Raw genomic sequence first — 72,089 nt, 5'->3', positions numbered from 1 at the left:
CAAACGGTGGTGTAAAAAACCGTCAAAAAAGGTGCAAAACATTTGCAATGGATGATGCATCAAACACGGTTCAGATTTTAGTTGCGTGTGCGATGCAGGGCATACGGTTCAGTTCAATTAACTGTTTGCGATAAGGAGGAACAAAAGAAACGGGTAGCCAGATAAAGGTGTGTGCGATATACAGCATACGGTTCACTCGAATGAACTATTTGTGATTAGGAAACACAAAATAAATGGTCAGCCAGATCAAGGTGTGTGCGATATACGGCATGCGGTTCACTCGGATGAACTATTTGTGTTGAGACAAGAGAACAGAAATGGTTCAATGTAACAAGATGTGTGTGATACGCGGCAAACAGGTCTGCAATCAGAAATGTGTGCGAAGATCGATAATAATACAGACGGTTGCTGCTAATAAGACGTGTGTGTTGTGCGATGGGATTGCATACAGAACAACAACATATATATACACACACTTATAAGGACATGGTTGCATAACCAAATTAAACATCCACTTACATAGGTGGCTACTGCAACCATGGCATTTGCACACACCAAAGTAAACTATTACATGCATAATTACATAGGTGGCTACTACACACATGACATTTCCACACACCAATAAAGAAACTATATATTACATGCATGATTAACTAGCATAAACAATCATCTGATCATCATCTACTTCTTGTGACGCTTGCTCTGCTTGTGGCTCGATCCGGGATCGTCGATTTGGGTAACGAGACACTTCCTCATGTCAACGATCCGCCTGTGCATCTCGTAGCATGTGTACATGCTCTTGGCCGCGAACCTGAGGTGAGGTTCATCCAGTTGCCGCATCCAGGCCCTGTGCCAGGATACGGAACTTGTTCTATGGGCATCCTGCTTCATCTTTTCGTAGTAGCGGTCGATGATGGCCGAGGCGAGTTCGAGCAGGGAGTCCTTCGTGCTGCCCCAGACCCTGTAGTGGTCACGGATTTCGACAAGGTTCTTGCAGGCCAAGCCCGTAACACTGAGCACTTTTACATCGTCGGTGGTTTCCACCATGGCGAACTTGTAGTCAGCGCTGTTGACAAACCTGTTGAAACGGTCGCAAGGCTCTGTGGCCATGCAGTAGTGATAGATGAGGACATGATGGCGCACGCACAACTGGGCGACGACAACCTTCTGATCTATGCCGGGACGACCGGCGATGTACTGGAGGTCGATGCCGACTGAGGGAGTCTTGGACTAAGGGGTTCTCGGGCGTCCGGCCTATTGGACATGGGCCGGACTAATGGGCTGTGAAGATACAAGACCGAAGACTATCTCCCGTGTCTGGATGGGACTCTCCTTGGCGTGGAAGGTAAGCTTGGCGGCCAAATATGAAGATTCCTTTCTCTGTAACCGACTTTGTACAACCCTAGTCCCCTCCGGCGTCTATATAAACCGGAGGGCTTAGTCCGGAAAGATATACAGTCATGCAGGCTAGACTTCTAGGGTTTTAGCCTGGTAGATCAACTCTTGTAATACTCATATTCATCAAGATCAATCAAGCAGGAAGTAGGGTATTACCTCCATAGGGAGGGCCCGAACCTGGGTAAACATTGTGTCCCCTGTCTCTTGTTACCATCGACCTTAGACGCACAGTTCGCGACCCCCTACCCGAGATCCGCCGGTTTTGACACCGACACCGACCACCTTGTACTTGTCTCGAGCAAGCAACTTCTCAACTCTGTTGATGTAGTCGTCCACCACGGCCGGGTCGATGGTGTACAGCACCGAGAGATCCGTCTCCCTCGCGTGGATCTCAACTCGATGCTCGTCGAACTCCATTGGAGCGCCGCTGGACATCCCCTCTCTATGTGTCGTCATGGGTGTGCTTGTTGTGTTGTGGGGCGCGATCGAAAGGTTGAAGAGACTAAGGTTATAATGGCCACGGGAATTAAAGGGGAAGCCGGACGGCCAGGAATATCGGCAGGCCTTGATGGTAGTTCTAATTTGCAGCGCGTAACTCCATCGTGCCGCACGCAACTGCATCGCGTGGCAACGCGTGCGGTGCAACGGCATGCATATGGGGGCCCCGACGAGATCATGCGCACGCCCAACCGCTGGCAGAGCACGCGCGGAGGGACGCGAGCAGAGCGCTCCGCAGTCGCCTCAACGGCGAGCAACCATATACATATGCATATAGCAGTTGAACACGCAAGGAAAAGTTGTCCACAAGCCCAGCGCGCCGACAGACGCGAGCAGAGCGCGCTGCAGCGCCTAACGGCGAGCAGAGCTTGCTGAGGGACGCGAGCAGAGGCCGGCACAGTGATACGTGGCAAATAAGACGAACTGTGCGAGCGATGTCGAAGAGATCAAGCACGAATCAGATTAGAGTTGCGTGTGCGATACGTGGCATACAGTTGATCCATTCGAGCTGTTTGTGATGGAATAAGCAGTGTGTTTTGCGGGAAAACGCTTGCTGGTATATAACCTTAAATTTAACCAAAAAAGTGTTAATGCATGTTACAAAAATTGTATAGCTGGAAACTATGTTCAAAGACAAATCTAACGATATAATCTTTGGCGAGATGCATTCATATTTTATTAGTTAAATCCTACTTATAAACCAGGACGGTGGTATAGTAGGTAATTAAATCGCAAATGATTTTTTTGTATTAACCGTATGTGTATGTGTCCTTTCATCCTCCTCTCGCACGTCTTGTCACCCTGCTGCCGCAGACGGCTTACAACGCAAGCTTGCGCAGCGCGCGGGGGCGTTCTTTTGGCCAAACGGTGGCTCAAAGTGGCACCAATGAATAGTCAGTCAGCCTGTTCCCGTGCAATCTCGCAAGTTCCCGTGCAAGCTTCTCGGCCGACTCGGTGAAATCCCCCAAAATCCCAATGCTTACCGGCCTGCTATATAAACCCTCACGGCCGGCGAGTCCTGCGTCACATTTTCCCCTCCCTCCCTGTAGCTTATCTCGTCTGCTTCTCCCACAATCGCCAATGGCACCGGTCCATCATCGTCGCTCAGCCACTCCGCCGTCATCAGAGGACAGCTCCAGCTGGGAGGTTACACCGCGGCGGCGGCGCATTCCCCGACGTAGTGTAGTGCACATGTCGTCCCTGTTGCGTGTGCGCGGAACACCTACCACACGCTCCGCCGCCGCTACCCGTCGGCAGCTGTTGCCGGCCGCCGTTGTAGCCACACCATCGTCGAAGCCGGGGCCATCTCCCACTCTGCCGCTGCGGCCCGAAGGCAGGAGGTGGCCGTCGTGACCGCCACCCCACTGTCGGCCACCGTGGCCATCACCCGCTCCGCCACCGTGGCCCGAAGGCGGGAGGTGGTGGTCGTGGCCGCCACCCCATCATCGGCCGCTGTTGCCGCGAGCCCACCATCGACCGCCGAGATCATCACCCGCTCCGCCACCGCCGCCCGAAGGAGGGAGGCGGGGGTGGAGGCCCGCACGTGCATCAGCGACCTTGCGCGCTACATCGAGTTCCTGCGGGAGGAGGAGGAGCGCCTCGTCGAGCATGCAAAGAGCCTTACCGCAGCCGTGGCTGCAACACATGCCGACGCAAAGGCGAGGAATCAGGAGATCTACGAGCAGTCCGGCCGCTTCGAGAGGGATCGTCTGGAGCGGCAGTGGGCGTTCGAGCTGGCGAGCGTCACTGAATGTGCAGCAGCGGCAGGTGTCGTATTGCATAGGCTCCTCCTCCTCCCCTGCCTCTTACTGAGTGCGCTCTGCAAAGGAGAGGCTTTCGTAAGTAGCACAAAGCCCCTCCGTAGTAGTAGTATTTAGGGGCTATTTTTTTAGTTCATCTGACTATAGATGTGTGGTGGAACTGTACAACATACTTAAAATTAGCTAGTATATATGGATGAACTAGCTATTTCAGTACGTGGTTGGCAACAATTGGGGAAAATTTTGGTCGGTTCAGCTGTCGAGTTGAACTATTTGTATAAATTAAGAATGATTGCTTAATCTATGAATGAAATCTATGCTTAATTACTGAATTTTAGTTGCAAAAATTAGATAGTGCTAGTGATTTTTTGCTGCATATTTTGATAAATCGCAGTGTTACAAGGATTGACAAATGGCAAGTTTACTAGATCAAAAAATGTCAATCTTTCCAGTTTGACAAATGGCAACATACCCAATATGACAGATGCAAATCTTACCAAATTGTTTGTACGTGGTTGCACACGGGTCATCCAAAACAACCGTTTGCGTTGAAGGGGTGCACAAATCCTGCGCTGCAAATTTTCCCTCGACTTAAGGGGGAAGACCATAGCTCTCGCTTTGCATACGGGTGTTCTATCTAAAACGTTTGCGATCAAGAGCTGCAGAAATCCTGCTCGGCACATTTTCTCTTGGCTTCCTGGGGAAGCTGTCGGTTTGCATACGGGTGTTCTAACTAAAACATTTGCCATCAAGAGCTGAACAAATCCCGCTAGGCACATTTTCCCTTGGCATCCTAGGGAAGTTGTCGGTTTGCATACGGGTGTTCTAACTAAAACGTTTGTGATGAGTGTTTTATATTTAAAAACCATATTAAACTACGGCTTGGGCGCCATTAATGGAGAGGATGCGAGCAAGGCGGGCGGCCATGGAAGTCAAAGGGCTCGCTTTCCGGTGAGCCTGCGCGGCGTACAGCTCGCATGCTTCCCGATGAGCCTCCGCATTGGAGTACAGCTCGCACGCCTCCCGTTTAGTCAAGCACTCAAGCACCTGTCCGCACGACACCTCCTATCCATTAAAAGAGTGAGGCGTGGCATCACGTGAATGGTTAATAGAAGGCACACAATTTATAAACACTGGAGCATGTGCATGCAGTTCAAATTTGAATTATGCACATAAAATGCCTAGAAAACCCAGTTAACGTATAAAAATGTCCAAAGGAACCCCAAAAAATTCCAAAATTAAACACAACACTCCTGTTGTTCTATGTTGACACTAGAAATTTTTTGAAAGCAATAAGAGGCAACTGATATCGTTTCGTCCCCAAAGGTGGCACGTTCCCTACCGAAACCATCACGCTTGTTGTGAGAAGCTCTGGTTTGTGAGACGCTTACACCCAAACCTGCCCCAAATGGGACAAAAAATTTACCACGGCATGTTGACGCCGCTCTATCATAGCATGCCAAGTTTCATGAATTTCAGACGAGTTTTGGATGTACTAGAATTTAAAAACCAAGTATCTCAATGTTTGCGGCCGAGTGACGGTGGCAGGGTGTTTGAAATTCATTCCCATTTCTTGCATGGGACCCAAGCATGCAACCATGGACACAAATTTGATTTTTCAACCAGTTTATATGCACTGGAGCATGTGCATGTTGTTCAAATTTGAATTATGCACCTGAAATGCTTACAAAACCAAGTTAATGTATAAAAATGTCCAAACGAACCCCGGAAAATTCCAAAATTAAACACAACACTCTTGTTATTCTATGTTGACACTATAAATTTTTTAAAGCAATAAGAGGCAATGGATATCGTTTCGTCCCCAAAGGTGGCACGTTCCCTACCGAAACCATCACGCTTGTTGGGAGAAGCTCTGGTTTGTGAGACGCTTATACCAAAAACTGCCCCAAATGGGACAAAAATCTTACCACGGCATGTTGATGCCGCTCCTTGATAGCATGCCAAGTTTCATGAATTTCAGATGAGTTTTGGATTTACTAGAATTTAAAAACCAGATATCGCAATGTTTGCGGCCGATTGACGGTGGCAGGGTGTTTGAAATTCATTCACATTTCTTGCATGGGACCTAAGCATGCAATCAAGGACACAGATTTGATTTTTCAACCAGTTTATATGCACTGGAGCATGTGCATGTAGTTCAAATTTGAATTATGCTCCTGAAATGCCTACAAAACCAAGTTAATGTATAAAAATGTCCACACGAACCCCGAAAAATTCAAAAATTAAACACAACACTCCTGTTGTTCTTTGTTAACACTAGAAAAAATTTGAAAGCAATAAGCGGCAATGGAAATCGTTTTGTCCCCAAAGGTGGCCCGTTCCCTACCGAAACCATCACGCTTGTTGTGAGAAGCTCTGGTTTGGGAGAAGTCTATACCCAATCCTACCCCAAATGGGACAAAAAATTTACCACGGCATGTTGATGCCACTCCATGATACCATGCCAAGTTTCATGAATTTCAGACGAGTTTTGGATTTACTAGAATTTAAAAACCAGGTATTTCAATGTTTGCGGCCGAGTGAGGGTGGGAGGGTGTTTAACATTCATTCCCATTTCTTGCATGGGACCTAAGCATGCACCGAAGGACACAGATTTGATTTTTCAACCAATTTATATGCACTAGAGCATGTGCATGTAGTTCAAATTTAATTATGCACATAAAATGCCTAGAAAACCCAGTTAAAGTATAAAAATGTCCAAACGAACCCCGAAAAATTCCAAAATTAAACACAACATTCCTGTTGTTCTATGTTGACACTAGAAAAAATTTAGAAGCAATAAGAGGCAACGGATATCATTTCGTCCCCAAAGGTGGCACGTTCCCTACCGAAACCATCACGCTTGTTGTGAGAAGCTCTGGTTTGGGAGAAACTTATACCCAAACCGCCCCAAATGGGACAAAAAATTTACCACGGCATGTTGATGCCGCTCCATGATAACATGCCAAGTTTCATGAATTTCAGACGAGTTTTGGATTTACTAGAATTTAAAAACCAAGTATCTCAATGTTTGCGGCCGAGTGACGGTGGGAGGGTGTTTGACAATCATTCCCATTTCTTGCATGGGACCTAAGCATGCAACCAAGGACACATATTTGTTTTTTCAACCCGTTTATATGCACTGGAGCATGTGCATGTAGTTCAAATTTGAATTATGCACATAAAATGAATAGAAAACCCAGTTAATGTATAAAAACGTCCAAACGAACCCCGAAAAATTCCAAAAAAAATTACGACACACCTATAGTTGCATGTTCACTGCAGATAAAAGTCTAGCAATTAAACACCATCCTTTTCAGCTGTGACCCCATTACGTAATTTAAATCAAGACGGAGAATCAAGTAGATCGCACACAGTTTATTATCACCAACCGTGTGAGATGCAGCACAAAATATCTTGGAGCACTCTAGAGTGTCAAGCACACTAGACCGGTCCTCAAATATCATTTCACTGTTCAATCGTCGCCGGTGAAAGATGGAGACGTGGACCCGCGTCGTCAGGGCAACTTCGGCGGCCCACTCCGGCGATAGCGCGGCCGCAGCCGCCAGGCGCGTGCTAACAAGCTTCGTGAGGGCGACCGCGATCTGCGTCTGGGCGGCCAAGGCAGCCCAAACGGCCGTTGTTGCTTCTCAGGCGGCGGCAGCAGCATCTGCCTCGGGGATAGCAACTGGCGAGAGCGGCACAGCAACTGTCTGTTTCGCAGCGGTGGCCTTAGCCCTGATGGAGGCCGCCCACGAGTAGTAGGCACCTCCGGTGTAGTAGGAGTCGTCGTCGACGATGGCGTCTGGCTCCTGGGCTCCAGCATCTGGTTGCGACAACTAGGGAGAAAGGAAAGGGGGGAAAGAGGGAGAAAAGTAACCGTGAGTACTCATCCAAAGTACTCGCAAGCAAGGATCTACACTACATATGCATGGGTATCTGTGTAAATGGGCAATATCGATGGAATGAACTGCAGAATGCCAGAATAAGAGGGGGATAGCTAATCCTATCGAAGACTACGCTTCTGGCAACCTCCATCTTGCAGCATGTAGAAGAGAGTAGATGGTAAGTTCACCAAGTATCATCGCATAGCATAATCCTACCCGGCGATCCTCTCCTCGTCACCCTGTTAGAGAGCAATCACCGGGTTGTATCTGGAACTTGAAAGGGTGTGTTTTATTAAGTATCCGGTTCTAGTTGTCATAAGGTCAAGGTACAACTCCGGGTCGTCCTTTTACCGAGGGACACGGTTATTCGAATAGATAAACTTCCCTGCAGGGGTGCACCACATTACCCAACACGCTCGATCCCCTTTGGCCGGACACACTTTCCTGGGTCATGCCCGGCCTCTGAAGATCAACACGTTGCAGCCCCACCTAGGCACAACAGAGAGGTCAGCACGCCGGTCTAAATCCTATGCGCGCAGGGGTCTGGGCCCATCGCCCATTGCACACCTGCACGTTGCGAACGCAGCCGGTGAGCAAACTTAGCAACCTCCATTACAAAGGAAGTTATGTTACGCGGTCCAACCCGGCGCACGCCGCTCAGTCGCTGACGTCAAGAAGGCTTCGGTTGATACCACGACGTCGAGTGCCCATAACTGTTCCCGCGCAGTTGGTTAATGCGTATAGGCCAGTGGCCAGACTCAGATCAAATACCAAGATCTCGTTAAGCGTGTTAATTGAAGTATCCGCGAACGCCGACCAGGGCCAGGCCCACCTCTCTCCTAGGTGGTCTCAACCTGCCCTGTGGCTCCGCCACAAAGTAACAGTCGGGGGCTGTCGGGAACCCAGACCCACCTCTACCGGGATGGAGCCACCTGCCCCTTCAGCCCCCATCTACGAACAGTATCATAAGTAATGTAATAGTATAAAGTACATAGCATATGCCCGTGATCACCTCCCGAAGTGATCACGGCCCAGTAGTATAGCATGGCAGACGGACAAGAGTGTAGGGCCACTGATGGAACACTAGCATCCTATACTAAGCATTAGGATAGCAGGTAATGGTAACAACCGTAGCAACAATGACAAGCTATGCAGCAGAATAAGATTAACCAAAAGCAGTAACATGCTACACTACTCTAATGCAAGCAATAGAGAGAAGGAATAGGCGATATCTGGTGATCAGGGGGGGGGCTTGCCTGGAAGCTCAGCCAAGAAGGAGGGGTCGTCAACACCGTAGTCGATCGGGGCAGCAACGGCTTCGGTCTCGTAGTCTACCGGAGAGAAGAGGGGGAAGAAACAGTAAATACGGAGCAAACAAAGCATCACAAAACATAACGAGGTAATACACCGTGTTAGGTATGCCCTAACGTGGTATTAGGTGATACCGACGAAGGGGGAAAACATCCGGGAAAGTATTCTCGGTGTTTCGCGTTTTCGGACAAACGGACAAGAGGGGGAAAGTTGCGTGTTCGCTATGCTAGGGATGCGTGGCGGATGAATGGGCTATGTATCCGGATTCGTTTCGTCGTTCTGAGCAACTTTCATGTACAAAGTTTTTCCATCTGAGCTACGGTTTATTTTATATTAATTTTTAAAGTTTTAAATCATTTTCTAAATTATTATTATTAAATTAATTCGAAATTAGTATTATTGCATCAGCATGACGTCAACAGTCAACAGAGGTGTTGACTGGTCAAACTGACGCGTGGGTCCCGGCTGTCATTGACTGATTAATTAACTAACAGTTAATTAGTTTATTAGTGATTAGATTAATCTATTTATGATTAATTAAATTAATAAATTTATTTATTTATTTATTTATTTAAATTTATTTTTATTTTTATTCTTTTTTAATCTTTTTCCTTATATCAAATCGTTCTGGGGGCCAGGACCCACATGTCATAGGCCCTAAGGGCCATAGCGGGTTTGGGCGCTAGCGAAACGGGGCGGACGCAGGCGCACCTGAACGGGCGCTCGCCCGCAGGGGGTGCAGCGGAACGAGGCCGTAGGGGCGCGCGCGGCCGGCGGCACCGGCGGTTGGGCGGCTGCAGCGGGGGGAAGCGGCAGGGTGGAGCCGGCGATGAGAGGGGGCCAGCAGCGGGCGCGTCTGGAGCCTAGGCGCGTGGGGGGAGCTCGGGCGAATGGGAGGGCATGGCCAGACGGAGTGGGCACGGCGGCGATGGCAGCTGAGGCTGCGGGCGCGCAAGGGGCCAGGAGCAGCGAGCAGTTGCAGGTGGATGAGGCCAGGCGCGGCACGGGCACGGGCGCAGGCGGGCAGCGGGAGCGCGGGGCGAGCGGGGAGCACGGGGATGGGCGCGCGGTCGCAGAGGCGGAGGCGATGCGGGCGATGCCGAGGAGTGGTGGCCGTGAGGCGTGCGTGCGCGCGTGCGCGTGAGCGCAGTCGACGGGCGCGCGGGGATGGCGTGGGTGAGGCACAAGCGAGCGTGGCCGGAGCGCGAGCTATGTCGCTCGGCCATGGCGATCGGCAGAGGGAAGTGGGGGAGGAAGTCGAGGCTCACGGGGGGGTTTGCAGGGCATGGGGCAGTTGGGGTCGAGGAGGAGGACGGAGACGACGCGTGGGAGGCGGGAAGGCAGTCCGGCGATGGCATGGCGGCTCCAGGGCGAGCTGCGACGGCGGCGGGGACGGGCGACGTGCGGCGTCGGGCACCGAGGGCGACGGGGTCAGGCAGCGGCGGCGACGAGCGGTGAGTGACGAGGCGAGGGGATGGAGGAGCACGGCGATGACAGTGGCTCCGGCGAGGGAAGGCCTCCGTGCGTCGGCGTCGGTGGGGTCGTCGCCCCGATCCGGATCGGGATCGGGGGTGGAAGAGTGGACCGAGGGGGAGTGAGAGAGAGGGGATCGACTAGGTTAGGGTTTGGGGTGGGTTAAGTAGGCCGATGTGTGTGGTGGGCCGGCCTGGGTTGTGGCCTGCTGGGTCGGGGCCCATCAGGGGGTTTTCCTTTCATTCATTCATTCTTTTGGTTTAGTTTTCCTTTTATTTATTTTTATTTTTTTGTTCCCTTTTGACTTTTCAGTTTATTTTAATTTTGTAAAAATATAATTTCAACTCCTAATTTAGCATTGCCACTAAACCTACTATCACAAAAGGTTTTACCCAGAACAAAATAGTTTATAATTTTATATAATACAAAAGGCATTTAATTAATTGTTTTACCTAGAGTTTTATTTATCTTGAATAGTTAAACATTTTTCTGATAGTGTCGTTTCTTCAGCATAATTACCTACGCATTATTTGGCACAACTTGAACATTTTAGTTTTAATGTTTGAGAACTTTTATCGTTTGACCTTAATTCAAATTTGAATCATTTTGAACTAACGTGATATTAGCAACAGTAATGGAGGTGACGTGGCATCATTAGCTGAGGGTTACTGTAGCTTAAATATCCGGGCGTCACAATTCTCCTCCACTACAAGAAATCTCATCCCGAGATTTAAGAGGGAAGTAAAGGGGGAAGGTTCGGGTTACGAAATTCGAGGGAGTGTTCTTGGTCTTGGTTGTTCTTCTTGAAGAGGTTGATCCATTACATTGATGTCTTCACTTCGCTGTTTCAGGTCATCATGATGAAGTTGTCGTCCTTTCTTCGGGAACTCCATCGTACTTACAAATAGGTAAGGGGCAGCTTTACAACAATTGAATGTTATAAGGGAAAATCATCTGGGGGTGGGGTATCCCAAGAATGATCATAAGAGTATCTCTCGAGTTGAACAAATGAAACACATCGAGAGCAAAGTAAGAAGGTACCATAAGAAGTTTGAAGCGGATAGACAATCATCGTTGCCTGAAACAACGCGTGAAAGGGGTTCAAGGCAACGGGAATAGGTATTGTGTTTAATACCAGAATTGATGATCACACGGAAGGTGGCTCATGAATTACATATGAAGCCAAGCATGAGGAATAACTTTAGAAACAGGGTTGTACAGGAGAGTCAGGTTTCGATCCTGGGGAACTATGGGTTATGGGCCCACCATGTGTGTTAAAAGTAGGAAGGGCGTTGACATCTTGCACGGTCATGATAGCAAGGCATGTTAGAGAATAACCGGTCTGTTATGTTGGCAGCATCGTTGGTACCAAGGGCGAGGGACGAAGAGAACCATTTTCCTGCTCGTTGAAATGAGGCGGACCAATAGGCAAAGTTCTCATCCATCGGTGGTTACCGGAATGTCGTCAACAAAAGCAACAGGGTCTTACTGACAGGGTGGTACAACGAGGTGCTGACCTGAGTAGGGGATTATTACTGCTTAGTTAAGTAGATTTCAAGAAAGGTTAACCAAAACAATGGAAAGGAAATTATGAGTATCAGATTAAACAGAACAATGGAAAGGGAAAATGTGTTTAAACACATAATTCAGGGGTATATCCTTTCCAAGGTGAAACAGAGCAGAATATCCATGACAGGATATAATGTAGAAAACCCTTTAGGAAAGAGGAGAGAAATTTCATGCATTACCCATACAACGGTGTTTGGATAATTGACTAGGAAAACTTAGCATTGTGCTTTAAATGTTTTATTGAGAATCGGAGTACCACAGACATGCTTCGAGATAGCATCGACATGGTCTTAAGGCAAAGGTCAGACTTTGGATACACAAGGATCTATCGGGAATAACTTATAGAATAAGTCTTACCATCTCCTCATGGAAGGATGGCTAACCTTGCTAAAAAGGAAACTATAACAATAGGTCCTCCGGCCAGATGTGCTAGGCATGACATCACCTTACTGGGACATTAAAAAAACACCAACGTTAAAACTCGTAGAAATATGTTCCCACCATCATATCTAACCGAGATTCCGATATGATTGATGCCAGGATACCTCAGACTCGTGATGCCCGAGAAGGAAAGGGGGCAACACAATTTAACGAGATGGAGTTGCAAGATTCTCGGGAAATGGACTATGGAAGCAAGTTCCGAATCATGAGTTCATCATTAAACCAAGGAGAGAATGAGGGGGTGGCTGATGAACTCAGCGACAATCCATGGAGAGTCCCAAAAGATGTATTTCCAGAATTATGTGAACAAGGAGATAATATCTGTCAGATCAAAAGATATAATGGTGTATGCTCAAGGAAAACATACACATTTAAGCATTGGATGAAAGGTGCACCCGAAATATGGGCTGGGATGCACGACCAATATCAGAATGGTGATTCAGCAACCAGCACACTAAGTTGGAATTATTGTCCATTAACTCTGAAGCAATAAGGTTGCTAAGAATACTGAAGTCTCACGGCAGAGTTCACATATTGGTATTCCGGTTAGAAGCAACACGTGGTCCAAACAGAAGGGTGATGGCGAGAGGCATCACAATACCCATAATTCTTAAGAGGTGGAGTAATCCTTGCGACATCCTTGACATAAGGGACAGTAATACTTCAAGGTAGAACATAACACAAACTGAATAGCAAGTTGCATCCTTAACAAGAACAAGTTTGTGATGAAAGGAAGGTAAAGATGTTGTCGATGGTAACTCAAATTACCAAGAGACGAGGATGTCACTTACCATCATGAATTCAATTGATGCCCGGGAAGGATTCAAAATGTTGATGATGATCATGGCAAATTTGTCGAGAGGTTTCAAGAAGATGTAATCGATCGGCGGTGACATCAAGTCAAAGGACTAATGAAGCGAAAGGTTATTGGAACCAAGGGTACAACACGAACTCAAAATCAAGCTTGATGTTAAGGCGAAATGATATGACGAGGAAGATCGACGTAAGTTTAGCTCATTGTCTAAAGTTGTGCTCCGGGAAGGACCAGGTAGTACAGTTAAAATTGGCACAATAATGATGTAGCCGATCCGGCTCGGAATGACGTGATGGAGTATTAAACTTCTCAACATCAAAGTACTGGAAGTACTGAATCACAGTGTTGATTTGATTCACAAATCGGTGTTCTCGGTTGACGACAACCCAGAACCCGTGGAGTGACCATGACGGGGAAAGTTACTACTTCATCAGAAATTCATAAGATGTAGTGTAATGGGTTGATATCCTCGAGATACCAGGGGGTAATACTCGAAGGTAGATCAAAATAGAGGTTGGGCAGACGTAATGATCTGCAGAAGGCAAGTACTTTTAACTTGTCCGAGAATGGGATCAAAGAAGAACAATCACGGTCGGAACCACGATTGCAAAGGACAAAATCATATATACAAAATCAAATTATGTCAAGTGAATAATTATTGTTACGAGAAGCTATCATGATAAGCTCAACATCGTCTCCATGGGCATGAACACAAAGTTCAAGGTCGACTCCCACTTCTCCAATGCATAACCTTTCACTCACTTCTCATTTTCGAAGAAGTTGTAATATTGAAATTTTATCTATCATAACACCAGTAGAGTATGACCCATAGTAGTTTCCGGGTTCACACGGATTCGAAAAGGCATAGGTTCAACCCATCTGGGCCTCTTAGGAACATATACCACAAACTTCAGGAGTAAACAACACAAGCTCGAAAGTAGAGCATGGTTCACAAAGCAGAGGATACAATTTACCAAAGGCATTATATACCCATGGAAAGGCTCACAAGGTTATTCAATATGAAGGACACTGTTGGATAATAATCCAACAAGAGGTCTGGTGGTCTACAACAGAGCTGATGTGAGTATCGGTACTCTACCAGAGGAAGAAGGAACGAAAGGGCATCGGATTATAGAAACAACTAACTAATTCAAAGATCAAATGCAAATAAATTATCATTTCCAAATCAAGGGTTCGGAAGCCAACGGTCTGATTTAGAATGGATAAGTCGAATAGACTTAGGGGTAAAATCGACGGCAATTTGATGGGTCGATAACCAGCTCATGTTCAAAATGACATCTGAGTCGAAAAGATAATTTAAAAGGATCAACCGATGATTGCGTGCCTTCGCACTCGTTTTGAATCAATAGGATCAAAATGATGTTGAATCAATAGGATCAAAATGGCGGTGTCAAAGGAGACTAATGAATATTGCCAGCCATATGGAAAGCATCCATAATGCAAGCAGACAAGTATTTGCAGAGCAATAAGCTGCTAAGGATTTTCGAAGGATCGAATAGTATTTCGAAGACTTTCGTGAAACACCTGAACAACTGGGGATGAGCAGATACTTGGTAAGTGCGAGGAATTATCCGTAGGGGTATTCATGTGGCAAAGAACTGCAAGGCAGTAGGCACAAAGTATTCTCGGAACAACAACGAGTATATTGAGGTATCTCGTAATAACAAGAGCAACTAGGTACTAATGTAAGAATGGCAAGTGCATGTAGTTATCTATAGAGTTGACGGTGGAACGGAATTGCAAATGCAATGAGCACAAGTTCTCGGGATAATATCAGAGAGTATCTTCGGAATCCATCGGCGCACCAAGCAATCCTCTGGAGTGAGGGGCTCTCCGGGAGAAAGTAATTACGAGAACCTAGAGTCAGATTTAGTAAAATCATTTAACCCGGATAGAAGAGAGATCAGAGTCCCAGAGTATAGACGAGGAATAAAAGATCCTAATACCACCCAGTGGAGACATGGGCCCGTAAGCCACACAGCCATGTTAGTAAAAGTTAAGCAATGACTAGACTCAACTGCGGCCAAGGAGTTGGAAAGGGGATTCCTACAGGCAGTCGACTCTGATATCAACTTGCGACGCCCCCGATTCAATCGTACACTAATCATACACGCAAACGTGTATGATCAAGATCAGGGACTCACGGGAAGATATCACAACACAACTCTAAAAATAAAATAAGTCATACAAGCATCATAATACAAGCCAGGGGCCTGGAGGGCTCGAATACAGGTGGTTGATCATAGACAAGTCAGCGGAAGCAATAATACTGAGTACAGACATAAGTTAAACAAGTTGCCATAAGATGGCTAGCACAAACTGGGATACAGATCGAAAGAGGCGCAGGCCTCCTGCCTGGGATCCTCCTAAACTACTCCTGGTCGTCGTCAGCAGCCTGCACGTAGTAGTAGGCACCTCCGGTGTAGTAGGAGTCATCGTCGACAGTGGCGTCTGGCTCCTGGGCTCCAGCATCTGGTTGCGACAACCAGGAAGAAAGGAAAGGGGGGAAAGAGGGAAAAAAGCAACCGTGAGTACTCATCCAAAGTACTCGCAAGCAAGGATCTACACTACATATGCATGGGTATCTGTGTAAATGGGCAATATCGATGGACTGAACTGCAGAATGCCAGAATAAGAGGGGGATAGCTAATCCTATAGAAGACTACGCTTCTGGCAACCTCCATCTTGCAGCATGTAGAAGAGAGTAGATGGTAAGTTCACCAAGTATCATCGCATAGCATAATCCTACCCGGCGATCCTCTCCTCGTCACCCTGTTAGAGAGCAATCACCGGGTTGTATCTAGAACTTGAAAGGGTGTGTTTTATTAAGTATCCGGTTCTATTTGTCATAAGGTCAAGGTACAACTCCGGGTCGTCCTTTTACCGAGGAACACGGCTATTCGAATAGATAAAATTCCCTGCAGGGGTGCACCACATTACCCAACACGCTCGATCCCCTTTGGCCGGACACACTTTCCTGGGTCATGCCCGGCCTCTGAAGATCAACACGTCACAGCCCCACCTAGGCACAACAGAGAGGTCAGCACGCCGGTCTAAATCCTATGCGCGCAGGGGTCTGGGCCCATCGCCCATTGCACACCTGCACGTTGCGAACGCGGCCGGTGAGCAGACCTAGCAACCTCCATTACAAAGGATGTTACATTACGCGGTCCAACCCAGCGCGCGCCGCTCAGTCGCTAACGTCAAGAAGGCTTCAGCTGATACCACGACGTCGAGTGCCCATAACTGTTCCCGCGTAGTTGGTTAGTGCATATAGGCCAGTGGCCAGACTCAGATCAAATGCCAAGATCACGTTAAGCGTGTTAATTGAAGTATCCGCGAACGCCGACAAGGGCCAGGCCCACCTCTCTCCTAGGTGGTCTCAACCTGCCCTGTCGCTCCGCCACAAAGTAACAGTCGGGGGCCGTCGGGAACCCAGGCCCACCTCTACCGGGATGGAGCCACCTGCCCCTTCAGCCCCCGTCTCCGAACAGTATCATAAGTAATGTAATAGTATAAAGTACATAGCATATGCCCGTAATCACCTCCTGAAGTGATCACGGCCCAGTAGTATAGCATGGCAGACGGACAAGAGTGTAGGTCCACTGATGGAACACTAGCATCCTATACTAAGCATTAGGATAGCAGGTAAAGGTAACAACTGTAGCAACAATGACAGGCTATGCAGCAGAATAGGATTAATCGAAAGCAGTAACATGCTACACTACTCTAATGCAAGCAATAGATAGAAGGAATAGGCGATATCTGGTGATCAAGGGGGGCTTGCCTGGAAGCTCAGCCAAGAAGGAGGGGTTGTCAACACCGTAGTCGATCGGGGTAGTAGCGGCATCGGTCTCGTAGTCTACCGGAGAGAAGAGGGGGAAGAAACAGTAAATACGGAGCAAACAAAGCATCACAAAACATAACGAGGTAATACGCGGTGTTAGGTATGCCCTAACATGGTATTAGGTGATACCGACGAAGGGGGGAAACACCCGGGGAAGTATTCTCGGTGTTTCGCGTTTTCGGACAAACGGGCAAGAGGGGGAAAGTTGCGTGCTCGCTATGCTAGGGATGCGTGGCGGATGAACGGGCTACGTATCCGGATTCGTCTCGTCGTTCTGAGCAATTTTCTTGTACAAAGTTTTTCCATCTGAGCTACAGTTTATTTTATATTAATTTTTAAAGTTTTAAATCATTATCTAAATTATTATTATTAAATTAATTCAAAATTAGTATTATTGCATCAGCATGATGTCAGCAGTCAACAGAGGTGTTGACTGGTCAAACTGACGCGTGGGTCCCCGCTGTCATTGACTGATTAATTAACTAACAGTTAATTAGGTTAATTAGTGATTAGATTAATCTAATTATGATTAATTAAATTAACAGATTTAGTTAATTAATTAATTAAATTTATTTTTATTTTTATTCTTTTTTAATCTTTTTTTCCTTATATAAAATCGTTCTGGGGGCTAGGCCCCACATGTCATAGGTCCTAAGGGCCATAGCGGGTTCGGGCGCTAGCGAAACGGGGCGGGCGCAGGCGCACCTAAACGGGCGCTCGCCCGCAAGGGGTGCAGCGGAACGAAGCCGCAGGGGCGCGAGCGGCCGGCGGCACCGGCGGTTGGGCGGCTGCAGCGGGGGGAAGCGGCAGGGTGGAGCCGGCGGTGAGAGGGGGGCAGCAGCGGGCGCGTGTGGAGCCTAGGCGCGTGGGGGGAGCTCGGACGAACGGGGGGCGTGGCTAGATGGAGTGGGCACGGCGGCGATGGCAGCTGAGGCCGCGGGCGCGCAAGCGGCCAGGAGCAGCGAGCGGTTGCAGGTGGACGAGGCCAGGCGCGACGCGGCCACGGGCGCAGGCGGGCAGCGGGAGCGCGGGGTGAGCGGAGACCACGGCGATGGGCGCGCGATCGCAGAGGCGGAGGCGATGCGGGCGATGCCGAGGAGTGGTGGCCGTGAGGCGTGCGTGCGCGCGCGCGCGTGAGCGCAGTCGACGGGCGCGCGGGGATGGCGTGGGTGAGGCACAAGCGAGCGTGGCCGGAGCGCGAGCTGTGTCGCTCGGCCACGGCGATCGGCAGAGGGAAGTGGGGAGGAAGTCGAGGCTCACGGGGGGGTTTTCAGGGCACGGGGCAGTGGGGATCGAGGAGGAGGACGGAGACGACTCGTGGGAGGCGGGGAGGCAGTCCGGGGATGGTGTGGCGGCTCCAGGGCGAGGTGCGACGGCGGCGGGGCCGGGCGACATGCGGTGTCGGGCACCGAGGGCGACGGGGTCAGGCAGCGGCGGTGACGAGCGGAGGGGACGAGGCGAGGGGATGGAGGAGCACGGCGACGACAGTGGCTCCGACGAGGGAAGGCCTCCGTGCGTCGGCATCGGCGGGGTTGTCGCCCCGATCCGGATCGGGATCGGGGGTGGAAGAGTGGACCGAGGGGGAGTGAGAGAGAGGGGATCGGCTAGGTTAGGTTTTGGGGTGGGTTAAGTAGGCCGATGTGTGTGGTGGGCCGGCTTGGGTTGTGGCCTGGTGGGCCGGGGGCCATCAGGGGGTATTCCTTTCATTCATTTATTCTTTTGGTTTAGTTTTCCTTTTATTTATTTTTATTTTTTTGTTTCCTTTTGACTTTTCAATTTATTTTACTTTTGTAAATATATAATTTCAACTCCTAATTTAGCATTGCCACTAAACCTACTATCAGAAAAGGTTTTACCCAGAACAAAATAGTTTATAATTTCATATAATACAAAAGGCATTTAATTAATTGTTTTACCTAGAGTTTTATTTATCTTGAACAGTTAAACATTTTTTTGATAGTGTGGTTTCTTCACCATAATTACCTACGCATTATTTGGCACAACTTGAACATTTTAGTTTTAATGTTTGAGAACTTTTATCGTTTGACCTTAATTCAAATTTGAATTTGAATCGTTTTGAACTAACGCGAGATTAGCAACAGTAACGGAGGTGACGTGGCATCATTAGCTGAGGGTTACTGTAGCTTAAATATCCGGGCGTCACAATGCTATTATATTATCCATCTAGGATGTTTTATATGCATTTATATGCTATTTTATATGATTTTTGGGACCAACCTATTAACCTAGAGCCCAGTGCCAGTTTCTGTTTTTTCCTTGTTTTTGAGTATCGCGGAAAAGGGATACCAAACGGAGTCCAATTGACGTGCCAATTTTTGATGATTTTTTATGGACCAAAAGAAGCCCCCAGAGTAAAAGAGTTGGGCCAGAAGAGTCCCAGGCTGTCCACGAGGGCGGGGGCGCGCCCTACCCCCTAGGCGTGGGCCCCTATCTCGTGGACGACTTGGAGACCCCCCCTGACGTGAGATCTACGCCAAAAATTCCTATAAATACAGAAACCTCCAGAAAATAACCTAGATCGGGAGTTCCGCCGCCGCAAGTCTCTGTAGCCACCAAAAACCAATCGGGACCCTGTTTCGGCACCCTGCCGGAGGGGGGATCCCTCACCGGTGGACATCTTCATCATCCCAGCGCTCTCCATGACGAGGAGGGAGTAGTTCACCCTCGGGGCTGAGGGTATGTACAAGTAGCTATGTGTTTGATCTCTTTCTCTCTCTCGTGTTCTTGATTTGGCACGATCTTGATGTATCGCGAGCTTTGCTATTATAGTTGGATCTTAAAATGTTTCTCCCCCTCTACTCTCTTGTAATGGATTGAGCTTTCCCTTTGAAGTTATCTTATCGGATTGAGTCTTTAAGGATTTGAGAACACTTGATGTATGTCTTGCATGTGCTTATCTATGGTGACAATGGGATATCACGTGAGCTACTTGATGTATGTTTTGGTGATCAACTTGCGGGTTCCGTGACCTCGTTAACTTATGCATAGGGGTTGGCACACGTTTTCGTCTTGACTCTTTGGTAGAAACTTTGGGGCACTCTTTGAAGTACTTTGTGTTGGTTTGAATAGATGAATCTGAGATTGTGTGATGCATATCGTATAATCATACCCACGGATACTTGAGGTGACATTGGAGTATCTAGGTGACATTAGGGTTTTGGTTGATTTGTGTCTTAAGGTGTTATTCTAGTACGAACTCTAGGATAGATCGAACGGAAAGAATAGCTTCATGTTATTTTACTACGGACTCTTGAATAGATCGATCAGAAAGGATAACTTTGAGGTGGTTTCGTACCCTACCATAATCTCTTCGTTTGTTCTCCGCTATTAGTGACTTTGGAGTGACTCTTTGTTGCATGTTGAGGGATAGTTATATGATCCAGTTATGTTATTATTGTTGAGGGAACTTGCACTAGTGAAAGTATGAACCCTAGGCCTTGTTTCAACGCATTGCAATACCGTTTACACTCACTTTTATTACTTGTTACCTTGCTGTTTTTATATTTTCATATTACAAAAACCTATATCTACTATCCATATTGCACTTGTATCACCATCTCTTCGCCGAACTAGTTCACCTATACAATTTACCATTGTATTGGGTGTGTTGGGGACACAAGAGACTCTTTGTTATTTGGTTGCAGGGTTGTTTGAGAGAGACCATCTTCAACCTACGCCTCCCACGGATTGATAAACCTTAGGTCATCCACTTGAGGGAAATTTGCTACTGTCCTACAAACCTCTGCACTTGGAGGCCCAACAACGTCTACAAGAAGAATGTTGCATAGTAGACATCAAGCAGTTTCTGGCACCGTTGCCGGGGAGGTGAGCACTTGAAGGTATATCTTTAGATCTTGCAATCGAATCTTTTTGTTTCTTGTTTTATCACTAGTTTAGTTTATAAAAGAAAACTACAAAAAATGGAATTGAGGGTGCCTCATATGCTTCATCTTTTTAATAACTTTCATGAAAATAAGAATTCCGATAATTGTGCCCAAGTGCTAGAAGAAGAATGCATTAAAATGTTTGGCACTAAATCTTTGAATGATGAGCATGATTGGAATGTTGTTAGTACGAACTCTTTGAATATCCATAGTACTAATGATGATTGCACTAGTCATGATGAAAATGTCTCTTATAAGCATGTCAATTTTTGTGGAGTGCATAGAGTTTGCAAGTACACACCAAATAGGGAAGATAGATTTTGCAAGAGGCATAAGTATTTAGAAACCAAATGGTTGCAAGGAAGGCTAGATGTTTGTGCTGAAAATTTAAAATGTCTTAATCATCCTTGTGAACTTTGCAATGAACGTGGTCATTTAAATATCCAATGCAAATTGCTTCATGATTGTATCGTGTCCAAAAATTGTGATGACTTGATTTCCCTTGCACATCATAATTAACTTAGTTTGCTTTTGGGTTATGAAGAAATGAAACGTATAACTAAGGATATGCCAGAATTTGTCCTTGATAAAGTTCTTGATTTTGATCTAGAAGAAATTTTTATGTATTGTGCGGTGAATTGCATTGAAAATCCTTATATTGCCAATTACATAAAGAAAAGAAAAGAAATATAAGATGAAGAGAATACTAATGAAAGGGAAGAGACTTCCCAATATCCTCCTATTATTTCTTATGATGAATGAGGTAACGAGGAGGAGCTTTCTATTCAACATATCTCATTACTAAGGAGCTAAAAAAAGAGGGTTAAACCCACACATGATGTGAAGAAGAAAAAGAAAAGATGGGAAGCAAAGGTAGAAAGGTATCCCTCCCAAATGATGTTGCTCCTATTACTCATTGTGATGATGATAATTGCTATACTATTGGTGCTATCCATACCATTAATGATGAGAGTGATTATGCTTATGATATGAAAAGGCCCAAGCTTGGGGATGCTATGTTTGATGAGAATGACATGTTTGAGAATATATTTGCTACAATTAATGTTTGTCCCAAGCTTGGGGATGCTATGTTTAATGAAGATGATATTTTTAGCCTACCAAGTTTTGATGAGCAAATTTATTATGATGATAGCATGCCTCCTATTTATGATGATTATTGTGATGACACTTATGCTATAGAAAGTAGTGATGATTATAGTTATAAAACTTGTCATGATTATGATTACCCTTTTCTGAACATTACTCTTTTAATGTGGAAACAATTTATAGTATTCGAGTTTCTTATGATACTCCCACTATTCCGAATGAGAAGAATTTTGCTTATGTGGAGAGTAATAAAATTTCTATGCTTGTAGATCATGAAAAGAATGCTATGGTTATATTGTTGAATTCATTCATGATGCTACTGAAAATTATTATGAGGGAGGAACATATGCTTGTAGGAATTGCAATAATATCAAGTTTCCTCTGTATGTGCTTAAAGTTTTGAAGTTATGCTTGTTTTGCCTTCCTATGCTAGTTGATTATTGTTCCCATAAGTTGTTTTCTCACAAAATCCTTATGCATAGGAAGTGGGTTAGACTTAAATATGCTAGTCATATTCTTCATGATGCTCTATTTATGTTTTAATTCTTATCTTTTATGTGAGCATCATTGAAATCATCATGCCTAGCTAGGGGCGTAAAACGTTAGCACTTGTTGGGAGGCAACCCAATTTTATTTTTGTTCTTTGCCTTTTGTTCCTATTTAGTAATAAATAATTCATCTAGACTCTGTTTAGATGTGGTTTTATTGTTTTAGTTAGTGTTTGTGCCAAGTAGAACCTTTGGGACGACTTGGGTGAAGTCTTTGTGATCTTGCTGTAAAAAACAGAAACTTTAGCGCTCACGAGATTAGCTGCCATTTTTTACTGGAGAATGATTTTAGGTTGATTATTTTTTAAGATGATTAATAGACAATTTACTCAGGTCCACCAATTTATTTCAGAATTTTTGGAGTTCCATGAGTATACGTTTGATACAGATTACTACAAACTGTTCTGTTTTTGACAGATTCTGTTTTCATTGTATTGTTCGCTTATTTTGATGAATCGATGAGTAGTATCGGAGGGTATGAACCATAGAGAAGTTGGAATACAGTAGATATTACACCAATATGAATTTAGAATAAGTTCACAACAGTACCTAAGTGGTGGTTTTATTTTCTTATACTAACGGAGCTTACGAGTTTTCTGTTGAGTTTTGTGTTATGAAGTTTTCAAGTTTTCGGTAAAGATTCGATGGACTATGGAATAATGAGTGGCAAGAGCCTAATCTTGGGGATGCCCAAGGCACCCCAAGGTAATATTCAAGGACAACCAAGATCCTAAGCTTGGGGATGCCCCGGATGGCATCCCCTCTTTCGTCTTCGTTCATCGGTAACTTTACTTGGAGCTATATTTTTATTCACCACATGATATATGTTTTGCTTGGAGCGTCATTTTATTTTCTTTTGTTTTGCTTGATGTTTGAATAAAATACCAAGATATGAAATCCTTAAATGTTAGAGAATCTTCACATAGTTACATAATTATTCAACTACTCATTGATCTTCACTTATATCTTTTGGAGTAGTTTGTCATTTGCTCTAGTGCTTCACTTATATCTTCTTAGAACACGGTGGTGGTTTTATTTTATAGAAATTGTTGATCTCTAATGCTTCACTTATATTATTTTGAGAGTCTTAAACAGCATGGTAATTTGCTTTGGTTATGAATTTAGTCCTAATATGATGGGCATCCAAGAGGGATATAATAAAAACTTTCATAATAAGTGCATTGAATACTAAGAGAAGTTTGATTCTTTATGATTGTTTTGAGACATGAGGATGGTGATATTAGAGTCGCGCTAGTTGAGTAATAGTGAATTTGAGAAATACTTGTGTTGAAGTTTGCAAGTCCCGTAGCATGCACGTATGGTAACCGTTGTGTGACAAATTTGAAACATGAGGTGTTCTTTGATTGTCATCCTTATGAGTGGCGGTCGGGGACGAGCGATGGTCTTTTCCTACCAATCTATCCCCCTAGGAGCATGCGCGTAGTGCTTGCTTTTGATGACTTGTAGATTTTTGCAATAAGTATGTGAGTTCTTTATGACTAATGTTGAGTCCATGGATTATACGCACTCTCACCCTTCCATCATTGATAGCCTCTTCGGTACCGTGCATTGCCCTTTCTCACCTCGAGAGTTGGTGCAAACTTCGCCGGTGCATCCAAACCATATGATACGCTCTATCACACATAAGCCTCCTTATATCTTCCTCGAAACAGCCACCATACCTACCTATTATGTCATTTCCATAGCCATTCCGAGATATATTGCCATGCAACTTTCCACCGTTTCATTTATTATGACATGCTTCATCATTGTCATATTGCCTTGCATGATCATGTAGTTGACATCGTATTTGTGGCAAGGCCACCATGCATAATTTTTCACATGTTACTCTTGTTTCATTGCCCATCCCGGTACATCACCGGAGGCACTCATATAGAGTCATATTTTGTTCTAGTATCGAGTTGTAATCATTGAGTTGTAAATAAATAAAAGTGTGATGATCATTATTAATAGAGCGTTGTCCCATGAAAAAAAAGAAAAAAAAAGAAAGGCCAAATAAAAAAAAGGAAAGGCCAAATAAAAAAAGGAAGGAAAAAGAAAGAAAGGCCAAATAAAAAAAGGAAGGCCCAAAAAAAGGAAAAGAAGGGACTATGCTACTATCCTTTTTCCACACTTGTGCTTCAAACTAGCACCATGATCTTTATGATAGAGAGCTTCTTATATTGTCACTTTCATATACTAGTGGGAATTTTTCATTGTAGAACTTGGCTTGTATATTCCAACAATGGGCTTCCTCAAATGCCCTAGGTCTTCTTGAGCAAGCAAGTTGGATGCACACCCACTTAGTTTCTTTTGTTGAGCTTTCATACATTTATAGCTCTAGTGCATCCGTTGCATGGCAATCCCTACTCCTTGCATTGACATCAATTGATGGGCATCTCCCTAGCCCGTTGATTAGCCGCGTCAATGTGAGACTTTCTCTTTTTTTTGTCTTCCCCACACAACCTCCATCATTATATTCTATTCCACCCATAGTGCTATGTCCATGGCTCGCGCTCATGTATTGCGTGAAAGTTGAAAAAGTTTGAGAATACTAAAGTATGAAGCAATTGCTTGGCTTGTCATCGGGGTTGTGCATGATGGGAGCATTTTGTGTGACGAAAATGAAGGATGGCCAAACTATATGATTTTGTAGGGATGAGCTTTCTTTGGCAATGTTATTTTGATAAGACATAATTGCTTGGTTAGTATGCTTGAAGTATTATTATTTTTATGTCAATATTAAACTTTTGTCTTGAATCTTATGGATCTGAATATTCTTGCCACAATAAAGAAGATTACATTGATAAATATGTTAGCTAGCATTCCACATCAAAAATTCTGTTTTTATCATTTACCTACTCGAGGACGAGCAGGAATTAAGCTTGGGGATGCTTGATACGTCTCCAACGTATCTATAATTTTTTATTGTTCCATGCTATTATATTATCCATCTAGGATGTTTAATATGCATTTATATGCTATTTTATATGATTTTTGGGACTAACCTATTAACCTAGAGCCCAGTGCCAGTTTCTGTTTTTTCCTTGTTTTTGAGTATCGCAGAAAAGGGATACCAAACGGAGTCCAGTTGACGTGCCAATTTTTGATGATTTTTTATGGACCAAAAGAAGCCCCCGGAGTAAAAGAGTTTGGCCAGAAGAGTCCCGGGCTGTCCACAAGGGTGGGGGCGCGCCCTACCCCCCTGGGCGTGGGCCCCTATCTCGTGGACGACTCGGAGACCCCCCTGACGTGAGACCTACGCCAAAAATTCCTATAAATACAGAAACCTCCAGAAAATAACCTAGATCTGGAGTTCTGCCGCTGCAAGCCTCTGTAGCCACCAAAAACCAATCGGGACCCTGTTCCGGCACCCTGCCGGAGGGGGATCCCTCACCGGTGGCCATCTTCATCATCCCGGCACTCTCCATGACGAGGAGGGAGTAGTTCACCCTCGGGGCTGAGGGTATGTACCAGTAGCTATGTGTTTGATCTCTCTCTCTCTCTCGTGTTCTTGATTTGGCACAATCTTGATGTATCGCGAGCTTTGCTATTATAGTTGGATCTTATGATGTTTCTCCCCCTCTATTCTCTTGTAATGGATTGAGTTTTCCCTTTGAAGTTATCTTATCGGATTGAGTCTTTAAGGATTTGAGAACACTTGATGTATGTCTTGCATGTGCTTATCTGTGGTGACAATGGGATATCACGTGATCTACTTGATGTATGTTTTGGTGATCAACTTGCGGGTTCTGTAACCTCGTGAACTTATGCATAGGGGTTGGCACACGTTTTCATCTTGAATATCCGGTAGAAACTTTGGGGCACTCTTTGAAGTACTTTGTGTTGGTTTGAATAGATGAATCTGAGATTGTGTGATGCATGTCATATAATCATACCCACGGATACTTGAGGTGACATTGGAGTATCTAGGTGACTAGGGTTTTGGTTGATTTGTGTCTTAAGGTGTTATTCTAGTATGAACTCTAGGATAGATCGAACGGAAAGAATAGCTTCATGTTATTTTACTACGGACTCTTGAATAGATCGATCAGAAAGGATAACTTTGAGGTGGTTTCGTACCCTACCATAATATCTTCGTTTGTTCTCCGCTATTAGTGAATTTGGAGTGACTCTTTGTTGCATGTTGAGGGATACTTATATGATCCAGTTATGTTATTATTGTTGAGGGAACTTGCACTAGTGAAAGTATGAACCCTAGGCCTTGTTTCAACGCATTGCAATACCGTTTACACTCACTTTTATTACTTGTTACCTTGCTGTTTTTATATTTTCATATTACAAAAACCTATATCTACTATCCATATTGCACTTGTATCACCATCTCTTCGCCGAACTAGTTCACCTATACAATTTACCATTGTATTGGGTGTGTTGGGGACACAAGAGACTCTTTGTTATTTGGTTGCAGGATTATTTGAGAGAGACCATCTTCAACCTACGCCTCCCACGGATTGATAAACCTTAGGTCATCCACTTGAGGGAAATTTGCTACTGCTCTACAAACCTCTGCACTTGGAGGCCCAACAACGTCTACAAGAAGAAGGTTGCGTAGTAGACATCAAGGCCGTCCTCGCCCAGCTCATGGCGGTCACCGCACAAATCAAACGAAGCTTCTCCGACAACGGTCGACAACCCACGGCCGAAGAGTTGGCAATCACCGAGAGAGTTCGAGCAGCCGTCCATTCCTGCGCGGCATACCTTGCCACGATGGATCCCACCAAAGCCCAGATCGCGGCCGCCCATGCCCAGCTCGTGGTGGCCTATTCGAAAGATATGGCGGACGCGGATGGCGAGATGCTTCCGGAGTATGGTGCAATTGATGCTGTGGAGCCCCTTCCCCAGGAGACCGTCGGGCGCGAGCTGGACATGGAGGCGGCAGCGGAGATCGACGAGCACCAGCCATAGTAGTACTCTTTGTTTTGTTTAATTAAGAGCGCCGGTCTTTAATTTGTTAGATTAATGTTTAGGTCAGCTAGCTCTTTTTTGATTGCTGAACTTGCTCGATTAAGAAGTGTGGGTGTGCTGTAGTCTCCTTTGTGTACCCAAATTATGCAATGACGTGGATGACCACTGTAACCAGGGAAATTCAAACCAAAATTTTTGACATTCAAACTCATCACACACGGGTTAAGATATCTGAATCGTTTGTGATGTTCACATACCGTAACAGTTCTGAATAAGGGACCGTGTCTGACGAAACTTTGTGTGCCAGTTTTTTCGCTGAAGCGATTCCAAATTTTCGGCTTTCGCGGAAATATCTACCTCCCCGCCCCTCCCCCTTACCAAAAGCCACATTTCCCCTTTTTCGCCTTCCTTTCCAAGTTGAAACCTTCACTCCTTGCTTGCAGCGCCGCCTCCTCGCCAGTGACCCTCCTTCACGCTGCTCGGCCTCGCCTATCCAGGCAGGTAATCCACACCCGACCCCCATCCTCCTCCTCCTTCCACATCCCACATGCCACGACCGCTGGCGCGAGTGCGACACCTTCCACCCAAATCACCGACCCCTCCACCAAATAAGCGCCGCCCTAAGCCATGGTGCATGCAGTATAGCCAGGATCTCAAGGAGCATTTAGCAGTGAAGAAGCAAATCACAGCCGCACGCGTGGATGAGGTCGCGATGGCTGCCATTTGTGCCGACCCCCAGATCTTGGAGGAGCACCTCGCCCTCGAGGCCACTGTCTATGCCTCGCGCACCGATGCCGCGACGCGGTTGGCTGCTTTAAACGACAGTTCGTGGCGTTTTCTCGAGGCCACCGTCGGTGCCTTCGATGAAGACTACGAGGTGTTTTCTCAGCATGCACGTGCTTACCTCATCTCGAAAGCCAGCAGGTTGGTGCCCGGAGCGGCTCAGGCAACTCACCACTACGACGAGGGCACCCACGAAGCGGAGGCCTCGCCCTCTTCCATGTCCAAGGAGCCAATCGTCATCGATATCTCCGACAATGAGGAGTATCTTTTCTTATTAGCTCACTATAAGGACCCATGTTCAGTTTGCTAGCTACTGCCTTTCCTTAACAAATTCCAGTGAACTGTGCTATCTACTTTTACCATGCAATCTTCTGCTCTAGAGTATATGTTCTATATGTCGTGCAATGTGGTGTTCAGTTAACTGTTTGGTTCAATTCTGCAAATGTGATGTTCAATTCTTCAGGGTGCAATTTTCCAAGTTGTCAAGCATGCTTGGTTTGGTTAACTGTCCAATCTTCTATTAGGAGTATGTTATATTGTGCAATGTGGTGCTCAGTTAACGTTTGGTTCATTTGTTGTGGTGTTTAGTTAACTGTTTGGTTCAATTCTGCAATGCGATGTTCAATTGTTGTGGGTGCATTCTGTTATTGTATACCATGTGAGAAATAAATTGAATTTGGTTGTACTAAATACATCAAAAACAAATACAATTGCTATATTTCCAAGTTGTTAAGCATGCTTGGCTTGGTTAACCGTCTGATCTTCTACTAGGAGTATGTTATATTGTGCAATGTGGTGCTTAGTTAACGTTTGGTTCATTTGTTGTGGTGTTTAGTTAACTATTTGGTTCAATTCTGCAATGCGATGTTCAATTGTTGTGGCTGCATTCTGTTATTGTATACCATGTGAGGAATAAATCGAATTTGGCTGCACTTAATACATGAGAAACATATACAAGTGCTATATTTCCTAGTTCTTAATCATGCTTGGTTTGGATAAATGGGTTTTGTGGGTTGAATTAATCTGATAAATCTGCAATGTGCTTATTTTTCATCAACATATTTTACTGATAGCATGCGAACCCTTACTTAACCTCATGAGTAACTACCTTATATGTGTTGCAGGGAAACAATGGTAAGCACTGAGGTTTACAATCGAGGTTAGCACGTGCATGGTCCGTTGTCTAATAGCACATTATTGTGCAATTGCAGGAACCATTCTAATATTTAGGTTTTTAACAATTTGGTCTTGCACATGTAGGTCCTGCTATCAGAGGTTTTGACCCACTGTTCGACCCTTTTTGCATATGGGGAAATGAGTTGTCCATGAATATCAATCAAGTCAAGAAACTCAGAAAGATTGTTAGGATAAAGACATTAGCGACAAAAAACAACAAGATCTTTGTCTGCACAATGAAGAAGACATCAGTTCACTACAAGATGGTACTAACTATTATACCTTGCCTTTTTTTATTCCTTTGCCCCATTTCCAATATAGAGAAGATATTTATGCACATCCTTGTTTTCTGGCCTTTCCAAAGCAGTTCACTGATGATTACCTCTCAAAACACCTCTATGGTCAGGAGGCGAGGAAGGTTTTCATACAACACCCACGGTTCAATATTGAAGTGTTCCTGAAGAGGACGAAGGACAGACGGTCAATCATACATAGGCATTGGCCTAAAGTTGCAAAGACCTTCAACATGAATGAAGGCTCAATATTCGCCTTCCGCTTCAACAGTTTTCCAAATGAGATGCATCTGTCTATATACCGTCTATGATGCTAATTTCGAAAGGTTCTACATGTTGCATGTGAAACTTGGTGCTGGTGCAGTTGTGCAACGGGGTAGCCGAGTGCTGAAGCTATATCATGTTGTACTCTAATGTATTTCAATTATGAAATCTTGCTTCCTTAATATGGAAATGAAATATATTATGTGCTTAATATGAACGTCAATTAGATTAATAAATGGATTATTAATAATAGGGCAATTAGCCTGCTAATTGGGTTTTGCTATTGCAAACAGTTATTCAGAAAATATTGTGGGCGATGACCTCAGGCAACGCACACAGTTTCTAGGAATAAACCGTGTTGGATCAATGAACAATCACACACGACCTTCTCTTGAAAATTGTTTGCGTTAGGCCACCTGGCGCAAACATTTACCACATAAAAACTGTGTGTGATGGACAGCCCTTGACACACAGTTTCTTCTACGGACCGTGTGTGATGCATTCAATAACGCAAACGATAAAATTCTTAATACCGTGTGCAATGGCAACGCTATCACAAACGATTTAATGGGAAAATTGTGCGTGATGTACCTGTGAACGGAAACGTTTTCCTTGGAGCGACTATGTGGGATGTACATACGAACGGAAACGCTTAGCGGGGACTGACTGTGTGGGATGTACTTGCGAACGGAAACAATTTCGCCTGTATAATTGTATTTTTTTAGCTCTACTGTACGTATTTCCGTATTTGAGCGCTCGCCGGTCACACATGACCTCATTTTGTCGAACGTGTGTGCCAGGAGGGCATATCCCCGACAGTTTCTGGCTCATGTGGGAAGGACCCCCCTATCGCCGTCATTCACTAGGCGACGGTGCCAAATGTCGTCGCGGAAAGGTGTTAAAAACCGTTTGTATAGCACCTCGCTATACTAGTGATCCAACTCGTGTACTGTTATGAATTTGGCAAAAAGAATAACGCGGGAAAGGGTCAGAACATGAACACACTTGCATGTGGACCAAATATATGTATGAAAATGGTGGTTTGATGTTCGAATACCCAATACACAACTTTGATGTGGCACCTATCGCACAAAGTGCACAGTATTGCTAGTCAGCCACCCCCTACGAACCCCACTTCGTGTCGGTGGTAAGGGAATCCTAGCTATGAATGCATGCCCCCAGATAGTTACGTTTGAAATCTCACCCTAGCTACCGTAACACAAAACCTATAGGAGTCCATCATATATATGGTCAAACTTCCCCTTTCGTTTCCGGACAAAGGTGGACTGTGTGCCGACCCACGAATGTGTGTTTGTGGCGGGAGATGGGTAAGACCACATATGAACCACCTGCGGGTGGCCCTATACTATATGTATGAAAGGGTGTGGTGTGATATTTAACTACCATTCACAACTTTGATGTGGCACGTGTGCCTCGCAAATTAACCAGACTTCCCCGACCCCACGGAGGTTGCGGGTAGTGCGAAGTAGCCCCCCCCCCACACACACACACACTCCTATCGGGGGTGGAGGGCATCTCACCAAGACGTACAGTAACACAGACCAAACAGAATCCAACTTGATCGTATAACCTCTCTCACTCGTTGTTGGTCAAAGTGATGGACGTCCACATGGCCCCGCAAAATGGGCTAGCTTATCACCGATAAACTTGCGAGGGAGTACTGTCTGAAGACAAAACCCACTCTTTGCATGTGGCCCAGTTATGTATATGTAAGTGGTGTGTGTGGCGTTTGAATACGCAATGCACAAATTTGATGTGGCGCCATGCTTTTTGGAACCGTAAAATCCCCACACTGATCGAGCGAGGGTTCACGATGCATAGCATGCATGCGCTCAAACTTAATTAGGCCTAGAATGATCGACCTACTATACGGTAACATGAACCAAAGAAGAAGAATCCACCCTGGTAACCTTTCTTGTTGTCGGTCGAAATGATGAACGTCCACGCGGGCCCACGAATATATATAGGCTTGCCGCCCATAACCAAGCGAGCCAGAGTGTCCAAAGATAACCATTGCATGCATGTGTCCCAAACATATTTATGGAGGTGCGTGATGTATGCATATGTGTTGAATACCTAATGCACAACATTGATGTGGTGCATGCTTTCAAAATTGCACAGGTCCCCACACAGAGCAAGAGGTTCATGATGTGTCGTGTGCTCCCCCCCCCCTCGATCCGGCGGGATGGATTCATGTGTACACACGCGCTATTATATATGTAATCTCACATCATGACCTATATCACGAGACAAACAAAAAATTAATCCCCTCCTAAGTCAAAATAATTAACCTCTCTCGTTTTCAGTGAAAGTGATGGACCAAGCGGGCCGACAGATGGAAGCGTCGCTGATAACCACGTGAGTGAGTGCCACAGGACAACCACCATCGCTTGCATGTGTGCCAAAACATATATATGGAGAGGTGTGTGGTTGTGATGTTTTGAATATACCTAATGCACAACCTTTGATGTGGCATTTGCCTCAAAAATCGCAAAGTCCCCACACAGAGTGAGATTCATGTGTGACACCTAGTATATGTTGGTTCCATCCCTCCTTCGACACGTACTATATATATACTCCTACCCTAACATAGCCCTAAAAGAATTAATCCTCCTGGTTCATCAAATGTGCCTCTCTCTCTCTTTGGGTCAAAGTGATGGAGGACGACCTCGCGGGCCCATAGATGGAAGCGCCGCATGCGAGTGAGTTCCTATAGGGCAACCACCGCCTGCATGGTATTGCATGATGTTTGAATACCAATGCACAACTTTGATGTGGCACCTGCCTCGGGAACCGGAAAGTCCCCACATAGAGTGAGGTTATGACACACACACACACACACATATATATATATATATAGAGAGAGAGAGTATACATGTTGCCTCCTCTTTGACATGTACTACATACTCCTACCGTGCATATATGTAACACAAACAAAAAAAGAACCGCCCTTGTTGGTCAAATTAACCTCTCTCTCGTTGTACGCTCAACTGATCGATGAAGACCTCGCGGGCCCACAGAGAGTCACATGCGAGCAAGTGTCATAGGACAACCACCGCGTGCATGTTGTCGTGTGTTGTGTGATGTTTGAATACCCAATGCAAAAATTTGACGTGGCGCATGCTTCGCAAACCGGAAACGCAGTACACAGAGGTTCATGATGCGTAGCCCCCTCACTTCGAGCCGGTGGGAGGGACTCATGTGTACGCACGTGCCCGAACTTTGATATGGAATCTCAGCATGATCCACACCGTAACACACATGCCAAAGATGAATCCACCTTCGGTCTGATGCCTCTCGTTGTCGGTGGAAACTGAAAACCTTTGCAGGCTAACGAATGGGCACGTTGCTGCTAACCGCACGAGGGAGTGTCCGAGAGGACCACCAATGCATGCATGTGGCTAGAACATGTACATATGAAAGGGTTGTGTAATGCTTTAAATAACCAATTCACGACTTTGATGTGGCATATATACATGACTCACAAAATGATCAATAATCCCACGTCACGAAGGCTCGTGACTAGTAGTGTACTCATGGACCCCCCCCCCCTACCCACACACAGAGACACACATCCCGCACCATCACCTCCACTCCGAGGCATGTCAAACTTTTTCTGTAGTGAACATGTGACCAAAGGAGTTTCGTGTTAAAGTTTTAAAAAATAGAGATCATTCGACCTGTTTTATACATTGATTGATTTCCTAGGGATTTAATGTGCAAAAATCAAATTTGAGCTACATGTGCACCAAAATGGATTGCAAAATCATATGTGTGTCCCTGGGTGCATGCTTTCCCATGAAAGAAATTTCAAAACATTGAGAATCTTGATTTTTGAAATTCAGTAAATCCAAAAACTAGTTCAAATTCATGAAACTTATCGTGGTGTCATGTATGGACACCTAGTAGACTATGATATTGTATTTTTCGTCAAATTTGAGACAAGTTTTGATATGATCTACTTACAAACGGGAGATTGTTAATAACTGGCAACCAATATCTCATACGGAATATTTAATTGGACCGTGTGTGTTAGACCGTACCATGCTTCGGTTAAGCAGTAAAGCGGCAAAATGAATCATCAAAAAAATGTGCCGCCACGCGCCTCGTGTGGCGTGCGAGCAGGCGTGAGTTGACGGACGCATGCGATTAGTCCGCCGCGCGGGCATACTGGGAGGTGTGCGTGGAGGTGTGTGAATTGACGGGAGGCGTTTTCACTGTGCAATGTCACCGGGAGGCCTGTGAGTAGCTGTGTGAAATGATGGTGTTGGAATGCCAAAAGTCCGCCGCGCAGGCTCACCGGGAGGTGAGACAGCCTTTGACCGCCGCCCGCCTCGCTCCCACTGGTCCGTATTAATGGCGTGCTCAAGCGGACGCACCCCCATCTTCGCCACACCCACAATCCTCTCTCTCCGCCCGCATCCTCGGCGCCGCTCTCAGTCCTCAAAGCCGTTAGTGTATGAGGATGCCGCTGAAGCGCCCCATCAGAGGGAGTGGCGACGCCGGGGCTGCTGAAGCACTGGAGCACAGCGTGTATATGGAGACAGAGGTTGTCGTCGCCGCCAAAAAGGTGGAGAACGAGGCTGCCAACAAGCGAAGGCGGGTCGAGAAAGAACGGCAAGCGACTCCAGCAGGCCTAGACTTCATCAGCAGCCTCCCCGATGATATGTTGACAGTCATCATATCCCTCCTCCCAATCAAATATGGGGCGAGGACAACCGTCCTTTCCCGATGGTGGCGCCCCCTATGGCTCTCCACCCCTCTCGACCTCCTCGACGCCCAAGAGCTCTGCCATGGCTATCGCAAAAGCTTGGATGCGTTCTCCCAGATCCTCGGCAGTCACCATGGCCCAATCAGAGGCCTTTTCATGGGCAAGTTCCATTCCAACGGCAAGGACCAAGCCAAGCTTGACGAGTGGTTCCGATCCCCCGCCCTAGATCAGCTCGAGGAGCTCAGTTTTAATGATGGGCATATGCGCTCGCTGCCAATGTTCGCGCTCTGCTTCGCACCCACGATGCGACTCGCCAAGTTCATGAACTGCCATCCCCCCTTAATGACGCGCCCCCTCTTTTTCTACCACGACTGAAGCACCTCGATCTCGTCGCCTTCTACATCCCAAAGGATGGCATGGAGCGCCTGCTCCGTGGCTGTACTGCACTCGGGTTCCTTCATCTTCAGGCGATGAATTGGTCGAGTAGCTTCCACATCACCTCCATGACTCTCTGGACTATTTATGTATGTTGCTGGTGCTGCAACAAGAGATCACAAAAGGTGGACCACAATATGGTCATAAGGACACACCTTCACTTGAGAGATTAGTTGTAGTTGATCAACAAGGTCCAACAAGAATCACTGTCATTTCGGTGCCAAAATTGATAGTGGTGGGCTACTCGTCTGTCAAATACTCCGAACATGTTATTGGATCCACACCCATTCAGGTACAACATTCGCCTTCTACCTCTCCTTCTTGATATCAACATTGTTTCTAATTTTGAAGATGTACTTTCGTCTGTCATCCAGAAAATCTTGACCTAGATTCCGCGCACAATGAAGGTCTTGGCACTAGAGTGTATCAGCCCCAACCTGCATGAAGTTGTCAGTTTCCTGAGATGATTTCCGTGCCTGAAGAAGTTGCATATTGAGGCGATGTTCCTTTCCTGTTAAATGTTAACCATAAGGGAGTTCAATTTTTGGCACCTTTTCCCAAGTTTACAATGACAATGTACTACGATTTCTGAAGGAATTTTGGAGGATTTCAGGACATACCCCCCCCCCCCCACCCCATATTGGTTGCTTGATTCATATGGTTACAATCCATGAGCATTTCTCCTTTGGATTCATCTGTACTAGTTTTCTGGGAATTTTTATTCCACTCCAACCTCTTGTGAAGAGGCTACATTTTTCTAGATTGTAATCAAATGCCCATGTTAATCATGTCAGATCGAAGATGGCACGTTGGTGCATTTTACAAATCCTGCAAACCAAATAGGAATGTAGTAGTGTTTAAAACTGCATGTAGGCACTAACACGTTCTCTTCTTTTGCAGATAATAATAGGCCCGGTGGTGGATAATGTGATACAATATAACGACAATCACATCGAATGCCTAGATCTGCATCTCTCAAAAATTACTTTGAACTCCTACCGAGGGACCTTACCGAAGATTATATTTGACAGGTTCTTTGTTTTCAGAGCAAGGGTGCCGAAGGTAATTAAGTTGAACATGCATTTATATAGAAAATATGAATGGTTTGTTGATTAGAGCCGGCAGCTACTGCAAAATGCAAGATGCTCCAAAAAAGCTAAACTTTGTATTGGAACTGCATATGACATAGTAATTGGAAGTTATTGTGTCAACCCCATATATGACTAGTCAGCGGCTGATCCCTTTGCAGAAATGATGAGGTTTCGAAACCAGCCTTACTATTTGTATTTTTAGTTTGAACCTTTCTTATATTCATGTTCAGCTGATCAGCACGGGCGTTTGCAGTTGAATGAGCTGAATTTCATTTCTAATATCAGTTTGAACCTTGTAATCTTCGAATTTGAGCCATGTAACTCTGGAATTTGAACCTTGTAATATTTCAAGCTTTTATGATACAATCATTGAAATGACATCATATGAGACTCGTATATTGGTAGTACTATCACTGGTACGCGTCGGTGCTATACAAACGGTTTTTAACCCCTTTTCGCGACGGCATTTGGAACCGTCGCCTAGTGAGTGACGGCGATAGGGGGGGTCCTTCCCACACGACCCAGAAACCGTCGGGGATATGCCCTCCTGGCACACACCCTCGGCAAAATGAGGTCGTGTGCGACCGGCGAGCGCTCAAATACTGTAATATGTACAGTAGAGCTAAAAAATACAATTATACATGCGAAATTGTTTCCGGTCGCAAGTACATCCCACATAGTCAGTCCCCGCTAAACGTTTCCGTTCATATGTACATCCCACACAGTCGCTCCAAGGAAAACATTTTCGTTCACAGGTACATCACACACAATTTTCCCCGTTAAATCGTTTGTGATAGCGTTGCCATTGCACACGATATTAACAATTTTATTGTTTGCGTTATTGAATGCATCACACACGGTGCGTAGAAGAAACTGTGTGGCAAAGGCTGTCCAACGCACACAGTTTTTATGTGGTAAACATTTGCGCAAGGTGGCCGAAGCAAACAGTTTTCAAGAGAAGGTCGTGTGTGATTGTTCATTGATCCAACATGGTTTATTCCTAAAAACTGTGTGCGTCGCCTGAGGTCATCGCCCACGGTATTTTCTGAATAACCGTTTGCAATAGCAAAACCCAGTTAGCAGGCTAATTGCCCTATTATTAATAATTCATTTATTAATCTAATTGACATTCATATTAAGCACATAATATATTTCATTCCCATATTAAGGAAGCAGGATTTCATAATTGAAATACATTAGAGTACAACATGATATAGCTTCAGCACTCAGCTACCCCATTACACAACTGCACCAGCACCAAGTTTCACATGCAACACGTAGAACCTTTCGAAATTAGCATCATAGACGGTATATAGACAGATGCATCTCATTTGGAAACTACTGAAGCGGAAGGCGAATATTGAACCTTCATTCATGTTGAAGGTCTTTGCAACTTTCGGCTAGTTCTTGTGGATGATTGACCGTCCGTCCTTCGTCCTCTTCAGGAACACTTCAATATTGAACCGTGGGTGTTGTATGAAACCTTCCTCGCCTCCTGACCATAGAGGTGTTTTGAGAGGTAATCATCAGTGAACTGCTTTGGAAAGGCCTGAAAACAAGGATGTGCATAAATATCTTCTCTATATTGGAAATGGGGCAAAGGAATAAAAAAAGGCAAGGTATAATAGTTAGTACCATCTTGTAGTGAATTGATGTCTTCTTCATTGTGCAGACAAAGATCTTGTTGTTTTTTGTCGCTAATTTCTTTATCCTAACAATCTTTCTGAGTTTCTTGACCTAATTGATATTCATGGATAACTCATTTCCCCATATGCAAAAAGGGTCGAACAGTGGGTCAAAACCTCTGACAGCAGGACCTACATGTGCAAGACCAAATTGTTAAAAACCTAAATATTAGAATGGTTCCTGTAATTGCACAATAATGTGCTATTAGACAACGGACCATGCACGTTCTAACCTCGATTGTAAACCTTAGTGCTTCCCATTGTTTCCCTGCAACACATATAAGGTAGTTAGTCATCAGGTTAAGTAAGGGTTCGCATGCTAGCAGTAAAATATATTGATGAAAAATAAGCACATTGCAGATTCATCAGATTAATTCAAGCCACATGGAAAACCCATTTATCCAAATCAAGCATGATTAAAAACTAGGAAATATATCACTTGATGTTTCTCATGTATTAAGTGCAGCCAAATTCGATTTATTCCCCACATGCACAACAGTACAAAATTCTACCAACGACAATTGAACATCGCATTGCAGATTTGAACCAAGCAGTTAACTAAACACAACAACAAATGAATCAAACATTAACTGAGCACCACATTGCACAATATAACATACTCCTAATAGAAGTTCAGACAGTTAACCAAACTAAGCATGCTTAACAACTTGGAAATATAACAATTGTATTTGTTTCTCATGCATTTACTACAGCCAAATTCAATGTATTCCTCACATGGTATACAATAACAGAATGCACCCACAACTATTGAACATCGCATTGCAGAATTGAACCAAACAGTTAATTAAACACCACAACACAAACGAACCAAACGTTAACCGAGCACCACATTGCACAATGTATAACCAAACCAAACATGCTTGATAACTTGGAAATATAGCAATTGTATTCGTTTCTCATGTATTTTGTAAAGATAAATTCGATTTATTTCTCACATGAAAGACAATACAAAATTGCAGTCTGAAGAATTGAACATCACATTTGCAGAATTGAACCAAACAGTTAACTGAAGACAACAACTAATTAACAAAACAGTTAATAAGTGAGCACCACACAGCACGACATATATAACATATACACTAGAGTAACAGATTGCATGGTAAATTTAGATAGCACAATTCACTAGAATTTGTGAAGGAAAGGCAGGAGCAGCACACGCAACGGGTAAACCGAGCATGCTTAACCGGCGTAGCTACCAAATGCCAAGGTGCTCCTCCAAGATCTGGGGGTCGGCACGAATGGCAGCCATCGCTATCTCATCCGCGCGTGCGGCCGCGATTTGCTTCTCCGCTGCCAAATGCTCCTTGAGATCCTGGCTATACTGCGTGCACCATGGCTTAGGGCAGCGCTTATTTGGTGGAGGGGTCGTTGATTTGGGTGGAAGGTGTCGCGCCAGCGGTCGGGGCATGTGGGATGTGGAAGGAGGAGGATGGGGTCGGGTGTGGATTATCTGCGTGGATGGACGAGGCCGAGCAGCGTGAAGGAGGGTCGCCGGCGAGGAGGCGGCGCTGCAAGCAAGGAGTGAAGGTTTCAACTTGGAAAGGAAGGCAGAAACAGGGGAAATGTGTCTTTTGGTAAGGGGGAGGGGGCAGGGAGGTAGATATTTCTGCGGATGTTGCTGCCTCGACATGGTCGTGGGTGGCCTCCATCAGGGCTAAGGCCGCCGCTGCGGAACAGACAGCTGCTGTGCCGCTCTCGCCAGTTGCTATCCCCGAGGCAGATGTTGCTGCCGCCACCTGAGAAGCAACAGCGGCCGTTTTGGCTGTCTTGGCCGCCCGGTCGCAGATTGCAGCCGCGCTCATGCACCTTGTTAGCACGCGCATGGCGGCTGCGGCCGCGCTCTCGCCGGAGTGGACCACCGAAGTTGCCCTCCCGACGTGGGTCCACGTGCCCATCTTTCACCGGCGATGATTGAACAGTGAAATGATATTTGGGGAACGAGCTAGTGTGCTTGAGACGCCGGATGTGGACTGTAGTCGACGCACCTTCTCGTGTAAGCCATAGGCGTACTATACACCGACGGTGCTCCAGGATATTTTGTGCTACATCTCACATGGTTGGTGATAATAAATTGTGTGGGATCTACTTAATTTTTCATATTGATTTGAATTATATAATGGGGTCATAGCGGCAATGGACGGTGTTTGAATTGCTAGATCTTTTATCTGCAGTGAATATGCAACTATATGTGTGTCGTAAAAGAATTGGAATTATTCAGGGTTCGTTTGGATATTTTATAGATTAAATTGGTTTTCTAGCCATTTCAGGTGCACAATTCAAAATTAAACTACATGCACATGCTCCGGTGCACCAACATGGGTTGTAAAATCATATATGTGTCCATGGGTTTATGCTTATGTCCCATGCAAGAAACGGGGATGAATTTCGAACACCACGGCACCATGGCTCTCCGGCAAACGTCGATGTACTTGGTTTTGTAATCTATTTATATTAAAAAGTACTTGATGGGGTCATCAGAAAAAAGAAAATTTGCCTAAAATCCCACAATAATTAGAAACATCCGGTCGTTATTTTATTAGATTAGAAAACCAAAACCATTGGATTAATTTTAAAGCTAAAGAAATTACCCACCAATGCCACAAAATATAGCCCGCAACCTAATATTCCCTACACGTCCATACTATGTGCAATCTAAAAGCTCCTGTTTGGATCGGAAGCAGCCACGGCAGCCGCCGGCCACCCATAGATACATGTTTAATAATTTCTCTCACAAGCGATTCAGCGGAGCCGTCGCCATGGTTAGCTACAGATTGGTTCTGTCAATTCAATTCCTAGGTACGTGCGTTTGCAACCAATGTTAAAAGATCAATCCACCTGCTTGCTACACATGTGTGTCCAGATCGATTAGTTTCATTGGTTGGTTTGAGCCGACTCTGTACATGGCTGCCACCGACAAAAATACTATGTCAGCTTCATGGGTTGGTTTGATCCGGCTCTGTACATGGCCGCCACCGGCCAAAAATGCTATGTCAGATGTACGTGCAAGAACAGCCAGTTGAGATACAGCTCTTAGCATATTTCTTTTGAGAAAATCTATATACATAGCTGCCATCGGCCAAAAGAACTATGAACACAATAACTATTCCAATTATACATCAATGGAAGGATGCCTCTACAGAAACACATGTAACTACAATTAAATGATCACAACTGCAGGGTTAAGAAAGATGTAGATTATCTGAATTTTTGATGCCACAACACCATGGGAACAAAGTCTAACTTTAGACAGATATGTTGTACCAGGCTGGCGGTGTTTGCTATCTTGAGTGATCGGGGCAAGGTGAGACCGCGAGAAGGCAAGGTTCTGTTTTATGAGCTTTTGCAATCAGATTAGCAATGGTGGCAGCACAAGAAAACCAAACGTGTGAGCTAGCATCAAATCAAGTTCAGCACGTGGCACATGTTAGAGCCCACCTTCAGCATCATCTTCCTTCAGGGATTGACACATAGACATCATCTTCCTCCAATAGTTGCAAGCACCAAAATCTCCTTTGTTGACACTCATCGATTGTCATCGGCTCTGTGAAGCGATCACACCACCCCCAGTAAGTACCATGTGCACATACTAAGAGATCAAACTACCTCCGGCGTATCACCTGCACAAATTTACATAATCTGCATGATTCTTGTATATGGCATTGATGAATTTGTTACATATCATTGAACAATGGATCAACAGTACTTCGATACTCAAGGCAGTGCTCATCTAAAGAGTTTTGACATGCTAACTCACAAGGTGGATCAAATATGCAATCCAAAAAGGTAACTATTAAGTAACTGATCTTGCATCTTTCATAGCAGTACATACAAAATCAGTAGAACGACTACCAGCGGTGGTTGCTATCTTGAGAAATTGGGGAAAGGTGAGACAGCGAGAAGGCAAGGTTGTGTTTTATGAGCTTTGGCAATTAGCTTAGCAATGGTGCCAGGGCGAGAAAACCAACCATGCAAGCTAGCATCAAATCAGGGTTAACACGTGCTGCACATCAGAACCCACCTTCAACATCGTCTTTGGTAGAACCAGGGATCCTACAGGACCTGCTCCGTAGGTTGTAGGGGAAGGATTGAGGAGGGCGCAGCGATGAGCGGGCGCGCCGGCGGCTGGACACCGTCGCGTGGGAGGAGGATGGCGGCGGCGGCTAGGGTTAGAGGCGGCTAGGGTTCCGGCTCCTCTGGGAGCCGGGCAATAGAGATAATAATATTCTTATTGCTTAATTCCAAAAAGAGTCTTACAGCCTATATTTATAACCTAGATAACTTGCATAAGAATTAACCTAAGATAACTTGCATAAGAATTAACCTAAGATAACTTGTGGGCTAAGATTGCCCGCTGGGCCTAGCTAAACCGGCCATAACACTAGCTAAACCGGCCATAACACTTCTCCCCGCCTGCACAAACAGCTCGTCCTCGAGCTGTAAGGTGGGGAAGCGCTTGCGGAACTCCTCGAGGTGATCAACCAGCGTCAAACACCTTCTCGACAGCTGGGGCGGCCAGGTCGGCGGCGACGGCGTCCTCCGGAATGTAGTCTGCAACCTCCAGGTAGAAGAGTCGCGGGCAGGCATGGCCGGGCGTGTAGGGCTCGTCGCAATTGAAGCACAACCCTTGGCGGCGACGCTCGAGTAGCTCGGCTGAGGTGAGCCGGCGGAACGGGCGCGCCGCGGTCGCGGCGAGGGGTGCCGCAGAAGCTTGCGCAGGCCGACCCTGCGCGGAATCCGGCCCGGGTAGCGACCCAGCGGTCCGGGACGGTGACTCCTGCTGGATGGCCACCGCGCGGCGCTCGAACGCGCGGGCGTAGTACATGGCCGACTAGAGATCCTGGGGTCCCCGAAGCTCCACGTCCACGCGGATGTGATCCGGAAGTCCACCGACAAAGAGGTCGGCCCGCTGTTGCGCCGTCACACCCGACGCATGGCATGCCAGGGCCTGGAAATGGTCGGCGTAGTCCTGCACCGTGGAGGTGAAGGGAAGGCGGCCGAGCTCCGCCAGGCGGCTCCCGCGGATCGGGGGCCCAAAACGAAGGAGGCAGAGCTCGCGGAAGCGCTCCCAAGTCATAAGTGGCGAAGTCGATCTTGGCGAACCGTGGCGGCTTCTGGGTCGGCGCGCCATGGCCGACCGGCTCGGCGGTGCGGAGCAGCGATGATGACGGCGCCCGGTCAATGGTGGGGAGACCGTCGTAGGCCCCCGCGGAGCCGGACGAGGCCCCAGACTGCAGCGTGGGTACCGGTGGGTCCCCGGCCTCTGTGTAAACTGGCGGTGGCGACGTCCCGGTTAGCCAGGCCGGGATTGGGGACGGGGACGGCGGAAACCGGACCTGCTGGATCGGAAGGCCTCCCGGTGTGGACTGGCCCAGTCTGGAGCTGGGCGGTGGCGGTGGGAGTTGGACCGGCGCGGGCGGCGCGGTTGGCGCAGCTGGGGCGGGCGCGGGCCAGTGCGGCCACTGCGGCGCTGCGGCGGGCGCGAAAGGCGCGGGTGGCGCTGCGAGAACCGGCGCGGGCCACTGCGGCCAGGACGGCGCTGGGGCGGGCGGCGGCTGGAGCGACGGATGGGCCCCAGCGATCGCCGCGGGTACCGAGTACCAGGGCAGATGCAGCAGCGGCGGGGCCCGCCGGTGTAGCCCGCCTGGAACGGCAGCAGGGGCGTCCCGCTCGGGCCCGACGCGTTCTGGATCGGCCAGTGTGTCGCCGGGTGGCTGTAGGCGGGAAGCGCAGCCAGCGGGGTGGTGTGCGGGCCGGCCAAGTACAGGGAGATGCCCTGGACAGCCGTCACGAGGTCCCGCAGGGTGCTGGTCATCTCCTCCGGCGTGAAGACGGAGGTTGTCGGCGGCGCGGAAGTGACGGGGGCCGGCGGCGCGGAGGTGATCGGGGCCGGCGGCGTTGGGGACCCGGCAGTGGTCATCGGGGCGGTGGTGATGATGGGCAGCGGCGGCGTGGGTGTTGATGACGACATGATCGAACCCGAGTCTCTGGATACCAAACTGGTAGAACCAGGGGTCCTACCGGACCTGCTTCGTAGGTTGTAGGGGAAGGATGGAGGAGGGCGCGGCGATGAGCGGGCGCGCCGGCGGCTGGGCACCGTCGCGTGGGAGGAGGATGGCGGCGGCGACTAGGGTTAGAGGCGGCTAGGGTTCCGGCTCCTGTGGGAGCCGGGCAATAGAGATAATAATATTCTTATTGCTTAATTCCAAAAAGAGTCTTACAGCCTATATTTATAACCTAGATAACTTGCATAAGAATTAACCTAAGATAACTTGCATAAGAATTAACCTAAGATAACTTGTGGGCTAAGATTGCCCGGTGGGCCTAGCTAAACCGGCCATAACACTAGCTAAACCGGCCATAACAGTCTTCCTCTAGCGATTGACGCTTGGACATCATCTTCCTCCAATAGTTGCAAGCGGCCCAATATCCTCTGTTGATACTCCTAGATTGTTATCGGCTCTGTCGAGCAATCAAACCACCCCCAGTAAGTACAATGTGCACATAATAAGAGACCAAACTACCTCCAGTGTGTATCAGCTTCACAAACTTAGATAATTTGCATGATTCTTGTATATGAAATTGATGAATTTGTTACTGAACATTGAATAATGGATCAACAGTACTTCGATACTCAAGGCAATGCTCATCTAAAGAGTTTTGACATGCTAACTCACAAGGTGGATCAAATATGAAATCCAACAAGGTAATTATTAAGTAACTAATCACTCATCTTTCCTAGCAGTACATACAAGATCAGTAAAATGACTACCCGCCTATTAATCGACATACTCTCATACACATAAAAAAACATTCAAATCCAGCCGCTACAGATTAGAGGCACTCATGATCTTCAACATTGTAACACAAGGTGATCAACACTATCCTCACACTCATGATCTTCAAGATTGTTACACAAGGTGATCAACACTATCCTCACAACTAATTTGCAGGTAGTATATTAAGTTTTATACCTCCAGAAATAGAAGCAAAAATTAAATAGTACTCCATCTACATAATCAGGACCTTCAAAGTTAGGTAGTATGGAAAAGCATTAAATTATAGAACTGTGATATGTTGATCTTAAAACAAAGGTTTTCCTATAACCTTGCTCATGAAATATACTTACCATCTCTAATTTGTTATTTTATCTAATCTGATATGCTTTTTCTTGACTTCGGTTAGGAATTTGTGTGCTCAAGGAAAGCAAAAACTTATGAGATTATAACCGACAAAAGGTTTCTGGTACATGGAATGCAAACTTTGCTTTTCTGCCACAAGAAAGGTAAATCATAACTATATTTGCAATTCACGTCATGAAGTAGCCGAAAACGTCGTCCTACGGTGAGCATCTTTGGTACCATTTTTTAGTAGCATTGCCAGTAAGCAGTGACACTATCACATTAGGTATCTACTTAAACTCAAGGTAAGCAATGATACAATAACAACAACATTTCTGATGTTTAATGAGGCTACGGAGAGACTTTTAGGCAACACTTGTGCATACCATGCTAAAGAACGATGGATTCAATTCAAAACCTTTATGGTAAAACACACATTCTGACTAAAGTTAAATTCAAGGAAACTGTGAGTATGAATGGAAAATTTCAAAGTGAGCTTCCCTTTTGAACTTCATGAGAGGCTTGAGACAAACATTTAAACAAAATAGTTGAAGAGGTATGTTCGTGCACATTACAGTATGTTCAAATGGTTTATAAACTTATAATGAGAGTATGCTCTTTATGACGCATGCTGGAAAGCCAAGTTACAGAAGGTTCTTCAAATTCTGTTATTCGAAAGTGAGATAATGAGGATTGCAATTAAGTAACGGTTTTATTATCATAAATACGGTATAATTTCTTAAAAGTATCACCAACAAGATTTCCATTTAACAGGGCAAGAGCCACTACAAGAATGCAGGAGAAAGTGAGAAGAAGAATATGTTTGGAAAGAAAGGATCTACATCATCTAACAAAAAACTTCTCGGTCAAGCAAAATATCTAAAAAAAATATGTGAGAAAGATTGATCTAGAAATAGCAAATAAACTGTTAAAGAAATTGAACTTCATGTGAGGCAATACACCCAAAACATTTTCTCGCTGTATATGCATTAACTATTTACAACCTATTGTTAAATGATATTAAAACATGTTTTTTTAATAATGTAAAAATGATTTCTTTTTATAGGGCAATCGTTCCTACAAGATTGCAACTAGAGGAGAGAAGAAAAATGTGCTTGAAAAGAAAAACTCTACATCATCTAACAAGAAACTTCTATTGAGGATAAAAAGAAGAAGTAAACATGCAGGTGGAGTCAAAAAAATTATTTCAGAGAACACACAAAGAGAGACAAAGAAGATGTAAACAGGATTTGAAAGGAAAAGCTTTTTGAAATAACTAAAAAAATTTGGTGCAAAAAACAAAGTACACAATGAGGAGGTATTCTGTTGAAATCAATATGAAAAGGAAGTACCCAACATTCAATCTACAGATTTAGCTGTAATCACAGTGGAAGATGATTCAGATAAAGACTGAAGAAAACTGTACACATGTCAAAAGTCCTAGCAACAAGAAATTCAAAAGAGTTATCAAATAAAAGAAATTCAACAATGAGGTGAAAAGTGTATACTTTCAACATAATATATGGTTTTCAAGATAAACCCAAGTGTTCTATTTGATGTTCCAAATTATGGTATTCTATCTCATAGTTTGAAGAGGAAGAAAATGATGTATCAGTGATTCAAATGATGATTCATGAGTCAACCATCCAAGATACTAATGGTGAGGTATTATCATTTAACCACTGACTTTGTATTCTTTATCAATTGGGGATGCACTGGCAGTCTGGTAGTACTATGTCTCAGATGCACCTCTGAAACCAATTAATTTACTAGCAAATCTAGCATACATGTGCATGCAAGTTCTCTGCATGCAAGTTTATATGCACCTCTTGAGCCAATTAATTTACTAGCAAAACTAGCATACTGGTGCATGTATGTTATGTGCTTGGAAATTTTAGTGAACAATAAAATACTTTCATCTACATTATTCAATGATTTTCAGTATTATGGATCACTGTTACATTTGAAGATACAGAATTCATAAATAATAGTTAAATTTATGATATTGCGTAGGAAGAAGAGAGACACAAGAAGACAAGTAAAAAAGTCACAAGTGAAGATTTGAGAGAGGGCTGACACAATCAGAGATTTAAACATGGTATGGAAGGACGGAATTGGTCTACTACTCTGCAGAAGTACTGGAAATGTGCATCAAGATCCATATGATGAAAATAGTTAATAAATACCAAACATCGACATTCTATATCGACATATGATGGAGTACAACCCAATAGTCAGGGCATTCGTCTATCATTATATTTTGTATATGTACAATTCGGTCAGACCTATTTGACTATTCAATTATTAAAAACTAATTTGTCTTTGGGAAATACTACTAAACTATACCAACTCAATACAGTGATTATACTACTAAATTTGTTGAATATGAATTGGGGTACGGCAGCCTAACACTACCTATGCCAGTCGCAAAGCCCAGAAAAAATTGGAGGGTACAGAAGAAAATTAAGATTATTCACTAACAGATAGTACCTCAATTACATTATATTGGTATACAATCATACACACTGAGGAAAGGTTAAGCAAAAAATATGATAAGACAGGAAAAGCAAAAAAGAGGGACCTGTAGGTCGAAGAATACTGACGTTGTGGAGGATGGTGATGATGTGTTGGGCTGCCTCGAGTGGGAACAACGACCATGCGGATGGCTCGCGCGCTTGGGAAGACAACATCGCCAGCATCCTCATACTCAAGCTGGATCCATGCTGCTGCTGGAGACGAGATCCACGCCCACATCACCTGCACGGACGCCGAGGGAAACGACACCGTGCAGATCGACGATCTCGCCTCCTCCCTTCCGCAGATGCTCCTCGGACCCTGCTACACATCCGTCGCTGTTTACCGGCCCAAGAGACAAGCCGCTGTAGACAGACACCCCTGTGGGCTGTGGCCGCAACAACGAGTTGAGCTGCGGGGATGCCTGCAGCTGAGGAGGAGCAGGCTCAAGGCAACAAATCAAGAGGGAAAACTATTGGGGACGGCTCATCCGGTGGCAGCAATTTTGGAGTGAGCGGATGGAAGAAGGAAAGAAGAAAGTGTGAGAGTGTGAAGGTGTGTGTGAGACTGTGAGTGAGAGAAATATTCCTTTTTAAGCGTAGAGTGAGAGAGAAGGGTGTGTGAGCACTAAGCAGTGGTGTAAATCTGCTTAAGCGTGTTGGGCTCAAACCAATTAATTATATCATACCAGGACAAAAAAACAACTTTAAGTATATAGTGCATATACGTGTGTTTAGCCCAAATTACATAATTTTCCGTTAAAACATTCAGTACATTATTCATATGACTAAAAATCCCTCACATATACAAATGTGTCATATTGGGAATCAAATTTAAGAATATGAGACTCTCCGTAAAAATATCATACATATATTTAACATGAACGAAATTATTATGGTGTGATGTGTCGGTTAGTCCAAATAAGTCGACATTCCATGACAAGCCATACCCACAATAAAAACATGATAGCCCGACCACACGTCACTCCTGCACTATTCTACATGAACGCGCCCTCTTGGTATTTTCCAAAACATGAAAGGAGAATTCCTCTTATGCCGAAAAAACCACTTCACAATCAACGGACAAAAAAACTTAATATTTTCTTTTTTCAAACAAACTTTCTTCCATACTAGCCTGCACATATGTGCGGGCCATTTTGCTAGTTCTAGTAAATCCAAAAGTCGTCCGAAATTCATGAAACTTGGCAGGCTATCATGGAGCAGCAAGCTGTCCTCCAATGCACAGGCTCACCGGGAAGCGTGCAAGCTATACGCTGCGCATGCTCACTGGGAAGCGAGCCCTTTGACTTCCATGGCCGCCCCCCTTTCTCTCCATTAATGGCGCCCGAGCCGCTGCTTAATACGGGTGGCCTTACTGTTCGCCTCCCATTCCCCTCCCTCCCGCAGATCTCCACCAACACCATGGCGCAGAAGGATCATCTGCTACTAGTCTTCATGTTTGGTGAAGTCGACTCCGAGCCGGAGGAGATAGAAAATAAGGAGGAATGGGGCCTCATGGACATGGCCCAGAACGAGCTGGCCACGGCGGTTGCTGCCCCCGCTCCCGTCCCAGCTCCCATCCCCGCGCCAGCCACCATCCCCGTAGCATTGACGGGCTGGTCGCCGAGCACTATCGCAGAGCTGGAAGCCACGGGCGTCAGCGAGGTCTCCGCGGACCCGCGTGAGCTCGTGTACATGCCAGCACCAGCGCCCGTGCCCGTGCGTGCCCCTCCACCACCGCGGTGTCGGTCCCCATGCGTTTGGACGCACCCGCCGCACCCGTGCCCATGCGCGCGCCCCCCTCGGCGGCATGGGACACCGCCGTCGACCGCTACCTCTCAGCGCCGCCAGTTGCCGTCCTCCCGCGCCCCGCACGTCGATCGCGCGATGACATGATGTGTGATTTACAAGTGAAGAACATTCGGTGTTGCATTGAAGACTTCAACAACGGCGTCCCGAAGGACGACAACGACAACGATGGCGCGGCACGCCGCCTCCGCCGCCGCCGGAAATAATTTTTTTTCTTGGGTTTAATACTGTATCTCGATCATATGAATATAAATTCGCAGTATGATTAAATGAAAGATATGGTTTGAGCGAACTTGCGTTTTTCTCTCTTAATGTACAGACTTGTCAAACGATTTTCTTTTGAAAAAAACGTCAATCGTTTTTAAATATAAAACACGCATCGCAAACGTTTTAGTTAGAACACCCGTATGCAAACCGACAGCTTCGCCAGGAAGCCAAGGGAAAATGTGCCGAGCAGGATTTGTGCAGCACTTGATCGCAAACATTTTAGATAAAACACCCGTATGCAAAGTGAGAGTAGGATTTATGCATCTCTTCAACGCAAACGGTTCTTTTAGATGACCCGTGTGCAACCACTTACAAACAATTTGATAAGATTTGCATATGTCATATTGGGTATGTTGCCATTTGTCAAACTGGAAAGATTGACATTTGTTGATCTAGTAACATTGCCATTTGTCAACCTTGTAACACTGCGATTTGTCAAAATATGAAGCTAAAAATCACTAGCAGTATCTAATTTTTGCAACTAAAATTCAGTAATTAAGCATAGATTTCATTCATAGATTAAGTAATCGTTCTTAATTTATACAAACAGTTCAACTCGACAGCTGAACGGACCAAACTTTTTCCCAATTGTTGTCAACCACGTACTGAAATAGCTAGTTCAACTATATATACTAGTTAATTTTAAGTACGTTGTACAGTTCCACCACATCTATAGTTAGATGAACTGAACAAAATAGCCCCTAAATACTACTACTACGGAGGGGCTTTGTACTACTTCCGGCTGCCTCTCCTCTACCGAGCGCGCTCAGTAAGAAGCAGAGGAGTAGCCTACTGACGAGCTGGACAACTGCAATACGGTGTCTGCCGCTGGTGCAGCTTCAGCGACGCTCACCTCGAATGCCCTCTGCCACTCCAGACGACCCCTCTCGAAGCAGTGGTTCTCCTCGTAGATCTCCTGATTCCTCGCCTCTGAGGCGGCATGTGCCGCGGCCACGGCGGTGGTAAGGCTCTTTGTGTGCTCGACGAGGCGCTCCTCCTCCTCCCGCAGGAACTCGGTGTAGCGCGCAAGGTCGCTGACGCACGTGCGAGCATCCACCTCCGCCTCCCGCCTTCGGGCGGCGGTGGCGGAGCGGGTGATGACCCCAGCGGTCGACAGTGGGCTGGCGTCCACGGCGGCCGGCGATGGGGTGGCGGCCACGACCATCACCTCCCGCCATTGGGCCGCGGTGGTGGAGCGGGTGATGGCCACGGTGGCCGGCAGTGGGGTGGCGGCCACGACGGCCACCTCCCGCCTTCGGGCAGTGGAGGCGGAGCAGGCGATGGCCCTGGCTTTCAACGGTGGTGTGGCGGCAACGACGGCCGGCAACAGCTGCCGACGGGCAGCGGCGGCGGAGCGTGTGGTGAGTGTTTCGCGCACACCCAACAGGGACGCCACGCGCACTACACTATGCCCGGGATTGCGGCGCTGCCGCGGTGTAGCCTCCCAGCTAGAGATGTCCTCTGATGATGGTGGAGTTGCTGAGCGACGACGACGGACCGGTGCCATTGGCGATTGTGGGAGAAGCAGACGAGATAAGCTACAGGGAGGGAGGGGAAAATGCGACGCGGGACTCACCGGCCGTGAGGGTTTATATAGCAGGCCGGTAAGCATTGGGATTTTGGGGGATCTCACTGAGTCAGGCGGGAAGCTTGCGCGGGAACCTGCGAGGTTGCGCGGGAACGGGCTCACCGACGATTCATTGGCGCCACCGTTTGGCCAAAAGAACGCCCCCGCGCGCTGCGCAAGCTTGCGCTATAAGCCGTCTGTGGCAGCGGGGTGACAAGATGTGTGAGAGGATGACGAAAGGCCACGTACACATACGGTTAATAAAAAAAGCGTTTGCGATTTAGTTACCAACTATACCCCCGTCTTGATTTATAAGTATGATTTAACTAATAAAATATGAATGCATGTCGCCAAAGATTATATAGTTGGATTCGTATTTGAACATAGTTTCCAATTATATAATTTTTATAACATGCATTAACAATTTGTTGGTTAAATTTGAGGGCAAAGTATGGCACAGAATATAAAGGGGACTATAGACTAGACGGAGGTAGTAGCACACGACAGCTCTCTACGCAGCGATGCAACTGTCGGCCGGCTTGTAGGCGACCATTTCCTGCGTGTTCAACTGCTCTATGCGTGTGGTTGCTTGCGGTTCAGGCGGCCGCGGCGCGCTCTGCTCTCGCGTCCCTCCGGGTGCTCTGCCCTCGTCCCTCCACGCGCGCTACCAGTGTTTGGGGTCGGCGCACGATCACGCACGTTCGTGTGCATGCGGTTGCGCCGAGCGCGGTGCGACAATGCAGTTAACCACTGCAAAAACTGCCATGCGGACGCGCGGAGAATCCAGGCCGCCCGGCCCCCATTTATTCCTGCGGCCATTTACCTTTATCTCTCACGTCACACGACACAATAAGCACACCCACGACGACACATACAGAGAGGACATCCAGCGGTTCCAATGGCGCTCCTAGCGGCCGACGACGACAACGGCGGGCAGTTCACCACGCATCACGTAGTGGACACCCACGTGAGGGGGAAGGCCCTCTCGGTGGTGTACATGAACAATCATGTCTCGGTGGAGAGCTCCATCCAAACTATGGAGCAATTCCTTGCCGAGGACAAGTACCAAGTGGTCGGCTTCGACCTCGAGTACACCATCGGTCGTGCCGGGCACGATCAAAAGCTTGCCGTTGCCCAGTTATGCATGCGACATGACGTCCTCGTCTACCACTACCACCTTGCCATAAGGCCTTTCGAGCGTTTCTCCAGGTTTATCAACAGCTCCGACTACAGTTTCGCTACGGTGGACACCACCAATGATCTAACAGCGCTCAAGGTTTCGGGCTTGAAATGCCCGAATATTGTCAACACCCAGCACCACTACAAGGTCTAGGGCAGCGACAAAAACAAACTGAACTCCCTGGTTGACCTTGCCTCGGCCATCATCGACCCCTACTACATGAAGATGAAGAATGAGAGCAAGAAGGACAAGAATGCCTCGCACAGTGTGTGGCACGAGAGACTGGATGAACAACATGTCAAGTACGCGGCCAAGGACGCGTACACAAGCTACGAGATGTACAGGTGGATCGTTGACACGAGGAAGTGTCTTCTTCCTGCCCCAGATGAGGGATCGAGCCACAGAGCAGTGGCGGGAGCGTCACAAGAAGTAAATGACTAGACGATTGTTTCTCCTACTTTAGAATGCATGCAATTGTTTACTGAGGTGTGTGCGAATGATCTGTATAGTCACTTATGTAATTGGATGTTTATTTCAGTTATATATATACATGTTATTCTTCTGTAGACAGAGCAAATCACACGACTTATTAGCAGCAATCGTTTGTGTTATTATTGGTCTTCACACACATTTCTAATTACGGACCTGTTTGCCGCGTATCACACACATCTTATTCAGTTCAACCGTTTCCATTGTGTTGCCTAATCACACACAGTTCATGCTAGTGAACCGTATGCTGTATATCGCACACACCTTCATCTGGATGCTCGTTTCTTTTGTTCCTCCTCATCCCAAACAGCTAATTGAACTGAACCATATGCCCTGCATCGCACACGCAACTAAAATCTGAACCGTGTTTGATGCATCCATCATCGCAAACCACTACTAGGGAAAACCTTACCAGTAGCGCTGGTTTTTGAGCTACCAGTAGCGCGGGCGCCAGCGCTACAGCTAGCAGTAGCACTTGTTTAGGCCAGCGCTACTGGTAAGTTCAGATACTAGTAGCGCGGCACTGGAAAGTGCTGCTGGTAAATGAGCGCTGCTGGTAATATTTTGGCCCGCGCCACTGCTAAAATTTATGTTTTTTTAGCATTTTGGCGCTGTACATGTTTAAACAGATATATCTTTTATACAATAACAACTCATCATGAACTAGTCTGTTTAAATAGCATATTCATTACCACTTGTCATCACCACCAAACAATGTTTGTCAATGAGACATCATATAACAAGTTGGTCACTAGTCATAATCACAACTCCTCCTCATCATCATCAACTCTAACACATTGTAGCACATAATAACACATTCTATCTATGACCTACTCCTCTCATAGGACCTACTCTACCCTCTATTAGGTAAAATATCATAAAACAAGATAGGCATTGACTCTCCATTAAGGAAAATTGACTCTCCATAATAAAGAACGGAGATCATCCTGTCTCCAAGTCTTGGCCGACGCACAATGTTGCTTCCAAGTAGCTCTCTACGATGGTTCAAACATTTTTTGAAATCATTTATTATCATGGCTTCCTCGCTTTTAGAAATCCGGTATGGACAGGAGTGATGTGGATACTGCGGCTGACCTGGCCGTGGTGGCCGTAAGCTCATAACATCAACGCGACCTCTCGGCAACATCAGATGAGGCACACAATCCATCAGGATTTTATGTTAAAAAACATAGTAATAACTTTGTAGTTAGCAATGTAGTTTAGTTTTAGAAGAATTTATGCAAAAGATGCACGGATGTCGTAATAGTAGAAAATCTTACCATGCTATCTCCATTGATGTTACCGTAGTTCAACACGTGCACTAGTGGCACATATTGACCATAATGTGGAGGAGTTTGATAATGGCTATTGTAATTCTCAAGATTAGTAAAAAATGCGATAAGACCATCTTTCTCCTTATAAGTTAATTGTGCTTCATCATTGTAGTAGTAGGTTCTGTCTACCATTTTCCATACATTTTTTAAGAAGGAAAATAAGCTGTCAATGGAAATAAGCTATCAAATATTTTGAAATAAACAATATAAATTATTTAATAAATATGTTTGAGAAACTCACACAGCGGTAGAACTGGAAGCGTGTCAACAAGGACCCAAATGGTCATATTATTTTCGTCGATGTCAGGATCACCATGATCGAAGGTGAGAAGCATACCCTCATGAAAATCATGCGCCTTGCAAAGGGCTTCCCAATTCAGGCAACCAAAATTGGATGAGTTCACAGAATTGTATAGATTTACAGCAAAATCATAACCATGATGGGTCCTTAGTTGAATTATCTTTGTCTCCATGCTTTCATGATCTTCAAAACCCATCTTCTCCCAGACATAGCGTCTTGCATGGCATGGGATAAGCTAGTCGAATTGTAAAAGACGGAAATTACACGTTGAAGAAGCAGAGAAGTCGTGCAAAAAATAACAAAAAACACTTGTCGTCATTGAGGGAGTCCTGGACTAAGGGGTCCTCGGGCATCCGGCCTGTTATCTACTGGGCCGGACTGATGGGCTATGAGGACATAAAGACCGAAGACTGTACTCGTGTCCGGATTGGACTCTACTTGGCGTGGAAGGCAAGCTAGGCGACCGATTATGAAGATTTCCTCCTATGTAACCGACCCCATGTAACCCTAGATCTCTCCGGTGCCTATATAAACCGGAGAGCATAGTCCGGATAGGGGATACTCATTACCATATTCACATAGGCTAGACTTCTAGGGTTTACCCATTACGATCTTGTGGTAGATCAACTCTTGTAACACTCATATTCATCAAGATCAATCAAGCAGGAAGTAGGGTATTACCTCCATAGAGAGGGCCCGAACTTGGGCAAACATCGTGTCCCCCGTCTCCTGTTACCATCGATCCTAGACGCACAGTTCGGGACCCCCTACCCGAGATCCGCCAGTTTTGACTCCGACATTGGTGCTTTCATTGAGAGTTCCACTGTGCCGTCGACGAAAGGTTTGATGGCCCCTTCAATCGTCAGTAATGACGTGGTCCAGGGAGAAACCTTCCTCCCCGGACAGATCTTCGTATTCGGCGGCTTCGCACTACGGGCCAACTCGCTTGGCCATCTGGAGCAGATCGATAGTTACGCCCCTGGCCACCAGGTCAGGTTCGGAAGCTTGAACAACGTCGCAGATATCCGTGGAGACTTGATCTTCGAGGGATTTGGAACCGCGGCGACCGCTCCCCCTTCCTCCGATGAACATGACTTAAATCTGTCATCAGAGCACACCTAGGAGATGGATCCTGTTGCTGCAACGGCCTCAGTACCGAAGCAGATCATCCCCTCCGAGGCCATAAAGTCCGCGGCGTTGAAGCCGCACACGGACTCGACATCCTGCAATGCTGGCGTCAATGGAACTCCGGACTTGTCTCCGGCTACACGTTCCGGATCAAGCGCGCCTGCGGACACCGAGCTAGATCGGTTATCGATTTTCGAATTTAGCGCCGCAGACATCTTCCAGCATTCGCCTTTGGATGACGTACTAAATTCTTTGAAGAACTTGTCCTTGGAGGAAGACTCGCAGCCGAACTATATTCGGTTTGAGCTAAAGGCGGACAACGAGGAATTTCGCTTCCCACCCGCCACCCACTTCATAGCCACTATCGACGACTTAACCGACGTGCTTGACTATGGCTCCGAAGACATCACCGGTATGGACGACGATGCCGACAATGAGCAAGGCCAAGACCCGCCATTCACTGGACATTGGACGACCACCTCTTCGTACGACGTATACATGGTTGATACACCCAAAGGATCTGGCGACGACAAAGAAGAGCCAGATAAGAATAAACCTTCTGAAACGCAGTCCAAGCGTCGGCGCCCCAAACGCCGTTCTAAGCCTCGCCGCTCAAAAGATAGCAACACTGGTACCAGAGAAATAGCACTCCGGGCGACACCGAAAACAATGAAGACCCTGTCGGTGCTGCATCCGAATAGGAGGAACATGACGACAGGCAAGACAACCCTGATGAGCAGGCCATAGAAGATTACTCGGGGGACGATAGTTACCGTCCACCCTCCGAAGAGGAGACAACCCTCGGCAACGAAGATTTCATCGTGCTTGAGGACCCTCTGGAGAAGGAGCGCTTTAAGCTCCAACTCATAGCCACTGCAAGGAGCCTGAAAAAGAAACAGTAGCAGCTTCAAGCTGAACAAGATCTGCTCGTCGACAGATGGTCTGACGTCCTGAGAGCGGAAGAATACGGCCTCAAGCGCCCAGCTAAGAGCTACCCGAAACGCAGACTGCTACCTCAATTCGACGAGGAAGCACTGGAGCACACATCTCCCTCGCGTAATGCGGAACGACCACCGCGTGGTCGAGACAGGGCGGCTGACCGGCCACCCCGCGGCCAAGACAAAGCGGCAACTCAGGCCGAACAGCAGCCTGCCCCACTGCCTCGTAAAAATAGAGACGGAAGAGTTCGGGGTCACACATACGACCTCCGGCAAACCCTGGATAGTAGAGCAGGACATACAAGATCGATCTACGGATCGCGAGGACGTGCCTTGAGGCACGAAGACGGCTACCTATTCGGACGTGACAAACCTAACCATGCCCGGTCCGAATGCCGTAGACGGACTCCATCAGAGCTATGCCCCGACACGGCCTGGTACAGGGGTGCCACACACCCTCTCTGCTTCACAGACGAGGTACTGGATCACGAATTCCCCGAGGGATTCAAGCCCGTCAATATCGAATCATACGACGGCACAACCGATCCCGCAGTATGGATCGAGGATTTCATTCTCCATATTCATATGGCTCGAGGAGATGACCTCCACGCCATTAAATACCTCCCACTCAAGCTCAAAGGGCCAGCTCGGCACTGGCTTAACAGCCTGCCTGAAAATTCTATCGGCAGCTGGGAGGACTTGGAAGAAGCTTTCCTAGACAACTTCCAAGGAACCTATGTCCGGCCACCAGATGCCGATGACTTAAGCCACATAGTTCAACAACCCGGAGAATCAGCTAGGAAATTATGGACTAGGTTCCTAACCAAAAAGAACCAGATCGTTGACAGCCCGGATGCCGAGGCCTTGGCGGCCTTTAAGCATAGCATCCGGGACGAATGGCTCGCCCGCCACCTCGGCCAAGAAAAGCCGAGGTCCATGGCAGCCCTCACGGCACTCATGACCCGCTTTTGCGCGGGAGAGGACAGTTGGCTGGCTCGCAGTACAAACACGGCCAACGAAACAAGCCCCTCCGAGGTAAAAAAACAGCGCCGGCAAGCTACGGCGCAACAGAAAAAAACGCCGAAGCAATGGCGATAACACCGATGACACAACAGTTCATGTCGGATTCAGTGCCTCCAAGTCCGGCCAACGAAAGAAGCCCTATAAAAGGAGCAGTGGAAAACCATCCAGCTTGGACCGCATACTCGATCGTCCTTGCCAAATACATGGCACCCCAGACAAACCGGCCAACCATACTAACAGAGATTGCCGGGTCTTTAAACAAGCCAACAAGGTAAATAGCAGAAACAAAGAAGGGGAATCACAGAGCGAGGACGATGACGAAGAGCCCCGGCAGCCGAACACCGGGGGGCAAAAGCAATTCCCCCTGAAGTCAAAACGGTGAACATGATATACGCTACACATATCCCCAAAAAGGAGCGCAAACGCGCACTCAGGGACGTCTACGCGGTAGAGCCCGTCGCCCCGAAGTTTAATCCGTGGTCATCATTCCCGATCACCTTCGACCGCCGAGACCATCCGACTAGCATCCGGCATGGCGGTTCAGCCGCACTGGTCCTCGACCCAATCATCGATGGATTTCACCTGACTCGAGTCCTAATGGACGGTGGTAGCAGCCTCAACCTGCTCTATCAGGATACAGTACGTAAAATGAGCATTGACCCCTCATGAGTCAAGCTCACGAAGACTACCTTTAAAGGAGTCATACCAGGCGTAGAGGCCCGTTGTACGGGCTCAATAACGCTGGAGGTAGTGTTCAGTTCCCCAGATAACTTCCGAAGCGAAGAACTAATCTTCGATATCGTCCCATTTCGCAGTGGCTATCACGCACTGCTCGGATGAACCGCATTCGCTAGATTCAACGCGGTGCCGCATTATGCTTATCTCAAGCTCAAGATGCCCGGTCCACGTGGCGTCATTACGGTAAACGGAAATATGGAACGCTCCCTCCGTACAGAGGAGCACACCGCCGCCCTAGCAGCAGAAGTACAGAGTGGCCTTCTCAAGCAGCACTATAATCCGGCTGCCGAGCCCCTGGACAAAATTAAGAGGGTCCGAACTACACTGCAGCAGGACAACTCGGCTCGTCACAAGCCAAACTAGCAATTTGGCCTCCGTCCCAGCCCTAACGAGGCAATGGTGTTAGTACCACGCGCATTAACTATGCACTCGAAACCCCAGGGGTATGGATGGAGGCACAACTCGCTCGCGATCCACAGTACGGCTTGATAGACCCTGGGATTCGCACGCTCCTGCTTTTTCCTTTTACGGGTTTTTCTTTTCTTTTTCAAGGTCTATACGGACGACCCGTTCGCAGAACACACCAAGGAGGCAACGAGCTCTGGCGTACAAGGGAACCCCCAGGTGGTCTCTAATAAACGATTAATATACTTGTTTTACATACCCGCATGCAGCTCGCCCTTGGTTACAGCATGTTAAATAGCCTTACTTGCTTATCGCATTACTGGTACAAAGTACGCCTCGACGTACTGATTACATCACAACGGTGAATAAATGGTGGCGTCAGCTCATTACTTAATCTTTTCCGTTTCCTCACCTCAGTATCTATTACTCATTGCACACGTACATCATGGTACGTACTAGTACGCCAGGGGCTTCATTATACCCCGCATCACGACAATAAAAGTACGAACACTTTTTCAGTATAGTTCGGCACCCTGAACTTATAGCATTATATGCATCGGCTCCGAATCATGTCTTTGGTCAATAGTTGGGTTGCCCGGCTCCTGTGCTTACTACCTTACGTTCCGCTATATCGGCTAGGGTAGTAAAGGGAGAACTACTGCGATTGTTTCCCGGTTCTTCCGGACGAGCACCTCAGTAGAGAAAGCCGAAAACTGACTGTCATGATGCGGCGAGAGCCAGTCAGCTGTTCGTGAGGATCCAAATCATTGGAGATTTTTTCCGCTTCTTGCGAAGAATCGGTTCTTCCGATTTGGCGTGTATAGCGCCCCTAATTCGGCCTTCCGAACACCAGGGGGTTCGCCAACTTTATTAATTGTCAAACTCCTATGGCTAAGTGGGGACGGTAAAGGCCGCATAGTCTGATTGCCTTGTTCGCTGCGGTAAACACCTCCTTTAAGGACCAGAATGTGGAGTAAAGAGTGTTTAGATTTATCCCGAGCACCCCCGGACTATCTACGTGGGGGCAGAAGCCAACGACTGGTCATCCCTCAGATTAATAAATGGCCGCACAGGAGGTAAAATTTAAAATCATAAACATTATACTACATAACATCTTTGTTCCATATTACAGGGCAAGATAATACACATGTTCTTATGGGAATATAATATCCTTCAAACATTGCTCCGCCGCAAGGCGGGACCCCTCCAGGACGCCATCAAAATAGTGCTCGGGTCGACGATGCTCCTTGCCCTCCGGCGGTCCTTCGGTCATTAACTTCTTGGCATCCAGCTTCGCCCAATGCGTCTTGACGCGGGCAAAAGCCATACGCGCACCTTCAATTCAGACCGACCGCTTCAAGGCTTCGAGCCGCGGACAGGCACTCACAAGCCGCTGCACAAGTCCGAAATAGCTGCCAGGTGTAGGATCGGCAGGCCACAGCCGGATTATTAGGTCCTTCATGGCCAGCTCTGCCAACCTGTGCAGCTTGACCAACTGCTTTAGCTGGTCGCTGAAGGGCACCGGATGTTCGGATCCCAGATATTGGGACTAGAACAGCTTCTCCGTAGACATCCCTTCTTCGGCTCTATAATGCTCGGCTGCGTCTGACACACTGTGCGGCAGACCTGCAAATGCCACTGGAAAACCAAAATTCAGGACAAGTACAAGGGACGTTTTCTCTACATACTTGCTCGGCATGGTGAAAGACTCACCCGCCGCAATTTTCTGGGCCACTTGAATCTCCTGGAGGGCGCTCTGGGCGGCTCGTGCATCCTGCGTGCTCTGGCGAGCCTTCGCCAATTCGGACTCCTGCGCCTTAAAATCGCGCTCCAAGGACTCAAATTTCTCTATCGCGCCCTGGAGTTGTTGTTGCGCCTCGCCAACCCGGGCCTCGTGCTTCTTGCGCAAAGCGCGTTCCTTGACCGCTTTGTCCTCGGCCTCGGCTAGTGCCTTCTTAAGGGTTGCCACCTCGGTCGTGGCCCCTAATAAAGTTTATGACACTTTCAGTCCGGTCAGACTATTCATTTTTTTCGAAATGTACCCACGGGTTACTACATACCTTGGCTATCTTCCAACTGCTTCTTCACGCGGCCGAGCTCCTCCTCGGCCCGCTCCAATTTCTGCTTCAGTCCGGAGACCTCCACAGCATGAGCAGTGGCAGCCTGCAGCGATACCTGCTTATTCACATAGACAACTCATGTTAGACTCCTGCAGTTTTTTGATCCTCTGTTAGGCTTTTCTTCCCGAACACCAAACAGAGTATCAGGGGCTACTGTCTATACTGTGATATTTTTTCTATAATCACATTACTTACCTCAAAGCCTGTTAGAAGGCTAGTGCAGGCTTTGGTCAGTCCGCTTTTAGCGAACTGAACCTTCTCTATTACCGTGTCCATAAGGACACGATGTTCATCCACGATAGAGGCGCCTCGCAGCGCCTCCAGCAGATTATCCGGTGCCTCTGGTTGGACAGAGGTCACCGGTGGAACAGGCACGCTCCCTCCTTGGGGGGAATGCCGTTCGCTGGACCCCGGAGCTGTATAGATTTCCGGAATGGTATCCGGCTGAGGTCCGAAGGGAACTCGGACCCTGTCACCAGTCTCCATGGGGGCTTTTTCCCCCGTGTGTCCGGCGTCCGAGGAGTGATCCTGGGGCGTCACCCCGATGATCTCCGGAACCTCCCCCTGGCCTGGGAAGGCCTTTTTGGACACCACCTCGTCATCACCCCTGGGTGAGACGGAATGAGCAGGTGGCGGAGATATGCTAGCCATCTCCTCTGTGTCCAGTGAATCCTCTGTCGAGGATCGCGGGGAGTCACTGCGTGCCGGACTGCAATGACAAAAGTTTATAATATGTCAATATTACAAACCAGGAAGGCGAGACTTATGCGAATTCCGGTACTTACGAAGCGGCCCGAGGCTTGGTCCGGCGAGGTCGTTCCGGACTGCTGTCAACATCCCACGCGGAGTTATCCGCGAGGGAGCCTTTAACCCTCTTAGGCGCTTTCGCCTCCGGGCTTTTGGGGGCCGCTCTCTTCTTCCTCCGCGCTTCAGGTGGGGAGTCATTTTCTTCTTCCTCTTCATCGCCGTTGTCAGCAGACGAAGAGGAAGTCTCGCTTCCGGACGTCTCGTCCGGAGTGCTTCTCCGGCGAAGGCCCTTCTTGGCCCCTTGGGCCGCCTTCTTAGCCGTCTTCTCCGGCACCTCATAAGGTGCAGGGAACAACATCTTCTCCAATAATGGAAATTCTTGGTCCTCGGGCAGCGGAGCCGAACAGTTAATCTCCTCGGCTAACTTAATCCAGGCCTGAAAATAGGGGAAGGAAGCTTAAATTTCCTCTCAAAATATGCTAGTAGGGGATACTCCTTGAAAACATTAAAGGAACTGGCCGGGTTGGGCTGGCGCTTTAAGCTAAGCCCGCGGTCTTCGGTCGTAGGCGGTGGCGTCTCGCCGGCCTTGAAGAGCACCTTCCAGATTTCTTCGTGCGTCGTGTCGAAGAGCTCCAATAACGTCTGGTTCTTGGCCGGCTCGAACTCCCACAAATTACAAGTTCGACGTTGGCACGGAAGGACCCGACGAACAAGCATGACCTAGACCATGTTGACGAGCTTGATTTTCCTTTCTATCATGTTCTGGATGCACGTCTGGAGCCCAGTCAGCTTGTTCGAGGGACCCCAGGTTAGGCCCCTCTCTTGCCAGGAGGTGAGCCGCATCGGGATTCCGGATCGAAATTCGGGGGCCGCCAACCAGTCAGCGTCGCGCGGCTCGGTGATGTAGAACCACCCCGATTGCCACCCCTTCACCGTCTCCGCAAACTAACCTTCGGGCCAGGTGATGTTGGGCATCTTGCCCACCATAGCGCCTCCGCACTCTGCTTGTTGACCGCACACTACTTTCGGCCTCACATTGAAGGTCTTCAGCCACAGGCCGAAGTGAGGCAGGATGCGGAGAAAAGCCTCACAAACGACGATAAACGCCAAAATGTTGAGGATGAAGTTGGGGGCTAGGTCAGGAAAATCCAGCCCATAGTAAAACATCAACCCACGGACGAATGAGTGAAGAGGGAACCCAAGCCCGTGAACGAAATGTGTAAGAAACACAACCCCCTCGTGGGGATCGAGAGTGGGGACGATTTGTCCCTTCGCCGGGAGTCGATGAGCGATCTCTTTGGCCAGATATCCGGCCTCCCGGAGCTCCTTGATATCCTTCTTCTTGACAGAAGAAGCCATCCACTTACCTCCAGCTCCGGATCCGGACATCCTCGAAGTACTTTCTCGAACGAGGGAAAAGCTGAAGCTTGGGCGCTGGAGCTCAAGGACGGAAGGGCTGAGGAAGAGAAAGGGCGTGGGTGAAAGAAGGGAATCCTTACCCCCTTTATAGAGGCCGCAAATGTCAAGCGCCTTCCCACTCGCCTTAAACTCGCCTATTCCCAATGGCTGTGCAAATGGCGTGGTTGGGTTACCCACGCCCGCATTGATGAGGATCCCGCAATAAGCAGACACGATCTCTGCTTCGACAAGACGTGCCAAATAGCAACCGCATCTCGGAACGTGGGGTGGCAGATGAAAAACGGTTCAAAATTATAACCGTACAGACGTGGCATCATAAAAAACTGTCAGCAGATTAGACTCGTGCAAATATTATATTCTCTCTGCGGTTGTGTGTGGAATGCGTTACAGGTCCGGATACAATCATCGCATCCGAAGACTATCTTGGAGTTCAGAAGAAGGGGAACCCGCCTTGCAATGCCGAAGACAATCTGCGCGCCGGACTCCTCGTCATTGAAGCCAGGTTCAGGGGCTACTGAGGGAGTCCTGGACTAAGGGTCCTCGGGCGTCCGGCCTGTTATCTACTGGGCCGGACTGATGGGCTATGAAGACACAAAGACCAAAGACTGTACCCGTGTCCGGATTGGACTCTACTTGGCGTGGAAGGCAAGCTAGGCAACTGGTTATGAAGATTTCCTCCTATGTAACCGACCCCATGTAACCCTAGATCTCTCTGGTGCCTATATAAACCGGAGAGCATAGTCCGGATAGGGGATACTCATTACCATATTCACATAGGCTAGACTTCTAGGGTTTAGCCATTACGATCTCGTGGTAGATCAACTCTTGTAACACTCATATTCATCAAGATCAATCAAGTAGGAAGTAGGGTATTACCTCCATAGAGAGGGCCCGAACCTGGGTAAACATCGTGTCCCCCGTCTCCTGTTACCATCGATCCTAGACGCACAGTTCGGGACCCCCTACCCGAGATCCGCCGGTTTTGACTCCGACAGTCGTTGCGTACCATTTCAACATCGAAGGACTCTTGGAGCTTGATGCTGAAGCGCCGACCTTCTACCAGGTGAGGCCTGTCGCACAGACCGCGCTCATCTTCGCAGTACTCGCACATAGCGAATTCCCTTTCGTCGTTAGACATTTCCTAATAGGTAATTAATAATCCATCATCGAATACATATATAGTAGTTTGTAGCAAAGATCATCATATAACAACTAAAACACCTAAAATTTGTAGTTTGTAGTAGTTTGTAGCAAAGATCATCATCGAACCTAGTTTGTAGCAAAGATCATCATATAATCCATCATCGAATACATATATAGTAGTTTGTAGCACAAACCACGCTCATCTTTTGCATTCAATAAGCAAATAACTAATAGGTAATTAATAATCCATCATCGAATACATATATAGTAGTTTGTAGCAAAGATCATCATATAATATCACTAATACATCTCGAATAATAGCTCCTCTAGGTTCAGTGGGCCGCGGTGGACACCCAAAGAGAAGGAACCATCACCGGATCATAGCTCCGGTGAGATCCCCAAAGAATCTGCCAGGTATTGGAGAACCGGCCGTTCGCCAACGCAACCATGTAGCGCTGGACGTGCGCGTTCTCCTCCGTGACACGGTGCTGTACCACCTGCGCGGGGGACTCAAGCCTCTGCACTGATGCAGGCCCACGTGCCGCCACCAAAGAAGCTCCGGGTCGACGACGGGCTGGCTCCTCACTAAGCTGCGCTCACCAGAAGGTAGCACAACCAAGTACCAGCCCGGCGGAGCCCAGTTCCGGACATGGCCCCTCGGCTCAAGCAGGAGTCCTCTGCCGAGTCAACGACGAGGATGCGGGATAGGCATCTTCGACGTCGAGAACAAAATGCTTAATTATGAAAACAAAATTAATAAACACTTAGCAAAATTCGGCATGACCTTTGCTAAAAGCAGGACATATCGAGCGCCTGAAATTTGCCAGAACGTAAACGAATCGACATTTCTGGCAAAACATAGGCCACTCGGAAAAATATGACATGTGCAAAATGTGACATGTTCAAAATATGACATGTCCACTACAAATTTGCATATAACAGGAAAAATTGCTTTAACTAAAGAAATAACAACAATTGCTTTACCTAAAAAAATACCTAGAATTCTGTTAACTACACCTAAAACAACTAAAACACCTAAAATTCTGTTAACTACACCTAAAACAACTAAAACACCTAAAACTCTTTTAAATACACTTAAAACACCTAATTTATATTAACTACACCAAATTAAAAACCTAGCTAAATTTCTGTCCTAACTTTAAAACCTAGCTAAATTTAAAAACCTAGGGTTCATACGAATTAACTAGGGTTCATACCTAATCTGTCCTAGCTAGGGTTCGATCATAACCTACATTATTCTAAGAACCTACATTTTTTCAACTATATAGGATTCAAAATAACTACTCTCTAATAACTATAACGAGGGAGGGAGGGAGGAGGAGGAAGGAGGGAGGAGTACCTCTTGGTGGAGGAGGGCCGACGCGGGGGGCGACCGGCGGGGGAGGATGGCTGGTGCCGGGGGGGACAGGGGAGGAGGGCCGGCGCGGGGAAGGGTGGCCAACGGGGGAAGTGGGGCCCGCGCGGGGGAGGGCGGCCGGAGTAGGACACGGGGGCGGCGGCCGGATCGGGGGACGATTGAGGGATTCAATCTGTGAGTGTGAGCGTGTGAGTGTGAGTGAGTGAGAGGGGAGAGGGGCGCGCGGGCCAGTGTGGGAGGAAGCAGAGGTGGGCTTAGCGGCAGCGCGGGGGAGGAGGCCCAGTGCTATAGCTAAAGCTGGAAAAGGGGGCCGAGAGCGTGGCCCATCAACAGCAGCGCTAGCCGGGAAATCCCGCGTTACTGCTAACGTGCGCTTGTAGCGCTGGTGTTGTCCGGCGCTACTGCTAAATAGCAGTAGCGTGGCGTCTCTAACCAACGCTACTGCTAAATGTCTACCTATAAGCATTTTCCTAGTAGTGAACGTTTTGCACCTTTTTTGACTTTTTTTACACCACCGTTTGCGATTATGGCATCGCACACAGTTTTGTCTAAGGGCCTCTGATCGTAGTGCCGCGTTTGGACCATCCTGTAGTAGTGTATTTTGACCTTAATATGCAATAGACTTAGATTTTATTAACCATTCACGACCAGGGATCCAGCCAGAAGCAAAGTGATGCGGAGCATCCTATGGACATCACCATGTCAAGAGTCCATTCGGCGAGTGACACGTGCGACATCTACTTCACATACACAAAGGTGAATCATCTCCTTTACACGTGCTCACTTGACACCTTCGAAGATGGTATACTACTTGACACTCCACTCGTGTGCATGCATAGGTATTGTCGGAACACTATGGACGACGAGGAGGAGTGCAAGCGCCAAGGAACAACTACACCATCCGCGAGAGAAGCATGGAAGCGACGATGGAAGAAGAAGACGGAGACAGCTCCCAGGACCCGGACATCCGGCCAGGACCCCGGACATCCGGCCCCTGGAACCTCACCCACAGCAGCCGCCCAGCCGCCAAGTACCATCAGCGGCCGGACATCCGGCGCCAGCCCCGGACATCCGGCGCCTCGCCAAAGCCCGGACATCCGGCCCTTCCCCCGGAAATCCGGCATCGACGACAGAACGCACCCGAAGTTTGGCCACTTCAGCCCGGACATCCGGCCCAAGCCCGGACATCCGGCGACTCGCGAAGCCCCGGACATCCGGCCCCCAGCCCGGACATCCGGCGCCTGCCTGCGTGCAGAGACGGGCCAGAGGCCCATGTATCCCCTCCTCACTTACCCCTTCGTGGCTTAGACTATATATACTCCTCCCCCTCCTCCTAGTTAGGGTCAGCATTGGTTTAGCTCATTTAGAGATAGAGCTTTGCTCATCCATATCGGATCTACTCCACGAGAGAGACTGCAGCCCCTCTACGGAGAAGATCCACCTTGGATTCAAGACCCCTCACGGGAAGATCCCCTCGTGGATTCAAGACCTCCTCACGGAGAAGAACCGGTTACCGTTTGTATCGTCCGTTGTTGACTTTGGATCTTGTATCTTACCATTGTGTTCATCGATCTAGCGCATGTGTGATCTATTCTTGTTGGTTGAGTGATTTCTCTCGTGTTTCCCCTCGTGTTCATCACGTTCTTCGTAGGGATCCGCTCCTTTCGTGAAAGATCGGCCATCTAGGGTTCCACCCTACATCATCTTGGATCAGAGACAGCTTGTCTCATGATATCATCTTGGTATCATGAGCCACGTTGATCACGATTTCGGAGCCCCCTCTCTTTGTTTTCTAGCTTGATTTTGTTGTTTTTCGTCCTAACCCGAAAATTGCCCCACAAAAATAGCCCCAATTTTTTTTGTGATTTGTTGGTGTGATGAATTTTTGTTGGATTTGATCCGCGGATTTCGTGTGTTGCAGGTAGATCTAGCTTTTCCCCATCTTTTCCCCAATTTCCATCCACAAAATCTTCCGAATTTTGCCCCGGATTTGACCTCTCCACGCGGTGTTCATCCACGGATCCCGAGCCCGGACATCCGGCCCCTGACAGCATCAACTCCATCCTCCACTCCGTTTACCGCCTAACTTTCGTCCAATTTTGTTCCGAAGCCCACATACACTTCCGCATACCACCACAACTTCCGCATAACCACCATAGCCTTCCGCAACCTAACCCAATTTGTTCCCCATAGCATTAGTGGTTGCTTGAGTTGCGATTCGAGTCTCCTAAGGTGTTTCGGCTACTTAGGGACTGTGTTTCGAACTCCGACACCGTGTATAGTCCATCCACCTTACCCTCGACTTTCGCATTGCGTCTCAAAACCCATCATTGCATTTCCGCAATCACATTGAGCTTCCGCAAAACCACCACCGCTTACACTACCACCGTTTGACTTTTGTCCTTGAGATTTTGAGTTGTAGTTTTTCCGTTTCCTAAGGTGTTTCGGCTACTTAGGGACGAGTCTCCATCATCTTGGTATCTACATCAAGAACACCGCCACTCATCATCGCCAAGGACGGTAACCTCGACGAACCATTGTATATTCCCCTTGCAATTGCATGATAACCCCTAGCCCATTTTGTGTCACTTACCTATCGAGACTAGCCATTTGAGTATTGCCGGCAACATTACTTGTGCACATTAGTGGTCCACACCATATACATTGCATACATACCATACCATATTGGTATCATATCATCTCTTGTGTCACAAGTTTGTTCCCGCATACACACTATTGCTATCTTGGTTTGTGCATTTTGCAAAGTGGCCATACATACAAAAAAAAGAATAAGCTTTTAAGCAAAAGAGAAGAGCAAAGAGCTTGTAAGCAAGTGCCATAGCATCATACCACATTGCATATAAGATTGTCATATCCGATCATCTTGGATCATCTTGAGAGAAACACCGGGAACCATACATATATAGCATACTTGGGATAGAAGTTTATCCATTTTGCATATCATAGGTTGTGCACAAGTGTCGTATCCGCCTATTGAGCAATCGTGCTAGTGTCTCTCTTGAGTTGTGCAACACGAGCGTTTTCCATGGACTCCACATTTTGTGCTCATTCCTTGGTTCACGACCCCATTTATCTATCCGTGTGTGTGTTTCCATGTGCCATTCTTTGCTATTGGTCTACTTGTTTCACTTGCGAATTTGTGAATCTTTTTCAACATTACTGACTCTTGCTAACATTTTGCATCAAATTTTTTGTGCCGCTATCCTCACCGAGCTCCACTATAAGCCTTACTTGTGTAGGTGTGAGAAACCGACAAGAATTGGTACCAATTGTGCTATTTCCTTGTTACACATTGAGTGATCATTGATCCATCTTCAACATCGGTCAAGGTACATTTGGTATCGTTCTTCTCTTTCTCCCACTCACATTTGCTCGAGTCTTGTGATGGATAGGCAAGGCATTTCACCTCTGGTCTACAACAACAAAGACAAGTTCGATGCCACGAACAACAACTTCGACGCCAAGATGCAAGCTCAAATGGAGGAGATCCAAACCCTCATCAAGTCCTACAAGCGATCTTCCTCATCTTCGATAAGACGCTCAAGAGCACATGCCTCCGAGCTACCATCTCTGGCAAGGTCACATCGGCATCGACACCATCACCACCACGAACGTGAAGGTCAAGAGCTCTACACCAACAACCGCTCAACGACTTCACCATCTCCCTTGGCACCTTCGCCAAGCGTCTTCAAGGCATCTTCGCCTACGGATATACGACATCTTCGCCAACAAGCACCTCAAGACGACACTCAAGAGAAGCTCCCCAAGCTCAAGTCCGCGACTTCCACGAGCTACTATGACCTCGACACCGACCATGAGATTCCTTTCTATGGGACTCAAGAACCCGAGGAGTATCTCGAGTGGGAGCACCTAATGGACGACTACCTCAAGCTACATCAAGTTCCTCCCGAAGATCAAGTGAAGTGCGCCACAAGAAACTTCCACGACTACGCCTCGACATGGTGGCTTCACACACCTTTGGAAACCTACGACATGAGTTGGCCCAAGACGAAGAAAGCTTTGCGGCGAGAGTTTGTGCCTCCAACCTACACGGAAAAACTTCTACGCCAATTGGAGAACACCAACCAAGGATCCAAGTCCATCGACGCGTACTTCAAGGAGATGAAGATTGCCTTGCGACGAGCCGGCGTGGACGACCCCATGTCAATGAAGTTCCACTTCATGATGGGATTGAACAACGACATCTCCAAGACTATCTTCCTCGAGAACTACAAGTCCCTCGACGACAACTACATTGGTGCTCTCAAGGCGGAACAAGAACGCATGAAGGCCAAGGCTTCTCCACCCCAAGCACACTTCTCGAAGACCAAGCTCAAAGACGACGAGCATGAGGCTAGTACCACCAAGATGTCCAAGCCCGACGAACTCCAAGACGATGCTCCCAAGTTCGACTTCACCGCCATTCCTCTTTGTGGCATTGATGATGCCGAGTCCTCCATGACTCTTTTTCAAGATGGTGCGGCGACGAGTATGACTACGGAGACCTTCAAGGACCAAGCTTTTGAGGCAAGCGACATGGTGACGAGCAAGGATGATGTTTCCATCTTAGGAGGCGAGAGTGATGATGTGCCATCTTCGGCCTTCATCCACAGCGACGGCGATGAGATGGTTGAGTATTTCACTTCGACCACGGCGACGTATGATGACTTGAGTGACTTGTGCCACCATATTGAGAGTGAGAGTGACTTCACCACTAGCCCCATATCCGATGTGTTGCCCCAATTCCCATGTGCGGAGAGCCACAACCCCACCACTTGAGTGAGATGAGTGACTCCACCATACGTGCGATTGAGTGCACCTACTTTGAGGGAGTGAGTGAACCACCACATAGAGAGAGTGAGGCCACTTCGATTTCTAACGACTTAACCTCTACCTCTATTGTGTCTTCTCATTTGGTGCTAGGTCTCATTTATGATGACGCGCTGATTCACGACGACTTCGTCCTTCCTATGGACATGACGATGGCCATGGTGGAATATGATGCACCCCCACATGGTTCCATCAAGATGAAGATGACCACCATTTGGTCTTTCCCACCTCACCTACACCACTTGAGTGGAATGAACAAGGTAACATAGGTGACGGTGATTCTCTAGTCCCACCAGTGGACATTCTTGACATTGATTGCTTGCATGATGTTGATCCACCTATTACCTTGCTTCATGCTAGTGAGATTTCCCCATGGGATGATTTACCCATTTATGATGAGTATGATGATTGCTATGTGGAGTCTATTAGTTGTGATGCCATGTTACATAGGATTTCTTGTGACAATTCTTTAGGTCACATCATGTTTGACAATCCGCTTGACTTGTCATATGCTATGCATGAGATCAATCATATGTCATATTTGCAATCTCTTCGTAGTGACTATACATATGCCATTAAAATTAACCCAATTTGCACATATGGCATAGATGACAAGCCCATGGTTATTGGCATTTGTTTTTCTTGTGATGATATTGACATGCTCCCTTTGCATCATTTATCCCATATGCCATGCCATGACCACCTAGCTTCGGATATGCATTGTTGTGGATGTTGTCCATTTTCTCCATATGATTACAATATTGCTCATGAGGAGACCCCCATAGTTTCCTCATACATTTTAGGAGATTTTGATCCATCCTATCCATTGCATGATCCCAATAATTATGTGCACAATATGCTCCCCATGAATCATAATGATATTGTTGTGCCATACACTAGTATGCTCAATTTGCATCCCCATCGTGTCATACATAACAACTATTCTTTCATGATGGATGACATGTTCTTATACCATGCATCAAATTTCTTTGAGCGATGCTTATCTTGTGGTAACACTCACTTGCACATACACATCATGATGGATGATGTGTACATTTACCACGCGCACAATTTCTTTGGTTTGTGTCTCTTTTGTGTAGGCACCCATGAATACTTGTCAACCTCGCAATCCCACGAGTTGACAAAACGAGCTCTAGAGAGCAATGATGACTTGGGACCCCATGGATTGCCTTTCCCACCGCTCACTTCGCGCATTTCTTTTACATGGCCCTCACATGGTTATGGGTTGTTGTCCATTATATATCATTTGCCCATCTTGCCATGTTCACTTTGCATGATATGCCCATTACTATGCCTTTGCCATGCATTTGTGACCCATGCTTTGCATTACACATGATGATTGATTCTAGTACTTGTATGTGTATTTGCAAGCGTGGTGGAGATATTGTTTGTTATTGCCATGATTGCTTTGTGCCCCATTCCTATGATGATACTATGATCTTGATTTTTGTTCGTGCTTGCGATATGTCATGTACATTGCCTATGCCTATTCTTTGCTCACATGACATGATTGCCATGATTTCCTCTAGTGTGTTGCATCTTCGCTCCACTAGTTTGCACGACTTGATTATTATTGCTTGCCTTGTTGCATCACCAATGATTTATACTTGCT

General features: G+C 46.9%; 1 protein-coding gene across 1 annotated transcript; it reads right to left on the bottom strand.

Moving 5' to 3' along the window:
* Nucleotides 1–40,985: 40,985 nt before the first annotated feature.
* LOC123497168 (uncharacterized) lies at nt 40,986–44,775 on the bottom strand. Its single transcript, XM_073505352.1, has 3 exons — nt 44,758–44,775; nt 42,007–44,002; nt 40,986–41,605 (listed from the first exon to the last, which is right to left on the bottom strand). The coding sequence occupies exons 1-2, from the start codon at nt 44,773–44,775 to the stop codon at nt 42,473–42,475; spliced, it is 1,548 nt and encodes a 515-aa protein (XP_073361453.1). The 3' UTR covers nt 40,986–41,605; nt 42,007–42,472.
* Nucleotides 44,776–72,089: the final 27,314 nt, after the last annotated feature.

This window comes from Aegilops tauschii, chromosome 1, assembly GCF_002575655.3.
Source record: "Aegilops tauschii subsp. strangulata cultivar AL8/78 chromosome 1, Aet v6.0, whole genome shotgun sequence".
In the NCBI taxonomy this organism is placed as follows: Eukaryota; Viridiplantae; Streptophyta; class Magnoliopsida; order Poales; family Poaceae; genus Aegilops; species Aegilops tauschii.
This window is presented reverse-complemented; position numbering and strand designations above follow the sequence as displayed.